At 50.7% G+C, this 69,188-nt stretch overlaps 3 protein-coding genes and 1 long non-coding RNA gene across 7 annotated transcripts in view; 2 read left to right on the top strand and 2 right to left on the bottom strand.

The window, feature by feature from the left end:
- The first annotated feature begins 2,498 nt into the window (after window positions 1–2,498).
- On the top strand, window positions 2,499–44,299 carry FCHO1 (FCH and mu domain containing endocytic adaptor 1). 3 transcript variants are annotated; one of them, XM_028713616.2, is made up of 29 exons: window positions 2,499–2,620; window positions 6,213–6,367; window positions 8,130–8,203; window positions 14,199–14,290; window positions 16,596–16,670; window positions 17,323–17,464; window positions 17,625–17,777; window positions 20,501–20,605; window positions 21,648–21,746; window positions 22,578–22,674; window positions 22,916–22,960; window positions 23,199–23,271; window positions 23,375–23,399; window positions 24,853–24,907; window positions 25,643–25,818; window positions 26,446–26,470; window positions 26,771–26,827; window positions 26,933–26,984; window positions 27,619–27,710; window positions 29,199–29,768; window positions 31,232–31,335; window positions 32,136–32,238; window positions 32,984–33,095; window positions 34,291–34,446; window positions 34,858–34,990; window positions 35,320–35,519; window positions 43,418–43,482; window positions 43,653–43,817; window positions 43,926–44,299. In XM_028713616.2, the coding sequence occupies exons 3-29, from the start codon at window positions 8,177–8,179 to the stop codon at window positions 43,946–43,948; spliced, it is 3,021 nt and encodes a 1,006-aa protein (XP_028569449.2). In that variant the 5' UTR covers window positions 2,499–2,620; window positions 6,213–6,367; window positions 8,130–8,176; the 3' UTR covers window positions 43,949–44,299. The 3 variants fall into 3 exon arrangements, with proteins under 3 accessions (XP_028569449.2, XP_077778024.1, XP_028569450.2); XM_077921898.1 differs by lacking the exon at window positions 23,375–23,399 and having other exon boundaries at window positions 22,916–22,964; XM_028713617.2 differs by lacking the exon at window positions 6,213–6,367 and having other exon boundaries at window positions 2,504–2,620.
- Window positions 44,300–44,707: 408 nt separating this feature from the next.
- On the bottom strand, window positions 44,708–48,028 carry LOC144326045 (uncharacterized). Its single transcript, XR_013391203.1, has 2 exons — window positions 47,786–48,028; window positions 44,708–45,353 (listed from the first exon to the last, which is right to left on the bottom strand). It is a non-coding gene; the product is annotated as an uncharacterized LOC144326045 (long non-coding RNA).
- A 4,682-nt stretch (window positions 48,029–52,710) lies between these two features.
- Window positions 52,711–62,827, top strand: B3GNT3 (UDP-GlcNAc:betaGal beta-1,3-N-acetylglucosaminyltransferase 3). Its single transcript, XM_077921747.1, has 2 exons — window positions 52,711–52,812; window positions 60,210–62,827. Exon 2 carries the CDS (start codon window positions 60,216–60,218, stop codon window positions 61,359–61,361), a length of 1,146 nt encoding a protein of 381 aa, XP_077777873.1. The 5' UTR covers window positions 52,711–52,812; window positions 60,210–60,215; the 3' UTR covers window positions 61,362–62,827.
- A 227-nt stretch (window positions 62,828–63,054) lies between these two features.
- Window positions 63,055–69,188, bottom strand: part of JAK3 (Janus kinase 3) — a 23,792-nt gene continuing 17,658 nt past the window's right edge. For both annotated transcript variants that reach the window (XM_077921744.1, XM_077921746.1), the window contains exons 20-25: window positions 68,584–68,708; window positions 67,124–67,296; window positions 65,754–65,871; window positions 64,776–64,886; window positions 63,576–63,695; window positions 63,055–63,394 (exon numbers count right to left, since the gene is read on the bottom strand). In XM_077921744.1, coding sequence (XP_077777870.1) covers window positions 63,579–63,695; window positions 64,776–64,886; window positions 65,754–65,871; window positions 67,124–67,296; window positions 68,584–68,708 — 644 coding nt within the window. In that variant the 3' untranslated portion in view covers window positions 63,055–63,394; window positions 63,576–63,578. The remainder of the gene's footprint in view (window positions 63,395–63,575; window positions 63,696–64,775; window positions 64,887–65,753; window positions 65,872–67,123; window positions 67,297–68,583; window positions 68,709–69,188) is intronic.

The raw sequence follows: 69,188 nt of genomic DNA on the forward strand, positions 1-69,188 counted from the left end.
GGGAAGATGCTCTGGACTGAGTCCATGGCTCTCCCCTCCCCATTTATGTCCTCTAATAGCTCTGTTGCTATTGGTTGCGCAGGAAGAAGGGATGGAGGGGGAAGAGTTTGTTGCCATGGCAACCGCCTGGGTGGAAGAGATGCTGTTTCAAAGCATCCCCAGGCTGGACCACCAGGGACTCGCCTCACCTGCCACACCTGTGCAGACGTCCTTTGCCACCTTCCTTACTGACAAAGGGTTCCCTGTCTGTGCAGGCCGGCTTAAGCAAAGGAAGGGGGAGCTTCTTGGGCTCATTGATAGGGGCTTCCTCGGGAGTAAATGGATCAGGTTCAGAAGCAATGCTTTGGGGAGGTGTGTGTCTGTGTGTTTGATTCCAGACCGACTAGCTTTAAAAGTCGGAGGCAGCCCTTTGGAGATGTAAAAACAGAATTTCTGGGCAGCCCATTCTGACTGGAAGCTGCGCTCAAGAAGACCAGGTTGGCGAAGGTGGATCTAACCCATTAATCGGTGGAGCCTTCAGGTTGCCCCATTTAATTCTGCATTGCCTCGATCTTAATGATTGTGTCGTCTTTACAAACAACCCGGGCAAAGGAGTCGAGGGGATGCTCATTGAATCTGCAGACAGCTCCAAACGGGGAGGGGGAGCGAATGCCGCAAAAAACAGAATCAAAATGATTGGAGACCTGGGCTCAAAACTAACAAAACACATTTTCAAAGGGACAAATGTCAGGTTTGGCACTTGGGCTGGAAGAACCAGATGCATAAATGTAGGAAGGGGGACACCTGGTTTGCCAGTAGTACATGGGGAAAGGATCTAGAGGACTTGGTGAACCACAAGCCGAACATGAGTCAACAGTTACAGATAGGTAGCCGTGTTGGTCTGCCATAGTAAAAACAAAAAAAAAATTCCTTCCAGTGTATCTGAAGAAGTGTGCATGCACACGAAAGCTCATACCAAGAACTATGAGTCAACAGTGTGATGCAGCAGCAAAAAAAGAGCTAACACTATTCTAGAGAAGACATCAAGAGAAGTCATAGTGCCACTCTATTCTGCCTTGGTCTGGTCACACCTGGAATACTGTGTCCACTTCTGGGCACCACAATTTAAGGAGGAGATTGCCAAACAAACATGCTGGAATGTGAGCAGAGGAGGATGGCGAAGCCTGATGAGGAGCAGTTGAGGGCTGTCACATGGAAGAGGGAACGAGCTTGTTTCCTGCTGCTCTGGAGGGCAGGACTTGAACCCCTGGCTTCAAGTTACAATAAAAGAGATTCTGACTCCACATCAGGAAGAACTTTCTGACAGTAAGAGCTGTTCAAGAGCGGAACGGTGATGGACTCTCCTTCCTTGGAGATCTTTGAGCAGAGGTTGCACGGCCATCTGTCAGGGAAGCGTTAGCTGAGATTCCTGCCTTGCAGGGGGTTCGACTGGATGGCCCTTGGGGTCCCTTCCAATTTTGCAATTCTACAATTCTGTTCTGTGATCTAACCCAGGGCTCCGCACTGCATCACTGTTGACCATCACAGGCATTCATTGTCTTAGCAGAACAAGTTCTAGTTTCATACAGGAGATGACGAACCGCCTTCCTCTGCCAAGCAAGTTCTTCGTTTTGTGGGTTGGTTTCTTTTTTTAATTGCACCTGCTGTTTTTCTGAGCTTCCTCCTTCTGGCCTGCTTTTTGCAACTTGGGCTTTTTCCGTCTTCTGAGGCCTGCAGTGCTGAGTTGAGCCTTGCAAGGACGCCGGACGCCACCTGGATCTTGGGGATGCAGCTCTGGAAGACTAGGCTCAGTCCTGCCTTTGGCCAAGTGGGGTGGGGGGGGGTGCGTTTGCATGTCGGATTGAAGCGCAAGCCACGCAGGCTGTTATGCCACTGGTGTGGATGGAGAGATCCATCATAGGGCTGTTGTGAGCCTGGATAGCTCAGTTGGGTAGAGCCTGGTGCTGACAATACCAAAGTCGCAGGTTCGATCCCCACATGGGACAGCTGCATATTCCTGCTTGCAGGGGGTTGGACTGGATGACCCTTGGGGGCCCCTTTCAACTGTACAATTCTTATGATTTCTTGGTGGTTCCTGGGGGGCCTGAAATGGGGTGGCTCCTCCTCTCTCGCACATAGGTCAGGTTCAATAGCTGAGATTCCTGCCTTGGGGGGGGGGGGGGTTGGCTAGATGACTCTCAGGGTTCCTCCCAAACCTACAATTCTATGATTCTAAGTCCCCCCCCCCCCATTTTGTAGTTTTTGGGGAGGGTTTTTTATATTGTTGGCTTTGTGCATTTTTTGCCTCTCTCCCTACGCTGCCCCCCTATCCCCAAAATGACAGTTTACAAGCAGGTGAAAAGGATGCGGCCTCTTTAAATATGCAAATGAGCTTCCCGGGTGGGCTGGGACGGGGGGGGCGAGGCTAGCCCAGAAGCCGCGTTTGCTGGCGGGCGGGGCAGCCAATCAGGAGCCAGCCTCCTGTCCTCCTCGGAGCCCCGCCCCTTTCCTCCTCCTCCTCCCTGCAGCGCGGGGGGGGGGCAGCCTTTTCTCCTCCCCCCTTCTCCCCTCCCCCCTCTTTTTTGCGAAAACGAAAGAGGGGAGCGGAGCAGGTGCCGGGGATGCCGAGGGGCGGAAACAGGTCAGTGCATTTGCCCCCCCCCCCGGGCCTGGTATTATTATCACCCACCTTTTGCACACCCATGCAGGTTTTTTTTTTTGGGGGGGGGGGCTGCAGCTTTGCAAGAAAACTGCCCATGCAAGAATTTCAAAGATCGGGGGTGGCGGGGGTGGATCCGGCCACCCCCCGCCAAGACCCCTGTTTGCAATATTTAATTCGGGTGGGGGAGATAAAGAAAAACCCTAATTAGCTGTATCAAGAGGCGGACGCTGTGGGTTAATTTTTAGGGGGTGGGGGAAGCTGCTCCCAAATTTCTTGGTTCCGATTATTATCCAGCACAGACAGCGCCAAAAAATTAGAATCCCACCGTGGGAGAAAAACAATTACGGTAATATATATTTTCCATTGCATGTTTGCAGGGCATTTCATGAACTTGCCTGATGCGTTGTTGTGGCTTGGACGAAGGTGTTGTTATTCCTGAGAATGGAGAAGGAAGCTTCATAATAATAATAATAATAATAATAATAATAATAATAATAATAATAATAATAATAATTTGGAAGGTGCATTTCCTGAGAAAAGTGTGTGTGCAAATTATATATGTATGTGTGCATGTAAAAAAATGTCTGTGGGTGCTGTCTGTGGCCAAACCATGTCTGGCTGCGTAGCTAAACGGAGACAGGTCGAGATCCTGCAAAAATAAGGCAGTGATGGAGGGCCAACTGCACCTGAGAAAGGGGTGTGTGGAGGGGGCAGTTCAGGCTGGGTCAGGATCCCATTTGCAAAGGCCTGAAGTGGTCACAATGCTGCTGCTCTGGCTTTGGACCTGTGCCAACTCGTCCGCCTTTCTCCATTGCACGAGATGAGCAGCACCTGGTCAGGATTGGCTCCTCATCCTGCCCACCTTTTGGCCCTTTGCAAATGCCAAAACTGGTGTCAGAAGGACGGAGGTGGGGGTGCTTTTTCTGCAAGCCATCCTGCCAGGCGGCCAAGCACCAGTTGCTCCTTTCTGGGGAACAAAATGGGGGAAATAATAATAATAATAATGTGGTTTCCCCAGCCACTTCTGGGCGGCTTCCTGCAAAATACAAAAACATCCATAAAACATCAAACCTTAAAATGAGTGCAGGTGCATCCTCGAACCTCTTTTCCTTCCCTACTCCTTACCTGGACAGGTAATTTTTGCAGGAACCTCTCCCAGGCCAGATTTGCTGCAAGGTAGAAACCTTTGTTTTCCTTATCTCTCTGCCACCTGGATGGAATATATTTCTGCAGATATATATCTTCTGTGTGTGTGAACAGGTGGCTTTTTTGGGGCGGGGGGGGGAGAGACAGGACACCTGTCCCCCCAGGTGCGCAATGTTTGCTAGGCCCTGTCTGCAGTGGGGCGGTCAAAGGTCTGGTCTTGCCTCTGCAGAAGCACAGGCTGGAGTAAATATACATATATATCTTTAAACTGTCTATTCTTTTATTGGTAAGGATTTTCTTAAATCACTTTATAAAGCTGTTGTAATCGTAGGTGAAAACTGAACTGAAAACTGTAAAACTGGTGTGCAGAATAAGTCCAATTGCACATCGGTTAAAACAACCGATTCCTTTTTATTAGCGTTATCCAATGTAATAAAGGAATGCAAAATCATATAGAAAGTGCCGGGGGGGGGGTGTCCTAGTCCTCATAGAAATCTCAAATTACGCCTGATTTTCTCAGTGAGTGACTGGGACCAAGTGCTCAGTGTAAGATGTTGGGCTTGTTTCCCCCTGAGTTGCAATTACTATTTGAGCTGTCAAGATTGAAGATGAGACCAATTATATTGACAATTGGTATTGTTAAAAAACAATCTGTTAATTCTGGGCAACAAACGATAGTTTCTCGGATAAGGGTGATCAGTCCTGCGGAAATTGAACCCCTGAAATTTCGCACCAACTTAGATTCCCACCACAAGTGACATAGGATTGCAGAGTTGGAAGGGACCCCGAGGGTCATCCAGCCCAACCCCCGGCAGTGCAGGAATCGCAGCAAAATTGAGGGACTTTGTGGTGCCAGTACTTATCTTGGGGTCGCTCCTTTTGGGGTGACGGTCACTGGAGCATTGCGGGGGGGCTGCTTGTTTTATGACTTTGCTTTAAACAGATCTGTATCCTGAGGATCTGATGGAACAGATCTTGTTGTTCATTTCCATGGCAACGCCTCCCCTTGAGATAGTGAAATAAAACTGCATATTAAAATACAGTTTTGGAAGACGCCATCAACCCAGATTGGGAACTGGATCAGACCCTCACTCCTATGCGGAGGCTGAGGGGTGGGATCAGGCCCAGGGGGAGCCCCATCACGTCCGCCTCACAGTGGCCAAATACCCCACTAACCCTAGGGATTCAGATAGACTGCCTCTGGGCCTGGAAGTTCCATAATAAGAGCCAGGCTGCTGGATCAGACCCAAAGGAGACCCACTTAGCTCAGCCTCCTGTCCGCATAATGGCGAAATGCCCCATGTGACCTGGGAAGGCATATAGACTGCCCCTGGGCCTGGAGGCTCCATGAGGACATAATAAGAGCTGGACTGATGGATTAGTCCCAAAGGGGGCCTGTCTAGCCCAGCACCCTGTTCTCACAACGGCCGACTAGATGGCCCCTGGGTCCCTTCCAACTCTATGACTCTATGAAACCCGCATGCAGGATCCGAGCACGAGAGCCGCTCTTCCCTCCCGTGGTTCCCAGCAAATGGCATCAACAAACACCCTTCCTTCCTCCTTCTTCTCTTCCCTTCCTTCCTTTGGCCCCTGCAGGTTTGCCTCTCTGTCCGGCTTGGACATGTCAATAAGGCCAAGGGAGTCGCCTGGGGCGATTCCTTCTCCTTGCGCAAGGCAGGCGATCTCTGCCCCCGGCCTGGGGTCTCATAAGAAAGAGCCTGCTGGACCGGACCTCAAGGGGCCCCAGCTGCCCCGCCTGCTGCTCAAATGCCGCTAAGAACCTAGGAGTCCAGATAGAAGGTCCATGAGAAGAGCCAGATAGTGGGATCAGGGCCAAAGGGGGCACAGCCGAGGGAGAAGAGGATTCTGGACTGGAGAGTCCCCCTTCGGCCTGATCCCAGCAGTTGGGCTCCTGCCTTGGAGAGGGTTGGGCTAGATGACCCTTGGGTGTCCCTTCCAGTTCTGTGCTTTGAAAGAACTTCCTGGCAGAAAAATCCTTTCTTGGAGGTTTTTCAGTAGAGGTTGGGGGAGGCCATCTGTCAGGGATTCTTCAGCTGAAATTCCTGCATTGCAGCGGGTTGGACTGGATGACCCCTAGGGTTCCCTTCCAACTCTTACTATCCTTCAATTCCAAAATTAAATTGCAACCCTCCCCTCCCCCCCCCATTGCAGGATGTGCATTTATTTACTTTTTAAAATTTAATCTCTGGACGCCCTCCGGGGAGATCCCTTTCCCGCTTGTCGGAGGGTCTGGCGGCTGATATTTGTCACCGTTGCAAAAAAGGCAATTAACAAGAAGCCGTTAAAACACACAAATTAGCTGCGTTTGCAAGGGAGGTTGTGGAGCGTGGCTGCCGATCGGGACCACAAGGATTTTCAACACTCCCTTATCTCCACTTCTGTTTCTCTGCTTTCGGTGTTGCAGAAATACAGAAGCAAAACTGGAACTGGGTTCGAATCACCTGCTCTCCCTTTATTTGCCTGTGTTCCGCACCCCAGGGTGCTTTCCGGCGAGATCCTTTGTGTGCAGGAACTGAGAATATGAGCCTTGGGAGAGGGCAGACTTCCCTCCGGCAAAGGGTGAGTGGCAGGGCGGTTTTCTCTGCAAAATGCTCACTCCTGGGCCGACTTTGCAGGAAGTTGACAGTACTGGGGAGGGGAGATGAGTGGTTAGAGCAGGATGCCTGGGTCCTCTCTCTTTTAGCACGAGAGGAGGGGTGGCACGAGGTCTGGTTTGCAAATGTCAGCTGTTTAACATCTAGGGTGGGTCCTGGGTTCAGGTTCCAGCACCCGGCTTCAAACCTCAGTTTGCTTGAGGGCAGCAACAAACGCGGCCATTTTCTCTTGCAATTCTTCTGTTTCCTGCGCTTCCTTTTCTGTTTCCATCCGGCGCTGGAGGGTGAAACGGCCTGTGCAGGATGTCTGCATTTCAGGGAGGGGAGGAGAAGTTGTGCTCTCTCCGAAGGGGGGTAAGGAAGGCCAGGCGCCTGGGCTCCCGCCTGTCAGATCTGGGAGAGACCAGGGTTCGAATTCCCCCCTGCTCTCCTCTCTGCGCCTGCCTTGTAGGGTTGTTGTAGGGTCCAATGAGGAGAGGGAGGAGAAGAACCCCCCCCCCCGGAGAAACGCCATCAATAGATCAGTTAAGGAAAGGGCTTTTCATAGGGCTGTGGCATTTTTAATATCTGGATTTTTAAAAAATTGTGGGGTTTTTTTTAGTATTGTTTTAATTCTCTCACATTTCATTTCATTTCATTTCATTTTCCTATGCTGCTTTTCATTTGCATGGATCACAAACTGCAAACAATAACGGAACAGAACATTACTTTTAAATGGTGATCTTTCATATGTTTTTTGCGTCTTATTTATATTTTATTTAATTTGTCATAAGCCGCCCTGAGAACCAGCCTGGGGGAAAGGGCAGAATAGAAATTAATATAATGTAATGTAATGTAGAATCAAAGAGTTGGAAGGGTCCCCAAGGGTCATCTAGTCCAACCCACCTCAGCATGCAGAGAATGTGGAGCAACATTCCCCCCCCCCCACCTGCCCCTTGTTGGGGAACTTCTGCCCAGCTTGCACAAGAGATCTTCGCACGCTCCCTGGTAAAAGAGGATTGGGTGGTGGTGATAATGCCAAGGTTGCAGGTTCGATTCCTGTAAGGGACAGCTGCCTATTCCTGCATTGCAGGGGGTTGGGCTGGATGACCCTCAGGGTCCCTTCCAACTCTACGATTTGATGGGACAAATCCATGGAGCCAGAGAAGGCTATTGCTGGCTGTTAGTCACAGTAGCTCTGTTGTGCTTCCACCGTTTCTTCCTTGCTGGAAACCGCAGGAAGGGAGAGTTGCTCTTGCGTTCGAATCCTGCTTGCTCAGTTTCCCTTTGCGGCACCTGGTTGGCCACAGTGAGGACAGGGTGGTGGGCTACGTGGCCTGATTCAGCAGCCTCGCTCCTTGTGGGGCCTCCGGGCCCAGAGGCAGTCTATCTGGGCCCCCAGATCCTTGGGGTATTTGGCTGCTGCGAGGTCCGGACGCTGAGCTTGAAGGGTCTGATACATCCTTCAGGCTCTCCTTAGCTTCTTGTGGAGCCTCCAGGCCCAGACCTCGCTGAGGACTAGGGGCTTGTCTCTGGCGCTCAAGGCGAGGCAGAGCTGGAGAAGGCGGAGGCAGCTGCCGGTGGGGTTGTCGTGCCCTGAGCCTTCCTCGCACATCTTCCTCCCTATTCCAGCCTTCGTCAGCCTGAGGTTGTTTTGGAGCACAACTCCCACCATCCCCAGTTCGTCCCAGGGCTGTGTGTGTGTGTGTCATTGTTCCTGGTTACTTCCACTCTCTTTTGCATTCTAGGTTTCCAAAAGCTGAGGCGAAGGGGGCTTCCATCCCGGGCTGGCAGCATGTCTTATTTCGCGGAGCATTTCTGGGTAAGAAAATCTCCCTGATGTGCATGGAAAACTCATTTTGCCAACTCTCTCCTGATCTGTTTACACTGGTGCCTTTTCCCCAGGCGGTTTCTCTTTCTGTCTCTATCTGCAATTAATGACGCCTTCCCAGGATAAATGCGTTGTGCAAATAAGTCATATTTTATATTTGCAAACTGGGGCAACCAAAGGGAGGTGAATGAGCTGGTTGCAGCAGCAGCAGCAGCAGCAGCGGAATAGCGAGCTGCAAAAATGAAGAAAATGAGCAACGTGCGTCTGAGTCACGGCTTAGAGCAGAGGGAGGAACCCTGAAGGTTTTTGGTGTCCAGGGAGGTTGAGGCACACTTCTGCGTCTGGGGATATTTTCTTGGGGGAAATTGTCATACACAACCCTGGATGTGGGGGGTGTTTGGGGGGGTGGCACTTGTTGGGGGACGCCGCATCCTGCTCCTTCTGGGGAGCCTCTCCTTACGTTTCTTAAATGGAGCCTCCATGGACAGAGTCAGTCTACCTTAGATGGGCAAATGAGAATGGGAGGAGGAGATAGCTCTGACATTCTGTTTGCTACTGAGAGAAAGCAGCCATGGCCCCATTGCCACCCACTGGTGTCTAGGTGCAACAACAACAACAACAACAACAACAATAATTTATTATTTATACCCCGCCCATCTGGCTGAGTTTCCCCAGCCACTCTGGGCGACTCCCAAATCGAGTGTTAAAAATAATACAGCATTAAATATTAAAAACTTCCCAAAACAGGGCTGCCTTCAGTTGTCTTTTAAAAATAGGATAGCTGCTTATTTCCTTGACATCTGATGGGAAGGCGTTCCACAGGGCGGGCACCACCACCGAGAAGGCCCTCTGGCTGGTTCCCTGTAACTTGGCTTCTCGGAATGAGGGAACCGCTAGAAGGCCCTCGGCGCTGGACCTCAGTGTCTGGGCAGAACGATGCGGGTGGAGATGCTCCTTCAGGTATATTGGGCTGAAGCCATTTAGGGCTTTAAAGGTCAGCACCAACACTTTGAATTGTGCTCAGAAACGTTCTGGGAGCCAATGCAGATCTCTCAGGACTGGTGTTATATGGTCCCGGCGGCCACTGCCAGTCACCAGTCTAGATGCTGCATTCTGGATTAATTGCACGTTCTGGGTCACCTTCAAAGGTGGCCCCATGTAGAGCGCATTGCAGTAGTCCAAGCGGGAGATAACTAGAGCATGCACCTCTCTGGCGAGACAGTCCGCGGGCAGGGAGGGTCTCAGCCTGCGTACCAGGTGGAGCTGATAAACAGCTGCCCTGGACACAGATTTGACCTGTGCCTCCATGGACAGCTGTGAGTCCAAAATGACTCCCAGGCTGCGCACCTGGTCCTTCAGGGGCACAGTTACCCCATTCAGGACCAGGGAGTCCTCCACACCTGCCCGCCTTCTGTCCCCCCAAAACAGTACTTCTGTCTTGTCAGGATTCAACCTCAATCTGTTAGCCGCCATCCATCCTCCAACCGCCGCCAGACACTCACACAGGACCTTCACCGCCTTCACTGGTTCTGATTTGAAAGAGAGGTAGAGCCGGGTATCATCTGCATATTGATGGACACCCAGCCCAAGCCCCCTGATGATCTCTCCCAGCGGCTTCATAGAGAGATTAAAAAGCATGGGGGAGAGGACGGAACCCTGAGGCACCCCACAAGTGAGAGCCCAGGGGTCTGAACACTCATCCCCCACCACCACTTTCTGGACACGGCCCAGGAGGAAGGAGCGGAACCACTGTATGACAGTGCCCCCAGCTCCCAGCCCCTCTAGACGGTCCAGAAGGATGCTATGGTCGATGGTGTCAAAGGCCGCTGAGAGATCCAGCAGAACTAGGAAACAGCTCTCACCTTTATCCCTAGCCCCCCGGAAATCATCAACCAGCACGACCAAGGCAGTTTCAGTCCCATGATGAGGCCTGAATCCCGACTGGAAGGGATCCAAATGGTCCGCTTCTTCCAGGCGTGCCTGGAGTTGTTTGGCAACCACCCGCTCAATCACCTTGTCCAAGAATGGAAGATTTGAGACTGGGCGATAGTTGGCCAAATTGGCCGGGTCTAAAGATGTTTTTTTAAGAAGCGGTTTAATGACCGCCTCTTTCAGCGGGTCTGGGAAGGCTCCCTCACAGAGGGAATCATTCACCACCCCATGAAGCCCATCGCCCAGCCCTTCCCGGCTCGCTTTTATCAGCCAGGATGGGCAAGGATCAAGGAGACAGGTGGTCGGTTTCACTCGTCCAAGCAGCCTGTCCACATCCTCGGAGGTAACAGATTGGAATTGATCCCATGTAACAGGACCAGACAGAACTCTAGCACTCTCCCGCCCTGGCCCTGCTCCCACGGTGGAGTCTACCTCCTTCTGAATCTGAGCGACTTTATCTGCAAAAGACTTTGCAAAAGCATTGCAGGAGATCTTGGGGTCCCTACCAGGCCCCGGTGGTACAGGTGGTTCCGATAGATTGCGAACCACCTGAAAAAGTCTCCTGCTGCTGTTTTCTGCAGATGCAATGGAGGTGGCGAAGAAGGCCCTCTTCGCCGTCACCATTGCCACTTGGTAGGCTCGACGTTGAGCTCTAGCCCGTGTCCGGTCTGATTCGGAGTGAGTTTTCCGCCACCGGCGCTCTAGCCATCTCAACGACTGTTTCATCACCCTCAGCTCCGGGGAAAACCACAGGGCTGTCCTGGCTCCATGCAATCAGAGAGGGCGCTTCAGAGCCAGGCAGTCAATAGCCCTGGTTAACTCCGCATTCCTATGGGCCACCAGGCCATCAACATGGGATAAAACATCCCCTACCACTCTCTGGAAGCCAATTGGATCCATTAAGTGGCAGGGGCGGACCATCCGAATTGGTCCCACCTCCCTGCAGAGGGGAAGGGGCGCAGAGAAGTCCAGTTGCACCAGGAAGTGATCTGACCATGGCTAAACATTTGCCCCACCCCAAACAGAAATAAAATAATAAAATAATATAATATTTAAAAACAACAACAGCAACCATTCGTGGTGCAGCAGATTAAGAACACTTAACGCATTTGAAACCATTTCCGCCACTTGCTGCTCAGAGTATGTGTGCCTGTAGGCCCCACCCCTTGGGCCTGATGGGGGAGCGGTTTTCCCAAAGAGGAGCAGTGCAGGATGACCCAGGGCCTGGAAACCAAGCCAGATGAGGAACGGTTGAAGGAGCTGGGGATGTTTAGCCTGGGAAAGGGGAGACTGAGAGAGCCATCTTCTAACATCTCAAGGGCTGCCACATGGAGGAGGGAGAAAGCTTGTTTTCTTCTGCTCTGGAGGGTAGGATTGGAACCCATGGCTTCAACTTACAAGAAAGGAGATTTTGACTAAACATCAGGAAAAGGAAGGAGGTTCTTTTATTTTTTTAATTTTATTTAATTCATTTTATATACTGCTCTTCATCCTAAGATCTCAGGGCAGTTCATAAAATACAGGGTAAAAGTAAGTCAAACAAAACAGCTTCTGTTCCTCTCGAAAGCTCCCCTGCGCCTGTCCCCTGTCGGCAGCAGGATACTGGGCTGGGGTGCTCTGTTTGCTGCTTAGCAGCTCTGCGTCCTGCGTGAAGCCACCTGCCGACTCAAAAGCTCCGGGTTTGAGTTCAGGCGTGTTGCGGGTCAAAGGCCCTCCAAGCAACGTGCGCTAAACAAAACAAAACAACAGCTCCTCTCTGTGACTCCCGGGACACCCAGTGCCAGCCGCAAGTAAACAGAGCGGGCGTCAGGGTGGTGCCACCCGGGGGGGGGGGGTGGCAGACGCCATTGTCTGCGGATGCAGCTGGGAGATTCCAAAACAGCCGGAGGAACAGGAGCAAATCTCTCCTTCTGCCCCCCCCCTTTTCTCCTCCCCAGCGAGCCCCAGGGGGCAGAAGTGGCCCTCTCTCCCTCCTCAGAAGATGGCAGGGGGTTGGGCTGGATGATCCCTGGGGTCCCTTCCAGCCCCACAGGGTGGGTCAGGCTGAGGGGGGCAGGGCCAGCCCCCCTTCCCCAGCAAGCCAAACCCTGGCTTCTCCCAGGTCCCTGTGGAGCCCCACAATGACCCTGCGAGGTCGGAGAGGCTGGGAGAGGCTTTGCAGCCGGACGGGGGTTATTTGAACCCTGGCCTCTCCCAGGTGATAGTCCAGCACTCTAACCACTACGCAACATTGCCTCTCTTAGTTTGAACAAAACGAAAGCAAGGCTCGGATTATCTAAGCTGCTGGGCTCAGCAACGTCAGTGCAAAACCACTGAGCCGCACCCCTCCCCATAAGAAGGAAAGCCAAGGTGCCTGAATAAAAGGGTGGATTTCAAATAGGAAGGCCAGTAGTGACTACACTGACCGGCAGCAGCTCTGCAGTCCTTCATTCAGATTCATGAGGACTGTAAACTTTCCCTGTTTCAACAGTCTCTTCTCCGCCCTGGAGACTCCCTCTGTTTTTAAGGGGCTGGATCGCAGCTCAGCTGCTTTGAAGGTCCCAGGTTCAATCCCCAACAGCATCTCCACTGTGGGTCATAGAATGATATAGCTGGGGGGACACCCAAGGGTCATCTAGTCCAACCCCCTGGTATCTCAACTAAATCAGCCATGACTGATGCTGACAACCTGCTGCTGCTGGTCAAGGTCCCCAGAGGTCTGGCTGGGTCCGAAGCAGCTTCTGATTCTTCTCTTTAAGCCAAGTGTTTGTTCAGAATGATGAGGACCAGGATCTTGCTTTATTTTTAAAGGGGAAAGGCCGCTGGGGCTGTCCCCCTGAGTCTAAACCGCGTTGCGATGGAGCAGTGGTCCTGCTCACATCCCGGGAAGGCTTCCGACCCGCCTTCTCTCTTTCTGTGCCCTCCGGAACTCCCTGCCACAGGGCGTGGCCTTGCAACCACCTTGCAGGGCTCAGAAAGGCATGGAAGGATGCAGAAAAAGAATGCACAGGACCTGTTTTGTCACTCAGCCATCAACGCCCAAGCCGCTTCTGCAGGGAGGCGGGTTGCCTAGCGACCGCGGACACACACACCTTGCCATCTCCCCAGGAGGAATGCCAAGGAGGGAGATTTGCTCTGCAGGGGGTGGGTGGGGAGGGGTTGTGATTGACAAGGGACGGGGGGGGGGAGGCCCACCCCCAGAGACCCAGGCTCCACGCACAGAGTGGGTGGGGGGAGAGAAGGCTGGTTGGGAAGCTGAGCATTAAAAGGAGAGGGAGGGTAGATTTGGGGGAGCTCTCTCTCTCTCTCCATATACTATATCATAGAGTCATAGAGCTGTGGGGGACCCTGAAGGTCATCCAGTCCAACCCCCTGCCATGCAGATATCTCAAGTCTGCACACATTCCAGCTGGTCAACATCCTTGACCTGGACGTTATACTTTGGCGGATGCAGCCCAGAATATGCACCACCCTGAGCTGTTTCAGTGAAGGGTGGCGCACAGATTTAATAAGTCACATGAGCTTTTTTTGGCTGCTGCTGCTGCTGCTCCCTCACAAGGCAACTCGAAACTGGGCTCAACCCCCTCTCGCCACATGGCTATCCTGTTTCAAAATGCGCGTGCCGACGTCACTGGATGGCAACGGGGCAGCTGTCCGTGCAGAGGCTTCTTACCCAAGAAAGGACAAAAACTGCTTGTTGGCATTACCTGCACGGCAGGTGCAGGGAGGAGGCGTCCCTCTGGGTGTGGCTGTGGGAGTTGGAAAATACAGAGCATTTATTAATTGTGTTTCTGCGCTGACCTTTCCTGGGTGGTATGCTACAAAAACGCATCGCAGAATAACAAGCAAAACAACAACTTTGCAATGCATAGTTTTAAAAGCCACAGTTATAATCCGCCTGGTTTCAGCGTGAGAAACTCAGATATATAAACTCCTCCAACCAAGGTTACAGTTGCCATGGGGGGGGAGAAAGCTCCAAAGTCGTATTTTGGGTTCCTGAAATGTTGGTTCCTGGCAGGGCAGCCCCCCTTATTCTGGAGCCACGCCTCATTTGCTTTCTTGCTTTTCACTGCAGGGCGAGAAGAACCATGGCTTTGACGTCCTCTATCACAACATGAAGCATGGGCAGATCTCGGCAAAGGAGCTGGCGGACTTCGTGCGGGAGAGGTACTGACAGCTGGGGGGGGCAGAGCTCCATCCAGTTCCTCCTTGCACACCCCCCCCCCCAGTCTGCAAACCGTCACCCACTTATCAAAGCACCAATTTCCTACTGCCAGTTTGCTCACAGAGCCCTGGTTTGCAAATCTCCCTGACACTGCAATTGGGGGTAAACTTTGCAAGAGCTGAGCTGCTGGCCTGAAGGAGATCTCTTTGCAAGACCTCTTCTCCATAACTCGCCCATAGCTTGCCTGAGGTTTTTGTTTCCTTTTGGCAAAGATGTTTCATTTCATAAGATTTTTTATGTTGTGATTGGATTTTGCAGCCAAACTCCCTAAGTCTGTTATTGGCTGGAGAAGAGTGGATGGAGGCAGGGATCCAGTCAAAGCAAGGCAGATCTTTATTTTTCTGCTGCAACAGAGATCCCCACCCTCCTTGCAAGGAGGCACCGTGCCCTGGGATCTTTTGATAAAGGGTGGTATATAAGTTGAATAAATAATAATGAAATAATTTCATTTTGTGATGTATACAAAACAGATGTTATAACAGCTGGGAAATAAAATGTGAAGAAGAGCCTGAGCACAGGATAGAGGGGCTCATAAAATCGTAGTGTTGGAAGGTTCCCCTGAGGGTCATCTAGTCCAGCCCTCTGCAACGCAGGAATCTCAACCACAGCACCCGGGACAGATTAACGCTCCCAGCATCAGCACCCCAGCAGATCTCGCTTCTCTGTTTGTGGAAGCTTTGGATCCAGCACAGAGCAAGCGAATCATGGAATCCTAGAATTGTAGAGCTGGAAGGGACCACGAGGGTCATCTAGTCCAACCCCCCGAAATGCAGGGATTTTTTGCCCAATGTGGGGCTCGAACCCATGACCCTAAGATTTAGAGCTGCCCCAGTTGCACAGGGCTTAAAATAAGCCTAAGAAAAGAATATTAGTCTTCTTGGATTTATCAAGCCTAGTTGCAGATTTATAAAAGTTTCCTTGGGTTGATTCAACAGAAGCAAAGAAACCTTTGCAAAATTCATGCGAGGTGCTTGTTCATACCCTTGCAATTTCTCTTAAGGGGGAGAAATCTTGCAAAGCAAGGAAAATCTCAGGTGCTGCTCTTTTTTTAACCGACCAGCACCCCAAACCTGTGTTTGGGAAGCCTCTGTTCCTGGATGGGGTTTGCAAGAGGGAAGGAAATGGCTTTGCATCTCCTCCAGTGACCACTGGGGGGCAGAGCTGCCCTTCTCTCGATCCCAGGTCCCAGCTGGACAGGTGAATCACCCAAATCAGTGGCCAGGTATGTTTATAAGTGGGTAGCTTCTAAGTGCAGAATCCGGCCTGGGCTGTGTTTCACTCTCCTTTTAAGTAGCATCAAGCATCTTCCTTCAATTGCATGCCAACCCCCCCCCCCCCCCAATTTTCTGTTCTCCAGTGCTATGTCAGGTAATCCCGCCCATTCTCTGTTTTCTGGGAGGAGCGAAATTATAAGAACTCGATCCTGTTCCTTTTTTGGGAGATGAAAATAGCCATAAATGGTCAAGGGATGGTTGGAGCAATTCTTCCAGGAGGGACTTTTTGGTTCAGAGAAAAAGCAAGGAAGAGGTAGAAGTTTATAATGGGAGAGAGAGAGAGAGATTTTTTACAGATTAGTATAAAGAAGAAAAAAGAAAGAAAGAAAGAAAACACAATATATCAGCAATAGTGAAATGTTATTAAAATAGAAATGGGATTACTAAAATATATAATACATAGATAGATAGATGATATAGATAGATAGATGATAGATAGATAGATAAATAGATAGATAGATAGATAGATAGACTTATTGCATTCCTTGTGTATAAGCAGAGGCTTGACAAGGAGTGCTCTGATGGTGTTTCCTGCTTGGCAGGGGGTTGGACTCGATGGCCCTTGTGGTCTCTTCCAACTCTATGATTCTATGATTCTATATGTTTCAATAAATACTTTCCAAAGATCACTAAATTTGTCCATAGAAAACCTGGAAGTGTTCCGTTCCGAGAGCTGATCAGAGCCCTGCATTGCATGGAGAAAGTGGAGAGAGGAAAGGATTTCTCCCTCTGTAGAAAAAGCCTAAACTGGCAGACGCCCCACGAATGTTGGAATATTCAGGGCAGATAATTCATGCAGCATGCAGTTATTAACTGTGGAACTCCCTGCCACAGGAGCCAACGTAGGTGGCTTTAAAAGAGGGTTCCTTGTGATCCACGAGGGCTTTCCAGACATGTTTGGGCTCTTCGAGATCCCGCTCCGGAACCCTCCTTATTCCTCCTCTTCCCTCTTCTGCTCCTTTCTTCTCCGCAGGGCGGCTGTAGAGGAGACCTATGCCAAGTCTATGGCCAAGATGTCCAAGATGGCCGGAAACAGCACTCAGCTGGGGTGAGCCCTAGAGAACAGAATCGCAGAGTCGGGAGGGACCCCCAGGGATGAGTACCAGCACTCCCCCCCCAAAAAAAAGCACTCAAAACAACAACAACAGTTTTATTATTTGTACCCCGCCCATCTGACCAGGGGAGGGGGTATTGTTTTGCTGCTTTGCTTCTAATTATTTTCCTGTTTCTGTATTTTATTCTGTGAACCGCCCCTGAGACCTGAGGATGAAGAGCAGTACATAAATCTAATTTTTACTGTGTTTTTAATATTTTGTTGGGAGCTGCCCAGAATGGCTGAGGCAACCCAGTCAGATGGGCAGCATGTGAATTTAATTAATTAATTGCCCCAGCCATTCTGGGCAGCTTCCAACAAAATATAAAAACAGTAAAACATACTATTATTATTATTATTGTTGTTGTTGTTGTTGTTGTTGTTGATTTGCAGTATTTTATAGCTCCTCACAGAATGTTTTCCATTCCTGGAGCCGGGGGAACAGAGCAATACAAAATATGCAAGGGGCAGAAACGGCTAAAAATTGTGGCAAGGGGGCCAGTGAACTGCGTGGCGGTTTCTTCTCAAGGCAAGGGAAGCAGATGTGGATTAACATTTCCGGTTGGGCTCTTTTCTCTCCCCTGCACCCCCCCAACCCCCCCCCCAGGACTTTTGCCCCCCTCTGGGAGGTCTTCCGCATCTCGTCGGACAAGCTGGCGCTGTGCCACGCGGAGCTGGTGAAGAAGCTGCAGGATTTGATCAAGGAGATCGGGCGCTATGGGGACGAGCAGCTGCGGGCGCACAAGAAGGTAGCGGGGGCCGCGTTGGGGGGATGTGGGGGCTGGCTAACGTCTCTCGGATAAACCTGCCTGACCAGTTCAGTGCAATACTGACCCCCACCCCACCCCTGCAAACCCACCAAAGTATTCTCTGTGTACCCCTAACCCACCCTGGCCGTCCCATCACCAGTCCAAGGACGAGGTGGCCGGGACCCTGGAAGCGGTCCAGATCCTGCAAGGAGCTGCTCAGCACCTCCCCAAAGCCAAGGAGACATACAGCAGCCGCTGCCAAGAGCTGGATCGCTTGCGGAGAGAAGGGGGCAGCCAGAAGGAGATCGACAAGGTGACCCTGGGGGGCAACAAGTGGGGGGGCGGGGAGAATGTGTGTGAATAGGGGAGGGGGCCTGCACACCCAGGTCGTCGTCAGAGGTGAGGGATGTTCGGCTCAGCTCTCTGGGTGGCTGAAGCGGAGACATTTGAGTGATCTTGCGAAAGGGGATCCGTGTGGGTGTGGAGAAGGGGGGGGAAATATGGCATTCCTTCCTTGCGCTCAGTTCCCAGGGCAGGTTGCAGTGTTAAAATGCCATGTTGAAATCAGGCAGGTAGCTGTGTTGGTCTGACACAGTTGAAATAAATAAAAAAATAACAAAAGTTGTCCAGTAGCACTTTAGAGACCAACTACGTTTGTTCTGGGTATAACCAGGGGTCAGCAAACTTTTTCAGCAGGGGGCCGGTTCACTGTCCCTCAGACATTGTGGGGGGCCAGACTATTTTTTTGGGGGGGGCGGAAATGAATGAATTCCTACGCCCCACAAATAACCCAGAGATGCATTTTAAATAAAAGCACATTCTACTCATGTAAAAACACACTGATTCCCGGACCGTCCGCCGGCCGGACTGAGAAGGCGATTGGGCCGGATCTGGCCCCCGGACCTTAGTTTGCCTACCCATGGTATAAGCTTTTGTGTGCATGCACACTTCTTCAGATACACACTTTAACTGATATATTACAATCAGTTGAAGCAATTTACAGTCCGGAGGCTGAGTCCTCGCTTCATCCCTCTCTCTCTCTGTTGGTCGATGCCTTTCTGCCTGTCTAGCTATAGACTGTCTTACTAATAAATCATGTTTATCCAATTACCTAGTTTACTATCATATATCTCTCTTCCTGTTTAATCACCTATGTATTCTGCTAATCATCTATCATTCATCTAATTAATCATCTTTTTTACTAATTATCATTGATCTTATTAATCTGTCTATTATCTACTTTACTGATTAGCTATCATCTCTTTTTCTTAATCATCTATTGAACTATTCTACTAATTATCTGTCTATCTGGGCTTTTAGGGGAGGGGGGGTACCTCTGGTGGGGGCCAAGTCCTGCTCCTCCTGGGGTGGTTGGCCCAGCTTGGGTCCCCCCCCCCCCTGTGCTCAGCTTCCACCTGCGGCTCCTAGAAGCTGCCGTGGCCACAATCCCATATAGGTAAAGGTACCCCTGACCGTTAGGTCCAGTCGTGGCTGACTCTGGGGTTGCAGCGCTCATCTCGCTTTATTGGCCGAGGGAGCCGGCGTACAGCTTCCGGGTCATGTGGCCAGCATGACTAAGCCGCTTCTGGCGAACCAGAGCAGCGCACAGAAACGCCGTTTACCTTCCCGCTGGAGCGGTACCTATTTATCTACTTGCACTTTGACATGCTTTCAAACTGCTAGGTGGGCAGGAGCAGGGACCGAGCAATGGGAGCTCACCCTGTCGTGGGGATTCGAACCACCAACCTTCTGATCGGCAAGTCCTAGGCTCTGTGGTTTAACCCACAGCGCCACCCACGTCCCACAATCCCATATAGAAAACACCCCAAAATACAGTTAACAATTGCACAGCACAGACCATTCCAACTGCAACAGCATTTCCATGGGGTCCGCAGGTGGGAAAGGGGAGTTTGGGAACTGCTGATCTCTCTTGCTGACGGCTGGGGTGGAAAGCTCAGTCTCCTGTGTGTGATGAAGGTCTCTGATGTCCCTCTGTGGGGGAGGGAATCCCCCAATTTGGGGGGCAAATGTGGATTATTCTTTTATGCAACAGGGTGGGGAAGAGAAGGAAGGTGCTCCCACAAAACTGCTTGCCAGGCCTGAGGATGTTACAGTCCTAGAACCATAGAATCATCGTCATCAGTTGGAAGGGACCCAAGGGTCATCTAGTCCAACCCCCAGCCGTGCAGGAATCTCAGCTATTTAATTAGAAGTGCAGAGATAATCCTGAAAGAATGCACCATTCCCCCCCCCCCCCATTCCACTAGCCAATTCAGATTTTTTTGAGCAAATTGTTTTTTGGAGGTTTTATTTTGATTGTGTATTTTGCATTTTTATATTGTTATTTTATCCTGTGAACCACCCTGTGGCTTAGGGCCCTTGTATTTACAGGACTGCCTCTCCTGGTCTGCCCTGCAGAAGACCTTAAGGTCCATGAATAATCATAGTTTAGAGGTCCCAGGCCCTAAGGAAGTCAGACTATCCTCCACCAGGGCCAGGGCCTTCTCAGTGGTGGCTCCGACCTGGTGGAATGCTCTGTCCCAGGAGACCAGGGCCCTGCAGGATTTAACCTCCTTCTGCGGGGCCTGTAAGACAGAGCTATTCCGCCTGGCTTTTAATTTGAATTCAGCCTGATCTTTCATTTCTCTTCCCTTCCCTTCCCTTCCCCTCCCCTTTTATGAAGATTCCCCGCTCTGTGATCCCACAGCTAATTCTCCCCTGGTCTCCTCGCTGGCTGAAATAGGACTAATTTAGCCAGCTAGCCCTGGTGATCATCTAATGCTATTGAAAGGATTTTCCCCCTAAATTGATTTTTGAATTCTGAATTTATTGTTTATTCACATTTTATACTGTATTTTATGCTGTTTTTTGTTGCATCAATTAAGTGTTTTAAATTTGTTGTTAGCCACCCTGAGCCTGGTTTTCTGAACCGGGAAGGGCGGGGTATAAATAAAAATTTATTATTATTTATTATTTTGGGGATAGGGGGATGTTCAATAATAATAATAATAATAATAATAATAATGGTCTCCGCAGGCGGAGCTGAAGTCGCGGAAGGCGGTGGAGGCCCTGCGGAGGGCTGTGGAGAAGTACAACGCAGCGCGTAATGACTTTCAGCAGAAGATGCTGGACTCCGCTGTGGTACGGGGGGCTGGGTGGGCGACAGTGGAGGGCGGAGGGTACCCCAGGGTCCTCCCAGTGTGGCTAGGAGTGCAAATGGGCCCTGGCGATCCGCTCCAAGATTGGCCCCTCCCTGGGCTCCCCGGGTGCGAATCCTTGCAGCGGGTCGTTCCTCCTCTCTCTGCACCCAGAGTCCTTGCAGGATGGGAGCAGCCCCCTTGCCGCAGGCGGCCTGGCTTTGGGATGCAAAGGGGGGGGAGAGCTTTAGAAAGGGGTTGGAAATGCGCCGTTGATGCCGTCGCACGGATCCTGGGTGCAGCTGCGATTGGAGGCCCGTGTGTGTGGTTCTGGTCGCCTTGGCTCAAAAAGGATATTGCAGAGTTGGAAAAGGGTTCAGGAAATCACCTCCAAAAGCGCAGGGACTTTTTGGTTTAGATAAAAGGCGAGGAAGACAGATGTTGGTGAAATCATGCATGAAGTGGGCAGAGGGGAAAAAGCTTGTCCCCCATTCTCTCATATTATGGAAAAAACCAGAAATTCTTTCTGTGAATTTCTATTCCCTGGGAGGCAGTCCCGGCACGGAGGGCTCCTCCTCTCTTGCAAGTAAGTAGGTCCACTGTGAAAACTGGTGTGCGTCCAACAAAGCTGAGTGCTGGAAGACTTGGGAAAGGGTGAAAGGAAGGGCTGTTAAACTGTGGAACTCCCTCCCACAGGAGGCAGGGATGGCCAACTTGGATGCTCTTGTTCGAATCCTTCTTGTGGGCTTCGCATTGGGGGATCTGGCACTTGGGAAAACAGAAGGCTGGACTAGATGGTCCAGTTCTTATGTGGTTCCCTCCATGTCTGAGGTATCAGAAGGCGTCAGGGCCAGGCCCTGCTGTGGCCTCGCAAAATCGCCACACGTTCCTTGTCTCTGCGTCCCCTGCATGGTTTCGGGGGCCCTTTCCTGAGCCTTTCTCATAGACGGTAGAGTTGGAAGGGACCCCTGAGGGTCATCTAGCCGCCCCCCCCCCCCGCAATCCCCCATTGCTGCTTTGCCTCCTCTCTGCCCTCTCCCTCCCAGCGCCTGCAGGAGGTGGAGGAATCGCACCTGGAGCAGATGAAGGTCCTGATTGGCTCCTACGTCCACTCGGTGGAAGACACCCACGTCCAGATCGGGCAGGTGAGAGGCTGTTGCGTTCCCAAAGCAAGGAAGGATTGGACTCGGATTAATAAAATACACACGAGGCTTGACCAGCAAGACTCTGGGAGGAAGTGGCAATAATAAACTTTCCACCCCTCGGCCCAGGTCGTTTTATTCACAAAAGAACTTTTTACACAGTGTTCGTAAGAACCAATCAGATTTCCTCTGAGCATTTCGAAAAACCCCACATGGGGACAAAGTTAGATCAGAAGAAATCCTGTTAACTACAAAGAAACTATTTCTTACTTGAGCATGCATACGTAGTTCAGAGTAAATAAAATAGGAATCAAGGAGGAATGCTTTTTGCAAACCCCGGAGGTCATAAACAAGCAGTAAAGAGGAGAGGAAGGATGGCAAGGAAAATGGGCATCTTGATCATCTCCTTGTGAACTCTCCTCCTGGCCTTGGATTAACAAAACCAAGGAAAGGTGCATCAGAGAATCTCCCTCCTGTCTTTATGGCCCAGGTGAACAACTGGCCTGTGTTTAGATTGCTGATAGGTGCCTGTCAGGCAGAGAGAAAGAAAATGGGCAGTAGAGAAAATGCGCAGAGATGCAGAGGCTTGTGGGATTTGATCAGAAATTATTGCCCATGACCCAAGCCCAGCCAGCGCAATGCTTTCATTGCGGACACAATGGCTTGCTCCGTATGTTCATAATTCCTCATGGTAATCCCACCTGACCCCCACAAGAGGCCGGTCGGCCAGCAAGGGCAACTGGGCTGGGGGCCCCCGGAGGACCCCCGGGTGCTTGGGTGGATCTTTGGGGGGTCCATCCTGGCCTCAGCCTTGTCCCCCCTCCCCAACCGCAGGTCCATGAAGAATTCAAGCAGAACATGGAGAACATCGGAGTGGAGACCCTCCTGCGGAACTTCGCCGAGAGCAAAGGGACCGGGCGGCATCCGCCGGGTGGGTTGAATTTCTGGGAGAAAACAGCATTGCGGACTTGGAAGGGTCCCCCAAATGTCATCTAGTCCAGCCCCCAGCAATGTAGGTGCCGCAGCTCAGGAATCTGCAGCAGATGGATTCGCCCGGATCCTGCAACCGGGAACCAAGTGAAATGAGGACATTTCTCCGGCTTGGCTTGCCTTAACCCAAACGCCTTTAGCCTTTGCCCTCCCCTTTATTCCCCTCTCTGCTCTCCCCGTAGGACCGCTGGATTTTGAGGAGCTGAGCATCATTCCTGCGCAGGAAGGCAAGTACGTCTGAGTGTGGGGTGGCAGCACCCCAGATCCAGCCGGGTTGGAAAAGGGGTGCGTGGGACAACCTGGAGGAACCGCCAGATTTTTGGCGTGTGATAACATCCAGAGACCCTTTTCCAAAGGACTTTGGAAAGCTTGTGGCAATTTATTATGATTGTGATGTTTTAAGTGTGCAAGCTTTTGGGTTCCACAGCACTCTTCATCAAGGAGGGGCTTCCTCTTTTCTTGCAGGACCCAAGCGAACCCGCAGCAAAGCCTTCCGCATCCCTGGCCTGAGCCGCAAAGAACGGGAGCGGGACTCTGTGTGAGTTGCTCCTCTTTCTCCCCGACCACAGAGACCGATCTCACTCCCCAAGTCTGCGCATGCTCTTCAATCTCTCTCTCTCTCCCTCTCTCCTTTTGCCCAGGGAATCTCCAGATGCCGAGTCAGGGGTGAGTAATATTTATCATTAGCCAACAGGACCCACAGGAAAGTGTCGCCGTCTTCTCCTAATGCCCCAGCCTGAGGACCATTCCAGGAGCCAGCCAGCCGGCCAGTCCCTCCCCATAGCTACTCCATTCCGTTTCCTGCTTTTTTCTTTTCTTTTTAAGCTGCCACTGAATGTTCCTGAGAATTGATTGATGGATTGACTGAGTTCATTTCTATGCTGCTTTCCTGCCATGAGCTGTGTCCAAAGCATAGTGAAATACAGAGCACAGCACTTCTGAAATTTAATTTTATATATAAAATACAGAGCTTGCCAGTAAATTCAAAAACAACAAAAATCAACAATTTGGCAAATTGGCACAGGATAAATTGAATAGTGCAATGCTCATTCCTTACTGGGCTGTGCTATTTTACTATAATTAATCATTATTATTGCTGTCCTTTATTTGGATTCTTTACCCATCATTTAAAAATACAAAATTCACTGTTTCGTTTTTTGGTGTTAAACCTTTGGGCTCCTGTGGAAGGAGATTAATAAGTAACAAGTAAATCTACCTGTCTTATCTCTCTGTAAGTCACCTTTGGCCATTTTGAGAAGGGCGACTAAGAAATTTAATGAAAACTTACAATTATTATTTGATTTCTAACCTTAATGCTGTGTTGTTGTCATTTTGTGGAGACTGTATTAATTTTGATTTAATAAAAAGAGAAATATATATTGGGTTCCTTACCCAAATTTCACCTTAATTCCCAGGGCAGATTGCAGCATTTATTAAAATAAGTTTAAACAGTTAACTAGGTAGGTCCTAAAAACTGCTACTGTGCTTAAAGAATAACTGCTGTTTATTTAAAAGGATTTTGAAAAGAGCCTTTTTTATATAAAAAATGCAGTTAGGGTACAAATTGAGGAAACCTAGCTAGATTGGCAGGCTAGGAATAATAATAATAATAATAATAATAATTAATAATTATTTAAGCAGAGGCTTGACAACCATATGTCAGGAGTGCTCTGATGGTGTTTCCTGCTTGGCAGGGGGTTGGACTCGATGGCCCTTGTGGTCTCTTCCAACTCTATGACTCTATGATTCTATGATTCTAATAGTTGTTAAACAATGGTTCTTTCTCGTTCTTCTATTTTTATATTGCTTTTTATGACCTTTTAATAAACGAGTTTGGGTTTCAGCTCAATATGTTGAAAGCCTTCAATAGAATTGTTTTTTTTAAAAAAATAAAGAAAGAGCAGCCAGCTGGCTCTGGGAGTCAGAGGGTCCTGGGTTCCAGTCTTACGGATCAGAGAATGATGCATCTTTTGCAAGCAAATAACCCATGAGGTTTCACATTTTGGTCTCTCCTCCCATTATTATTATTATTATTTTGGGGGTATTTGAACCCCAAGGAAGATGCTGCCCCAAGAGAGGCTCCCACCCCAAACTTTTGCTCCTTCTCTTCTCTCCTCAGCCGCCCGATGTGGACGAGGAAGGCTTCACCGTCCGGCCCGAAACAAATCAGAACGATATCCTTTGGAATATGTGGCTGCTGGTCCTTCTTCCTCATAAGGGGGGAGGGTGAGATTTGGGGGGGGGGAGTGGGAGGGGTGTCTCAGAAATAGGGGGAGAGGTGGGGTGTCCAGAGTCCAATGGGGAAGACTGTTCCTGTTGGGGAAGAGTCAATGGGGACATGAATTTACCCAGGAGCTCCAATAAATTGACAGAAAAGCGGAAGCCGTTTGTTTGATTATTTGCAAAAATAATAATACCATAACTCAATGAAATTGCAGGCAGGATTTGAAATTTGAGCAGTGGGGAGAACATGGCAATATATGAAATGGAGGAATATGGTTCATTCGGTAGAGCTTGAGACTCTTGATTTCAGGGCCACGTGTTCGAGTCCCAACTTGGGTGAAAGATTCCTGCATTGCAGGGGGCCGGATTAGATGGCCCTGGGGGGGCTTCCAGCTCACTAATTCTGTGATTCCCTATATTAGGCAAAATGTGTGATATTATGCAGTACGTAAAAGGGATGTGTGTAAGGGAAAGTGGGAGGCCAAATTATGAGACATGTATAACAGATTTGAAATTTGAAATTAATTGGTTAAAGTTGTGAAAATCTAATAAAAACCTTCAGGGCCCCCCGTTGGCCAAAAGACTCCTTCGCTGCAGCGGGTTGGGCTGGATGACCCTTGGAGTCCCTTTCAACTCTTCTGTGATTCTGTTGCCACCCGTTTGGCCCCTTGACTCCGCCTCCCCACGCGAACACCCCACCCGCTTCTGCTCCTCCAGCGACTCGGATTACGATGATGAGGAGCCCCACAAGTTCTACATCCGCATCAAGCCGGTGCAGCCCCGGGAGCGGGCCAGCAGCGCCGCGGCCGTGGAGCAGCTCAAGGCCTCCGTGGGGAACCTCATCCTGCCCCCCAGCATGGGGGTGAGAGAGAGAGAAATGGGAAGCGGCAGGCCTGGCAGAAAGACCTTGGCACCCGTCTCCCCTTGAATCCAGATTTTAGCTTTCATTTCTGCACCAGAATACTGGGTGCTATGGTTCCCAGGACACTATGGTTCCCAGGCGGCCTAGGCGGCCGTTCTCTGTGCCCTCCAAGTGTCTCACTGGGACTGATGGGGAGATGTGGTCTAAAGCACTGGGTGCAGGGCGCCCGGTTGACAAAGTCTGCCTGCTTGAGGGAGGGGGTCTGGGAGGGCAAAGGTTTTCTTCTAGACCAGGGCTTGGCAACATGGCGCCCTCCAGAGCCCCACCTGCTGCGTAACACCTCTTCCAGGGTCGCTGAGGTGCCAACCTGCCCTTTTTGTTGACACCTGGGGGGAAAAAACATCTTTCTTTGGATCTTGATTTATGGCTGCACATTCTCCTGACTGACCATTTATTGCTTTCCCCAAATGACTTTGAACCTCCCCGCCTTCTCAGTGTAAATTTTACGAAACGAATAAATAAGCCACCCAGGGAGGAAGGCAGCCGTAGGGGCTGCAGCGTGGCCTGAGCATGGGCTGGGGGCCACAGCACCTTCCTGACCTCTCCCCTTTCTCCCTCTTTCCGCAGTGCACAATGAAGAGGCATTCTTCCCGTGAGTGCTCTGTCTCGGACTCTTTGGGTGAGGTTGGGAGAGAGGGTTGCCGCTGCGGAACTCCCTGCCACTGGATGGCTTTAGAAGAGGGTTGGGCCAATGCATGGAAGAGGAGGGGGCCAGCGAGGACTCCTAGCCAGGATGGCTCTGCCTGCGCTGTCAGGGCAGCCATGCTTCTGGATCCCAGTTTCTGGGAACTGCAGGAGAGGAGAGCTGCTCTCGCACTCGGATCCTGCTTGTGGGTGCTTCCTTTGGGGGCGTCTGGCTGGAGATTCTTAGGTTTTCTTGATTCTTTTCCAGGGCACCTGAAAGCACTTGCCTCCGCCGAGACGGATTCTGACACGGCCCCTGCCCCAGGTGAGAAAAAGGGGGAGATGGGAGGGGGCGAGACTAAGGGGTGGACCTCCAAACCCTCCAGTTCTACGGTTCTCTAAATATGTATTTCCAATTTGCTCTGCACAGGGGATAAGTCTGGCAACTCGCAGGCACCTCTCTTCAGCTCCCGTATGACAAGGTAACTCTGGGGTCTTCGGAGAGCAGATTCCACTCTGCACTCTGATATCTGTGTCTGCGTGCAAACATCTGCGGAACTCCCTTCCACTTGAGGCCAGTGCTGCCCATTTGACTCAGTTGTCCCAGCCACTCTGGGCAGCTTCCACACACCAAAAACACAAACAAACCCACAAATATTTTTGTATCCCGTTCAGATGTAGGAGGTACAAAAAAAGAATTAAAGTGACTAATTAATTAATTAAATTTGTAAACCGCCCTATACCATAGACCTTAGGGTGGTTCGTGACATAAAATCACTTAAAAGCATGTATTATTATTATTGCTCGATTACAGAAAGCAGTTTGCAAAAGAGAGAAAACAACAAGACCACTGCTGAAAAATTTGCAGCCGTAACCAAAGGGAAAAGGCACAACGGAATGGACCAAAACTCCAGACTCAAACTTTCTAAGCTTGTCTAAATGTGAGCATCTTCAGCAGGCGCCAAATAGAATAGAGTGAAGGTGCCTGGCTGGTGTCAAGAGGCAGGGAGTTCCACAGGCTCGGTGCTGGCACATGGAAAGATGGCCAGTTCCACCAATTTTGTTGCCCTTGTTCAGATCACAGTTTCTCAAGTCCAGTGTTTTCTTCTTCCGCAGCTGTGACAGCAAACCTGAGCCCGACGTTCTCCCTGCCAGCGCCCTCTTTGGCCCCCCGCTGGAGTCGGCCTTCGAAAACGAGGAGTTTTCAGGTGAAAAAGGTCCCCAGCATCCCTGCACTGCAGGGGGTGGGCTAGATGACCCCGAGGGTCCCTTCCGATTCCCCCAGGTCCTCTCTGAGGCCACATCTGCACCGCTGCACCGCCACTTGAAAGAACTGGCTTCCGCCCCTGAAGAATCCTGGCAGCCGCGGTTTAACCCTTGCAGAGCTACATCTCCCAGCGCCCTTATCAAACTACGGTTCCCGAGAAGCCCAGTGAGCTTGACTTGCATGTCACTCAGGCCACATTCATGCCATGCTATGAAAGCACCGTGATGCCTCTTTGAACAGCTGTAGCGTCTCCCCCAAAGGATCCTGGGAACTGTAGTTTGTGAAGGAGCCCCCCTGCACCCTCTCCCAGAGCTACAGTTCTCAGAGTTCCCTGAGAAAAGGAATTGACTTTTTAATGGGGATTGTCACTCTGGGAGAGGGTACTGCGGGGGGGGGGGGGAGCTCCTAGCAACTCTCAGCACCCTTAGCAAACTATAACTCCCAGGATTCTTTGGAGAAGCCATTTCTCTTTCCCAAACCGTCCTGGATGAATGAATCTGGGACCTTCTGCAAACAATGCCTTTGTCTACAAATAACGTAAGATTCTAGTCCTCATAGTTTGCATCAAGGGGACGTTTAACAGCCAGCCTCTCTTCCCAGAGAACTTGGGGAATTGTAGCTCCGGGAGCGGGAAGAGGTTTTCCCCAGCAACTCACGGTGCCATGAATATACTACAGCTCCCAGGATTCGGGGGGGGGGGGCTGTCTGTTGAAAGTGGGATCGCAGGGCTTTAAATGTGGCCAAAGTGTAGAACTGTAGTTTGGAAGGGGGAGCAGAAAGCCATGTCTTTAAAGGTGTGATGTGGATCTGTAGCGAGAAATAGATAGCTAGATCTATACTGATATTGATATTGATATATCGATACATCTATCTATGTCTACCTATATCTATCTATGGGACGTGGGTGGCGCTGTGGGTAAAACCTCAGCGCCTAGGGCTTGCCGATCGAAAGGTCGGCAGTTCGAATCCCCGCGGCGGGGTGCGCTCCCGTCGTTCGGTCCCAGCGCCTGCCAACCTAGCAGTTCGAAAGCACCCTTAAGTGCAAGTAGATAAATAGGGACCTCTTACTGGCGGGAAGGTAAACGGCGTTTCCGTGTGCTGCGCTGGCTCGCCAGAGCAGCGATGTCACGCTGGCCACGTGACCCGGAAGTGTCTCCGGACAGTGCTGGCCCCCGGCCTCTTGAGTGAGATGGGCGCACAACCCTAGAGTCTGTCAAGACTGGCCCGTACGGGCAGGGGTACCTTTACCTTTTATATCTATCTATATTTATTTATTTATCAACATCAATATAGATCTATAGATATGTAAATATCAATGCCTATTGATTTTGATATTGACATCTCTATTATTATTGATACCTATATCGTTATCTGTCTATATGGATATCAATGTCTATTTATTGTTCTTCTCCCCCCTCCCCCCCCGCAGCCCCCCGCTCTTACCTGTTGGCCTCCAGCCCCTCCCCCTTCTCCTCCTCGTCCCCCGAGAACGTGGAAGACTCCGGCCTGGACTCCCCGTCTCACCTGGCCACCGGCCCCTCCCCGGACGCCCGCCTCTGGAGCCCCCGGCCTGGCACCCCACAGAGCCCCCCCGGAAAGCGCCCCCCCAAGGACGGACCCCGCTGCTGCCAGCCGGCCAACGACACCCCGGACCCCTGGCTCCCCCAGCCTGGCTCCCAGGAGCTCCCCGAGTGGGCCCACTCCGTCTCGGCCTGGCCCCCCGCCCCGGCGCCCCCTGGCCACCCCCCAGGCCGGCACGAGTCCCCCTTCAGCGACCCCTTCCTGGAGGCCGCGGCCCCCGGGGGTCGGCGGGGCTGGTCGGCTGCGGAGTGTCCCCCGCGGGGGGGCGAGCGCGACAGCTGCCTCTCCTCGAACTCTGCCTCCTCCTCCTCCTCGTCCCCAGCGCCCCCCAGCAGCGGAGACTCCACCAGCCCTTCTCCTTGGGCGCCGCGGGGCAGAGACCTGGAGGGCGCCCCCCCAGACGTGCCGTCGGACCCCGGTGAGTTGCCATTTCCTCTTGCCAGGATCCATGCCGCAGGTCGGGTCCCTTCTCATCTGTTGCCTTGGGGTCTGGGTGCGAGACGCGTCCTTTTCTGCAGTGGAGAATGAAATCCTATTTGCCTTCGTATCCATAAGAACCATATATTTATTAGTGTCTATTGCACTCTCGTTTTCTTTTTTTTCGTCGTTTTGGATCACTGGATAAGAAATCGGTTAAAAGAAGGTGGGGAATGAAAGGTCTGGGTTGACAGGTCCGGGTTTTCTGTCAATCAATTCATCAATCAATTGGCCGATTTATTACAGGCAACAGAAATAAGAACTTGGCTAGAGTCTCGGAACAAAGGGGGATTTTTTTTATTATTATTAATAAAAATAATTTGGGAACCGCTTTTGGACTTTGTGGGAAAAGGAAATGAATGATTTTGGATTGAGAAGAAATGTTGTTTGGCACCAGAGAAGATGGATGTTGCTCTGGACTGAATGCCTTAAATAACCTTTTTTTATGTAACGGCAGAAGGAAAACCAGGTGCCCCTTTTCTCTTTCTGTCTGGCTTCTTCCCATCCCCCCCCCCCTTTCTTCACTCTCTTCCTGCTTTTTCTTCTCTTTTTGAAGCTGTTTTTGTCTATTTATTTTTTTAAGTTAGTTTTCCACATCTCACAGTATTGTTGTAATATTATTATTGTCATTAATTTGATTTATTGGATTCAATTTATATACTGCCTTTTATCAGGAGACCCCAGGGCGGTTTACAACATTAAAAACACATTCCAGAACGTCAATGATAAAAACATGATTTTTATGGAAAACATTAAGAGCAAAGGAGATTGTGCAGGAGATGGTCACCTCTCTGGGATTCTGGAGCTATGATTCCTGGGCTGGATGAGCTTTGGGGGTCCCTTGGGTCTCACAGGTGCTTCAGTTCCTCTCAAGGGCAAACGCCCTTGGCAAACGCTCTCTTGGTAAACGCCCAGAGCTTGAGATCCTCTCGCTTCCTCCTGCCGCAGCCCCCCCCCCCCCCCCCCCCCCCCCGGTGATCAGCGCAGGCGCCATTGATCCCCTTTGACAATGTGGTTTCCTGGCTGATCCCTCCAGGGCGTCTTCTCCCTTGAAGGCCTTAATAAATCTCATTTCCGAAATCTCCAAATCTTGCACAGCTCTTTCAACCTCATTATGGTTAACGATTAACAATTGGCCTCTGCATTTTCTTTTTTGTGGTCTGAGCTTTGCTTAATGGCCCAGTAAATGATGGCTGGGCAAACTGATTGTGGGTGGATGGATGGATGGATGGATGGATGGATGGATGGATGGAGAGACAGGATTTAGAGCACCTGAGAGAGCTGGGTGCGAATCCCCCCACAGGGCCACAAAGCTCCCTCTCTTTTAAATACTTATTTACATTGATTATCCCAATCCTTGATTATCCCAACCAACCCCCTATTCTCTCTCCCATTGGCTTGCAGCTTCTCTCCCTCCATCCGCTGCACCCGGATTGACCCCCATGGTGGCCCCCCCTCGGCGATGCCGCGCAAAACGGCCCTCGGCAGTCTCAACCGGCAGCGACACGGTGAGCCCCACACGCCCTGGACCCGCCTGGGCACACAGAGTTGTGTTTCCTCGTTCGATTGGGGGGCTGTGCTGTTGTGCAGAGATGCCCCCCAATTTAGCAAACTGCGGGTTGGTTAATTTGGGGAGGTTTGCGGCAGAAGTCTTGTTCCGTCACGATCCAAGCCTTCTCAGAGTTGAGTTGAGCCCTTATTTTTCCATTCTGCTTTTGGCTCCCAGAGGCTGAGAAACATTAACTACGGCTAGCCTACTTAGGGTATAATAAAATAAAGTCTTCAAAGGATTTCTGAATCCTGTCGCAAGGAAAAGCTTGTAAAGTGTACGGATGAGATATAAGAATTTGCTGCAAAGAAGAATGGCTTTTGAAAATGATGCAGTATGCGGAACTGGCAAGACCGACAGAAAATATTAGAAAGTATTTAAAGAACTACTAAAGCGAGATAAAAACATGAGCAGGACTTGAACTATGAGAAGCAGAGATAATATATTAAGATAAATAGGATAGATTGCACATACTGAAGAGCACAGGTGATTTAAGGGTAAATATGGAAACCATGGAAGAAGGGGATAGGAAGTCAATGGATCAAGTAATTTACAGTTTATGTTAAAATACGTTAAGATTTTTTTGTGTATGTGAAAAATTAATAAATAAGATTTAGAAAAGAGCTAAATGCAACAGAAGCGCTATAGAATTGTGAACAGGTTGTTGGTGAAACGATTGTGAGTCGTCAGAAGTGGTATTGTTAATAAGAATAATAAGCATGGTCATCATTTAATAATTCTCTCTCGCTGTGCCCCCAGCCTCGCTCGCTCAGCCCCTCGCGCCTCTGGGCCTTGTCGACCCCGCAGAGCTCGGCTGGGATGACAGAGCGGGCCTTCTTCATGGCCACGCAGCCGGGACTGGGTAGGTGCCCCGCGGAGGGGGCTGCGGGCTTGGGGGGGGCGTGTGGGCGCCCAGCTTTCTTTTGTGGAGGCCTCGCCCCATTGCACAAGGAGTCGCAGAGTGTTTCTGGGGGGAGGAGGAGAAACAGGAAATGCTTCGGGGGCCCCCAACTTCTTCAAAATGCCTTAATTTTTTTACCACATAGAAAACAAGAATGACTTAAGGGGTGACTGACGCAAAGGGGTCCCCCTGCCTTCACCTTCAGTTAAGCCAAAGTGGGTGCTGGCGTCCCTCAGGGTGGGTGGGATTCCCTAGGGGTGCTGGGGGGCAGCAGGTGCCAATGGCCGCCTGACTTCGGAATGCTGGTGTCCTCAGATCAAGTTCCATTGTTTCGTTGAATCAAACGAAATAGTTTTAACTGGGTTTTGAACAAAATGTGCAATTAATTGCCCCACCCAAGCCAGGCTAGCTCAGTTGGTAGAGAAGGAGACTCTGGGTTAATCTCTGGGTTGTGGGTTCGAGCCTCAGGTTGGGGGAAAAGATTCCTGCCTTGCAGAGGGTTGAACTAGACAACCCTCCAGCTCTACAATTCTAGGATTCCTGCCTTGCTGGGGGACGGGCTAGATGACTCCTGGGTTCCCCTCCAGCGCTACCATTCCACGATTCTATGCTCCTCCAAGCCAAATACCCCTGATCTTCTTGGGACTCGCTTCCCAACTCCCTGGCGTTTTCCCCGTGATGGCTTGACTTTCTCTCTCTCTGGCAGGCGTCTCGCGGGGCCCGTCTCCCGTTGTCCTGGGTTCGCAGGGCGCTCTCCCTGTGGCAACGGCCTTCACGGAATACATCCACGCCTATTTCAAAGGCTGCAGCCCAGACAGGTAATAAACGGAGGACAGAGGGCAGTGTGAGTTTGTGGGGGTGTTTTTTGGGGGGACCCCTCACCTCATTGCCATTTTCACACCAGATCTGGATGTCTTGGCTCTGCTTCTCGATGCCGTCACTCGCTTAAGCATCAAAATTTGCGACCACCTCCAAACCGATGCCAAAGTTTCGGGCTTCTTTTGTACTGCAAGTCCCATATTTTTTTGCCCCCCCCCCCAACTGAATAGTCATACCTCGGGTTACAGATGCTTCAGGTTGTGTGTTTTCGGGTTACGGACATGCCGAAAGCCAGAAGTACCAGAACGGGTTACTTGCAGGTCTCGGCGCTCGTGCATGTGCAGAAACACTAAATCACGCTTTGCACATGCACAGAAGTGCCGAATCGAAACTCGTGGGTGCGCAGATGCGGCACTGTGGGTTGCGGATGCCGCAGGTTGTGAACATGCCTCCCACACGGATCACGTTCACAACCCAAGTGTCCACTGTAATAGACGCACAAAACTGGTGTTCGCACTTAACACCCCAAATCCTGGCCCTTTCCGATTCGCTCCAAACTGGTGTGAAACTGCACAGAACGAGTATGAAACTTTGACACTGGTTTAGAGGCGATCTCAAAAGTTCTGGGTTTGCGTTTGAAGAAGCTGGTGGCCACTGAGGCGACTGAGGGGTGCAAAAACAGCTTTGAAGGGGCCAGAGCCGCTCAGTTCCACAACCCCATGTGACGTCTTGTGGAGTCGTCCCAGTTCCCGCAAGATCCTGTGCTGTCGCCCCTCGGCTCCCAGAGCCAATCCTGGCCTTGATGCCCAAGGCAGGTGGAGAGCTTGCTTGTTCATGACAGGTCGGCTTGGGTACCTGGTGCGAAACAAGGCTTTTAAGGTCTCCGTCTTACTTTGCACGCGGGCTCTGGATCTCAGGGTCGTGGGTTCAAGCCCCACGTCGGGCAAAAGATTCCTGTATGGCAGGGGGTTGGCCTGGATGACCCTCGGGGGTCCCTTCCAACTCTATGACTTGCAAGCAGATGCGGCAGTGTGGGGCAGTGGGCTCTCCCGCTGGCGCTCTTTCGCAGAAGCCAGTGGCAGTCCTTCCTGGGGTGTGAAGGTGCTCCTGGGAGGGGACGGAGAGTGCCTGGATTTGGGGGAGACCATAGGGCCAGGGGTGACAATGCCAGGCTCTCTCTCGCCTCTCCTGCAGCTGCCTGGTCAAAGTCACGGGGGAGCTGACCATGTCCTTCCCAGCGGGGATCCTGCGCGTCTTCAGCAGCGCCCCTGCGCCCCCCGTCCTCAGCTTCCGCCTGCGCCACACGGCCGCCATCGACCAGTTCCTGCCCAACACCGAACTCCTCTTCAGGTACCGGGGGGGGGGGGATGGGGGGCATAAGGTGCCCCTGTGGGAGAAACTGGAAAAGCCAGGCGGGGTTCTGCTCCCTTCCGCTCAGAGGGTCGGATCCAGCTGCCCTGTTCTGCTTTCTCCCCGGGGCTCCCCCAAATCCACTGCGGGGGACTATGTGGACCCCCAAGAATTGCACGTGGTTGGGGGGAGAATGAGAGGGGAGCTCAATCCGTGGGGCAGAGAGCCAGACCTCTGAAAGCAGGGGAGAGCCAAGTTGGCCTGTTGTTCCTACTGAGTAGGACTTTGTTGGAGCAGGGAGGGAGAGCAAAGAGGAGGGGGTCCTTCTCCTCTCGGATTGTGGGGGGCACCCCACAGAACCAGACTGACCTCCTGGGTGGTGATGGATTTCTCTTCCGCCCCCCCCCCAAGTGACGCCTCGCAGAGCGACCCCCACAGCAAGGACTTCTGGCTCAACATGGCCGCCCTCACTGCACACCTCCAGAAGCAGGCGGAGCAGGCGCCGGGCGCCCCCTACTACAACGTCACCCTCCTCAGATACCAGGTGGAACAGACGGGCCCTGCGGGTGGTTGGGTTGGGGGAGGGAAGAGCCGAGGAACCTCCTCCCCCCCCCCCAGTGCTTCCAGACCCCCATCCTCTCTAAGCAGCCCAGCACCACCGGGAGTCCGGAACCAGCCGTGGCTCCTGCATGGCTGGGGGTGGGCTGGATGACCCCCGGGGTCCCATTCGCTTCAACCTTTCCATGATTCCCCCTCCCATGGCTCCTACATGGCTGGGGGTGGGCTGGATGACCCTTCCCCAAAGAGGGAGAGAGAAAGAATTGTCTTTCCGACTCTCTCTCTCCCCCCACTCTCTCTGCCCCTCGACTCCAGTACTCCAAGCAAGGCCCGCGCTGGGCCCCCCTGCAGCTCTCGGTGGACTGGGCCTGTGGGTCGGAGGCCACGCGGGTGCGCATTGACTACAGCTACAACACGGGGGCTTTGGCCTCGGCCGCGGCCCTGGGCAATGTCCAGATCCTCCTGCCCATTGAAGAACCGGCTGCCAACGTCCAGCCCCAGCCGAGCGCCTCGTGGTGAGACCCGGGTCTGGTTTTGGGGTGGGGGGTTGTCTTGGGGAGACCTCCAGCTTCACGAACAAGGTCATGATTACTGTTTATTAAATTAATATTCCGCCCTTGCTGCGTTTGTGGAATATTGATTTATAACGTGTGGTTTTGTGGGCTGACCAAGTCAAAAGGGACTCTGCTTAACATTTGGGAATACGTGGTAGTTAAATAAAAGTCTAAGTCAATGGGAAACAAAGAAGGGGATAAAAGGGGAAAAAATGCTAAAATTCTAAAATATGTTAATATATTGAAATGGAATTGGGAAAAGTATTTCCTATGTTAACTGTGGAAATCTTAAGTATGGAAATGGAATTAGGAAATACTTTGATGCATTTTAACATTTTATCATTATTATTTTTTAATTGTTACATTGAGCAGTGAGTAATAATAATAATAAATTTATTTATACCCTGCCCATCCGGCTGGGTTTCCCCAGTCACTCACCTAGCCCAGCACCCTGTCCTCCCAGTGGCCAAATGTCCCCAAGGACTGGGGAATGGAGAGCTCCACCTAACATAAAAAGCTTCCCTAAACAGGGCTGCCTTCAGATGTCTTCTAAAAGTCCTTGACGTCTGACGGGAGGGCGTTCCCCAGGGCGGGGGCCACCACTGAGGAAGGGAGGAAAGGGAAACATCCTGGAAGCCTGGCAGGCCAACTTTTAAATGCATATTAAATGTTATACTTGTGTTAAATTATATTGAGGTAAAGGAGGGGAGAGAAACATCTTCACTTGGTCGCAACCCCCCTGCCAGGTATTCTAGGCTGAGAGTGAGCGACTGGCCCCCAAGGCATCACCCCATGAGCTCTGTAAGGCTGAGCAGGGAGATTGGGACCCTGGTCCCTCGCTGGTCCAGCACTCTAACCACTGCGCCACCGCTGCCTCCACAAATCTCAGCTAGATAGGAACCAGGGCAGGGGGTTGGGCTGGATGACCCCTGGGGTCCCTTCCACCTCTACTGTTCCATGAATGGTCTAGCTCAGCAGAAGGCAGCTTTGGCTACATCAACCTGTCCTGTTTCAATCTTTTTGGGAGCCAAATTCAGGGTGACCTCTACTCAGAGTAGACTCACCAAAACCAGAGCAAGCTCAGTGAGCCACGCCAGCTGATTTGGGCAGGTTCTGCTCCAAGTGAGATGCCACCTCCGGAGGAAGAAGTGGCTTATTTTATTTTGCAAATGGGACCGAAAAACAATTTCCAGAGGAAAAAGGAATAAATCTGTCCTCTGGGGAGGTTGCCTAATCTCATCGCGGAGCCCCGGCTGGTTCTGCCACCCAGACAGTCCCCGGGAGACAACAGTTTCTTAACGGGGACCAGAAATGCCTGTTGGGCGAGTCGCTCTTTTGCAAGAGGTCCCAGGGCACAACAGGCAGCATAATTTGGCAAAATCTGCCCCAAGTTAAGAGTGAGTCACCAGAGGCAGCCTGGGGAGCGGGGCTGAGCTTGGGTGCTGGATCTCCAGTGAACTTGGAGATCTCACGGGACCTGGAATCCAGGGGTCGGGGGGACCCCAAGTGTAGCAAGAGCAAAAAAGGGGGCGAAGCAGCTCACCTAGCCCAGCACCCTGTCCTCCCAGTGGCCAAATGTCCCCAAGGACTGGTGAATGGAGATAGACTGCTTCTGGCCCTGGAGGTTCTACAAGAGTACAAGGACCCGGCTGGATCAGGGAAATGGCCCACCTAGTCCAGCATTCTGTTCTCACAACGAAAAAGGCAAATGCAATTCCACCAGAAGTCTCTGGCCCCAAATCCAGGGAACTGTAGTTTGCTAAGGGAGCTGGGAATCATAGCTGCACGAGGGCTAAAAGGCCGGGACGCAGGTGGCACTGTGGGTAAAAGCCTCAGCGCCAAGACTTGCCGATCGAAAGGTCGGCGGTTTGAATTCCTGCAGCGGGGTGTGCTCCCGCTGCTCGGTCCCAGCTCCTGCCAACCTAGCAGTTCGAAAGCACCCCCGGGTGCAAGTAGATAAATAGGGACCGCTTACTAGCGGGAAGGTAAACGGCGTTTCCGTGTGCGGCTGTGGCTCGCCAGATGCCGCTTAGTCACGCTGGCCACGTGACCCAGAAGTGTCTGCAGACAGCGTTGGCCCCCGGCCTCTTGAGTGAGATGGGCGCACAACCCTAGAGTCTGGCAAGACTGGCCACAACGGGCAGGGGTACCTTTACCTTAAGGGAGCTGGGAATCATAGCTGCACAAGGGCTAAAGGGCTCCCCTGTTTTAAGAAGGCTTTTAACTGTTTTTCAGATACCAAGTTCTTTTATTGCTTTTTTGCTTGAGCATGAGAGACTTAATCTCAGGGTCGTGGGTTCAAGCCATGTTGGGCAAAAAGATTCCTCCCTTGTTGGACTAGAGGACCCTTGGGTGAACCTCCCAAGCTTGCACTTCTAAGATTCTGCACCCCCCCAGTTCATTGGCCCCCAAAACCAAGCAGATGCATTTCCCCAAGGGGAAAGGGAGTCTTGTGGCTGGCATCCGTCTCGAGAAGCAATGGAGTGTGCCTCCAAGGGTGAAGCCAAACCGCTGCCTCATCAGCCCCCAAGTGACCTCCTTGGGGCACAAGCCAGGGCTGTGTGTCTGGGGGTCCAGGGCTGCCCAGATGGCAAGAGCCCCCCCCCCCTCGGTCTGGGTGACGGACGTTTCCTGCATTGCAAGGGGTTGGGTGGATGACTTTGGGGGTCCCAACTCTCCTCTTTTTTTATTCTGTGAGAGCAAGGCGTTGGGCCCCAGCCTGGCTGCAGGAATTGCTGGAAGGTGAGATACAAGACTGTTTTAGGGGCTCCACTCAGATTGGCTCCTTCTTCTCCCACAAGCCAGCGGAGGTTTAGGGTCCAAGTTTTCCTTCCTTCCCAGGTGGACAGATCCTACAGCACAAACAGAAACCGCCTTCTTGACCGGGGCTCTGAGACCCTTTGGCTCCCCTCACCTGCTTCACCCGCCAGTCAAAGCCATTCCCAGCGGAGTCCCTCAGGGATAGAAATCCTAGGATCCAATGGAGGGGAAAATCGAAAAATATTAGAATATTAGAAATATCTAATATTTCTAATATTAGAAAGACTAGATATGCTAAGAATTAAGCTGGCTGGGAGAGATATAAATAAGGAAATCAATGTGGACGCCCATAAAAAGGACCAGGCTTCCTATAATTTGAACCCTATACAAGAACAAAACCCAGCGGCCTGTCGGCCACGCTACCTCCAGACAATGGCTGAGATTAACCTACCTCCAATCAAGGAAGCCCAGCACACTGAAGAGAACACTACACCACCTCCAATAAGGAGAACCATCCCTAAGGTGAACTCACCAGGCTCTTGGGACAAGCTGAGGTACCTAGACGAGGCAGAATTAGGCCACAATCAGGTACCGGAAGAATACCTACGGAAAGAGATAACACACTTCAAAGGCCCGGTGACCACTAATGTCAGTATTCAACACTTAACAGCCGAAACTATAGAACACTTGGCTAGTTTGCCATGCATGGAGAGCAATGGGCCGGCTCATAAAAGAGTAATCCCTAAAAGCACCTTGGGAAATAATTGACAAAGATCAGACCAGAGGCAAACACCAGCCGGCGCGGAAATTCGACATAATTAGATATAAACAGACTCAATCCTCACTCACAAATCAAGCAAAAGCAGTTCTTCCCTTGAAAGACGCATCCAATCCATCCCAGAGCCTTAAAATTGTCTCCTGGAACGTTAACGGCTGGGCGACAAAGCAAATGGATCCTGAGGCAATAAACTTCATCTCTTCTTTTGACATTGTGTGCCTCCAAGAGACCTGGTCCCAACAAAGTATCGCTCTCCCAAATTATTGCTCCTTTAGCTCCTGTGCTCGTAAACTAACCAACAGGGGTCGCCCCCAAGTTGGCCTCGCCTGCCTTATTTCAAGCAGTTTATCCCTCACTATTTGCGAGGAAATTAAATCTTCCCCTTACTTTCTCACTATAAAGATCCATCTACCAAAGACCAAAAGCCCATGGTTGATAACTACAGTATATCTGCCCCCAGTAATTAATGATTTCGACCGCAATGAAAGGTGGTCTGAACTTTTGTCTTGGCTCCATGATCTTCAAACAACTAACCCAGGACTTCCTCAAATCCTCTTAGGCGACTTTAATGCAAGAATAGGTCCCAACGACGATGATATATTATCTCTCGCAGCACTCCTGGACAATCCCCTGCAGCCCCCCTGGGGAAACAGATGCTCTCTTGATCCTATAACAAATGCGTCGGGGAGGCTGATGGCCCAATTGGCCATGGAAAACGATCTCTGCATCGCGAATGGTAACATTACTCTCTTGTCCTCGCAGCAGTTAACGTGCATCACTTCCCGGGGAACCAGTGTTGTCGACTACATTTTATTGACGCCGGAGCTATTCTCAATTTCTACAAAAATGGAAGTGGCTGAATATTTTGGTGGTGACCACCTTCCATTGACTCTATTGTTAAACCTAATAGAGCCATTTTCAGCCCCCCCAAACTATAGTTCCACGGCACAAAGCCACCCTGTATACAAAACAAAGAAATGGACAAGCCTCAGCTCCTCTCTTGCCCTGGACATACAAAAATCATTTGATATGTCTGCAGTTCCCTCTGACCCAATTCTGCCCGCTGACCAATACCGGAAATTAATCGATGCTTTCTCAACAACTTACATAACCACCACCTCGCCTATCCACCAACGCCTCTTCTCTGAATCACCTTGGTTTGACAAGGAATGTAAAGCCCTAAGAAGGCGAATTAGGAAAATGGTCAGAATCATCAAATTTTCCAACGACCCCCAAACCCGTGCAAAGCTCACAGATATTAAAAGGACATACAGAAACATGATTCATTGCAAGAAACAGCAGCACATCCTTGAGGCTTGGTCCACTCTTCGTTCGGCTGCAGAGAGGCATGACTCCCGCTCCTTCTGGCGCTTAGTTAGACCTTCGGCTCCATTCAACTCAGCTACCCAGATTTCCGCTGACGAATGGATCGCCTATTATTCAACCAGTTTCGCTTCTCCAAATCATCTTACAGATTTCCTTCAATCCCCGTCGGACCTCTGTTCCTGTTCTCTTAGTCCCACTTCCTCAATAAACTTTACCTCAACTCGCATCTTCAACATCATAATGTCCATGCGAAGGAATAAGGCCCCCGGCCCAGACATGGTCCCGTTGGACCTTTTCCTGACTGATCCTCTTTGGTGGAGCGAACAGCTGACTCCTGTATTCACCGCTATCTCCTCCGCCCTAGACATCCCTGACTCCTGGAGAGAAGCTATAATAGTTCCGATCTTCAAAGGCGGCCAGCCAAACATCCCTAGGAACTATCGCCCCATCAGTTTATTATCTATTCCGGGGAAAATATTTGCCGCTGTTTTACTGGAAGAACTTCTTTCATGGGTCCAGGAGAGGAACATTCTACCGCTAGAACAGATTGGCTTTCGAAAGTCAGCATCAACCATGGACCACTGTCTAACTCTCTATCACCTTGCCAGTAAATACACTGCACCAAGGCAAGGCCACCTATTTGCCGCTTTCATGGACCTGGAGGCCGCCTTTGATTCCATTCCTAGGCAGAGATTATGGTCCAAACTTGCCCATCTGGGAATTGATCCGCACCTCCTCTCCCTAATTATTTCCCTTTATTCAAACACCACAGCTTGCGTCCGAAGTGATCCCAACGGCTCCCTTACCACTCCATTCCCAACAGCCAAGGGCGTCCGACAAGGTTGTCTCTTGGCCCCTTTACTGTTTAATCTCTATCTTCATGATGCAATTACCCCTTTGAAGCTAGCATCTAAGTATCCTCCTCACTTAGCAGGCCACCCCATTGTTTCCCTTTTCTATGCAGATGACGCCGTCATCTTATCCAGAACAGCTGCGGACCTAGCAAATACAGTTAATGCATTTATCGCCTATTGTAAGGCGGAAGCTCTTAATATTAATTATAAAAAATCGAAAGTCCTCCACTTCACTCGTTCCCGCAAACTCAAGCTGGAGCCGCTTAAGATCACAGGTGGCTACTTAGAAAAGGTAAAAGCCTTTAAATATCTAGGCTTAATATTCACCTATAATCTCTCCTGGACCACCCATCTACAATCTGCCTTTCTCGCTGCAACCACAACCTCTAATGCCATTGTCCGATTTTACCACCAGAAGGGCGGCAAACACCTTCCAGCAGCAATTCAAATATTTAATGCCAAAGTTGTCCCTAAATTATTATATGGCTGTGAAGTATGGACTACAGCAATATCAGGTAACTTGGATCGCCCACTTCATATGTTTCTGAGATCTCTTTCCGGCGTCCCGAGATGTGTCTCAGGTGCAGCCCTACGACTTGAGTTCGCCCAGCCCTCAATTGTAAAACGAGCATGGAGTCGAGCCATTTCCTATAGCTCCCACCTACTAGCATCGGATGCTCGAATTAGAGGTGGTTTTTCCAATCTGATCCTAAGAGATATTCATAATTCCCCCTGGAAAACTACAATTAACCTCAAACTCCGCTCTTTTCTCAATCTGAATTGCAAAACTGTTCTTAACTTAGAGTGTATCAGTCCGGCGGCCCTACCTCCAATTAAAAAGAAGCTACAGCAACTTGACTTCTCTAATACAGCTGCCCATGCAAGAGGGCCGTGTTCAGGCCTAGCCCTAGCTATTCCACCCCCTGAAGGGATCCCTCTATACTGCTTCACAATTTCTTCGGAGGCTAAGCGAAGGGCCTTTACCTGTGCCCGTCTCAACTGTTTTCCTACAGCAGTTCTGTCGGGTCGTTATTCCAGAGTTCCCATCGCAAATAGAACATGCACCTGTAATGACACGGCTCTGGAGACTATGGAACATGTAATGCTCTTCTGTCCCAACTGGACAGATGAAAGATCTCGGTTTCTAACTCCTCTCGTGAACAAGCTTCATCTCCCAATCCAGCCCTGGATAGTGTCCCTTTTTTTGCAGGATTCTGATTGTTGGATTACCGAGATGACAGCTAACTTCCTGCTCAGTGTGATGAAGAGGAAAGCGGCACTAACTTCTTCTTTAACACCACAGCTGCAGTCGATATGCCGCACAACCGAACGAAGTTCCAAGTAGCCTTATTATACAAGGACAATGGAGCTAGGACAAATCTGAGGAGCCGAAGGACCCTTTAATGATCCTCCGCCAGCCTCAGCAGTTTTTTGTCTTTCTGTTTTTGTACTATCTGTTACTCGATGTTTTAAATCCCCTGTCCCTTTTGTTATCCCCCCCTTTCCCCCCCCTTTCTTTAAGTACTCGCCCAGGACGATATCTACCTTTATCTCCCCACCCCCATTTTATGTTGTTATTTCTATGTATATCATGCTATGGCCACACGGCTAACGCAATAAAATCTATTGATTGAATATCTAACTGTGAAGATACATAAAATGAAAGGGTTTAAGGTCAGGGAGGAGGAGGAGGATTGGTTTGAGAAAATATTGAATTATTTGGGCAGGTTTTAACAATTTGGGGCAATTAAAATGTTAAAAGTTAAATAAACCTTGTGGAGGGAGGAGGGTTAATGTATCTAGAATTGTACATATGGTTGATTTGAATATGTTATTATTGATTATGTATACCCAATGTATCAGCCGCCTGGGGGGCGGGCTTTCACTGTTTGTTTTCACTGTCTGTGTTTTGGTTGTTGGTAATATATATATATATATCCTGGAATCCTAGAATGGTAGAGTTGGAAGGGGCCCTGAGGGTCATCCAGTCCAACCCCCTGCAATGCAGGATTGGCAGTTGTCCCTTACAGGGATCGAACCTGCGACCTTGGCGTCATCAGCACCAGGCTCTCACCAACCGGGCTCTGCAGCCAAATGTACACATGGCCCAACCAGCTTGTCTCTTTCTCTCCCTCTTGCAGGAACCTGGAGGAGAAGCGATTGCTGTGGCGGCTCCTGGACCTCCCTGGCACCCAAGGGCACCCAGGTGAGCGGGCCAAGGGGTGGGTGGCGCGGATGCCAGGCTCCAGTCCGGCTGGCGGGCGGCTCTTCTTCCTCTTGCCCACTCCCTGCGCAGGGAAGCAGCGGCTCTCTGGAACCCGGGGGGCCCCATCTCCTTCGCTTGGGTCCACCTCTTCTCTGCTCTTTTCTCTGCAGGATCCGGCCGCCTCCTGGCCAGCTGGGAACCCCTGACTGGTCCCAGCAAGCCCAGCCCCGTGGCAGCCCAGTTCACCAGCGAGGGGAGCACCCTTTCCGGGGCAGATGTGGAGCTGGTGGGCAGCGGGTACCGCATGTCGCTGGTCAAGAAGAGGTTCGCCACAGGTAGTAGGAAGGGGGGCTGGCAGAGTCGGGAGGGGCACTAGTGGTCATCTAGTCTGACCTGCTGCAAGGCAGGAATCCCAAAGTTCCCCCCTTGCTCTCCTTTTCCAGGGATTTACCTCGCTGGCTCCTGATCAGACCCGTCCCAGCAGTCGCCTCCGGTTTGCTCCAAAAGTGTCTCTTGCGACAGGAAGGAGATGTTTGCGTGCTTTTAAATTATTTTTCGCCTGGATTTTAAAACACTGGAGTTGGGGAGAGAGAAGCAGCCACCCGGGAATGGAGGAATGGAGGAGGAGGCGGATCCGTGCGCAGTTCGAGGCGGAAGGGATTTTGCACCGAAGAGCGAGACGTTCCTCCCTTACCACAAATCGCTCCATATTATTTTTATTGTTATTTTGTATTCTCCATCTTTCATTCCTAAGCTGCGTCAGATGCCCAGAAGTCAGGAGGAGGCACTCTCCCATTTTCCAAGCTGCTAAGGGTGGGGGGAAAAAGGGGGGGGGGAGAATTGCTGTTGGAAAAGTTGCTCTTTTAATAATAAAAACCACTTGTTTTTCTAAAAAACGACTTTGTGTGCGCTGGTTTTTAAAGTTTCCTAAAATCTTTCTTCGAAACACATTTACAGCATAAGCAGATTCCACGCTGGCAAATTCAGGACGCAGAAAATGAAGCACCTATGTCACCCGGCGCTTAGCTGGACTGCGGAACTCCCTCCCACTAGTAGTTTTCCTCCTTTTCTCATTAGAACTCTCAGACAATCAGGTGAAGCTGAACGTTGGGAGATTTGAGACAGGAGAGGAAGGGCTTCTTAGATAAACTGGACTCTTTGCCACAATAGGCAGTGGATCAGGCATAGTAAATAATAATAATAATTAATAATAATAGACAGTTGGAATTTTTTATTATTAATATTTTATTAGAAGAATTTCATTTCTAAAAAGAGAAGAAAAAGAAAAGAGCAAATGAGGATGGAAAAGAAAGAAAAATAGGTTATTGACAATTATATGCACATTAGGATAATAAAAATATACACCACTATATATTAATGCTTGGTAATATAAGAGTATTTTTTCATTTTTTTAAATTGTTGGAACATAAGAAGGGGCTACTGAATCATGCCTAGCAAATCATCATCATCATCCTCCAATATCCTGTTCTGACAGTGGCCAAGCAGATGCCCATTACGGGAAACCCGCAAACAGGATTCGAACACAAGACCATCCTCTCCTCCTGTGGTTTCCTGCAACTGCCACCCAGAAGCATTTCCACTGCGGAGGCAGAGCACGGCCATCCATAGCCACGAATTGGCCCTCATCCTCTTTTGCAGCCAGACAAGTTGCTGGCCATCGCTGCATCTTGTGGCAGGGAGTACCACGGTTCAGCTCCGCTGCTTCCTTTTATCTGTCCTGAATTTCACAACACTCAGCTTCATTGCACGTCTGCAGGCTGTGCAAGACGATGGTGGAAGGGGAGAAGGAAGAAAATGTGTGTGTGAGAGAGAGAGAACATCCAGTGCAAACAGGGTGTCTGCAAGCAAGCCTGCAGGTAGAACAGGAAAGTCTGGTCAGAGTCCCTGACTGTTTGCTCAGGGATGGTGAGACGGCCGCTGCAGAAGGCGTTCATCATGCCTGGGGAACAACAAACTGGGCATAGCTGCAGGTGCTGTTCTTCTAGAAACAGCGTTGGAAGGCGCACCCAGGGGTCATCCAGCCCAACCCACTGCAATAATTATAATTATAATAATATATTATTATTTATACCCCGCCCATCTGGCTGGGTTTCCCCAGCCACTCTGTGCGGCTTCCAACAAATTATTAAAATACAACAGTCTGTTAAACATTAAAAGCTTCCCTAAACAGGGCTGCCTTCAGATGTCTTCTACAATCCATCTCTGGGTTATTTGTGGGGCATAGGAATTTGTTCAGCCCCCCACAAGGTCTGAGGGCCAGTGGACCGGCCCTCTGCTGAAAATGACCCCTGGTGTTTGCTGACCCCTGGTGTAGTTATTTACTGCAGGGTCAGAATCACAACTATACCCCCCCATGGTCACCCTACCAGTTTCAGAACTCTCCAATTAACTCTCCAACATCTTCTGAGGTCAAAGAATCTCAGGATTATAGGGTAGGAAGGGACCCCAAAGGTCATCCATTCCAACCCCCTGCAAAGCAGGAATCTCCGCTAAAGCACCCTGGCAGATGGTCAAACAACCTCCACTTATGAACCTCCAAGGAAGGAGAGTACGCCACCTCCTTTCCATGGTAGAAAAGCTCTTGCTGGCATGCAGACAACCACTGCATACATTCCAGTTTGCCAGCACCCTTCTTAAATTGTGGCACCCAGAATTGGACACAGGACTCCAGGTGTGGTCTCACCAAGGCAGAAGAGAGCAGTTCTGTTTTTTCCCTTGATCTGAACACTAAAGGGACCCCTGACCATTAGGTCCAGTCGCAGACGACTCTGGGGTTGCGCCGTTCATCTCGCTTTATTGGCCGAGGGAGCCGGCGTGCAGCTTCCGGGTCATGTGGCCAGCAGGACTAAGCCGCTTCTGGCGAAGCAGAGCAGCGCACGGAAACGCCGTTTACCTTCCCACCGGAGCTGTACCTATTGATCTCCTTGCACTTTGACGTGTCTGTGTTATAGTCATTTTGAATCTCCTGTGACCCCTCCTAGTTTGGTGTCCCCTCAATTCATTTTTTTCCAATTTAATTTTTATCAAGTTTCAACATTTTAAACATATACAGTTTTATTCTCAGATGAGCCAAGAGTCATAAAGCAGTTTCAAAGAATAGCCATCTCTTTGGCTTTCTCCGCCTTTGTCTATGCAGGTCGCTCAAATAATACATTTTGTAACTGTGGTTACCTGAGCTCAGTCACTGCGCAGGCAAGTGGAACAGAGTCTGAGATGGCTCAACTGGTAGAGCAGGAGACTCTTAATCTCAGGGTCGTGGGTTTGAGCCCTGCTTTGGGCAAAGGATTCCTGCATTGCAGGGGGTTGGGCTGGATGACCCTCAGGGGTCCCACCATCTCTGCAATTCTATGATTCTGTGATTCTTTACAAAGCCTCCATGAATCGCCAACAGAGACTTAATTACAGACTTCTGTTCCCGAGTAGAAGTTAACCACTCACAATTTAATCTTAATTCCTTGCTGCTGCTGATTTTTGAGTCACTTTCCCCAATAATGCTGTTTGCCAAATTGCATCGTACTATGGTTAGGCCTTGTCATCATTCTGACCCCCCCCCCCCCCGTCCTGCCAATTGTACTCTCGCAGCAGTTAAAAGATGTGTTCTTTCTAAAGTTGTAATCTATTGTGGTTTGCACACTTTCTGCAGGTTTTAAATTATTATTATTTATGACATTTATATACTGTTGTTCACCTGAGGATCACAGGGCGGCGTACAATATAAAAACAGAAAATTACATAGCAAAGTAACAAATGAAAACAGCACGCTACCCCACCCCGTTTAAAAGGTAACAGATGGTTTAATTAGCCAAATTAAATTTTTAGTGGTAACATTATCATTTCATCTTCCTTGCAAACCGCTTTCCCTTTACAACCAACTGGCAGCTAAATTGTATGAAATAATTTATAAAGTCTGTTTTCTCCCCCCCCCCCTTTATTCCCCCCTTTTTGCTACATATTGTTGCAACATTATTATTATTTATTTCATTTATATACCCTTTTATCAAAAGATCCCAGGGTAATATTGCACCAGTCATAAAAACATGATAAAAAGCATGATAAACACGAATACTGTCAGAGAATCGTAGAACTGTAGAGTGCATTTATTCATTTATTTACTACTACTATTATTTTTCCAAAACGGGGTGGGGAGAAGACAAAATTGGACCCAGTGGGTCCAGCGAGGGGAAATTAAGCCGCCCAGGTGTTGCCTGGGAGATCTGGTTCCCTTCCTCCACGCCCTTGAGATTATTCCTCTTTTCTCTCTCTCTCTCGCTCAAACACACACCTGTAATCTTATCAGGCTCTCCTTCCACAAAGCCAGGCAGCACCTCGCTCTGCTTCCCCCCTTCCTTTTTGGGGTGCTTGGAGCCGACCTTGCTCTGGGCGTGGGGGTACCTTCAAGCCCCGCCCCTTGGCCGTGCCTGGCCCCGCCCCCTTACCTGCCCAGGTGAGTCAGGCTACCAGGTGCGCGAGGCAGACGGACTCTTTGACGGAGTCCTGCAAGGCGGAGAGGAGGCTCAGTCTCTAGGTGAGTCCATTCAGAAGCCTTGGTGCTTTTGTGGGGGGTGGACAAAAAAACCCAATTAGAATTAGGATGTGTGTCTGTAGACTATTGTATTTTAATATTCTGTTGGAAGCCGCCCAGAGTGGCTGGGGAAACCCACCCAGATGGGCGGGGTATAAATAACAAATTATTATTATTATTATTATTATTATTATTATTATTATTAATTCTCCAGATAAGCACAATAAACCCATGATAAAGAAATATTGTCACAGCAGGTTCAAAGCAGCATTAGGCTGGACTTTGTCTCTGAACTTGTTGATCCAAAACATTGCCAAAAAAATTAAATAAATCTATTTCCTCCCCATTAACACGCAGGGCTGGTTGTAATTATTATCTTACTCAGAGTTTCCAGATTTTTCTCAACCCATTCAGGTGTAGTGGGACATGTGCTTTTTTCCCTTCCAGTTTTTAGCTGTTATAATCTTAAAACACTTTTAAGCTATTATCATCTTAGCATTTACCTTTTAGCTATTGCTTTATAATCTTAGTGTTTGGTTTTTAGCTATTATAAATCTTTGCAGCTGTTAAACACTATTTCTGGATGAAGATTTCTTTTTAAAAAACTGGCAAGAGTTAAATGGTATAAAAAGTAAATAATCCAAAAAATGAAGAGCCATACTGAGCAGTAAACAGGCGCAGCGGTGATCAGCCCTGCAGGGATTGATGTCCTCCGTGTGGCGCTGGTTTGGGGCCTCTGGGAGTTGTAGTTTGGAAGAGCTAGAAGAGACTGGCGCCCTGCAGGCTGTTCCAGAAGATGCTTTCATTTATTCTTATGTATTTATTTATACGCCATGTGAAAGGGACTCAAGGCAGCTGACATATAAAAGCAAGAACCACATTTTTTCAGGGGGGTGGTCATTAAAAAGCAGTTAAACATTGATAGACATAAGACTATCTATAGCTATAAAATCTGTTTTAAATAGAAACAGCAGCAACTTTTCATTAAAGCAGTCAGCTCCCCAAAGACTGTTGGAACAAGGAAATCTTCAGCCAGGAAGGATCTGGGCTGTTTTCCTGAGGAAGGGAGTTCCAAAGATCCCAGCCAGCGAGAAGGGGGAATGTGGCTCTCTCTCTCTCTCTCTCTATGTGAACTGCACAACAATCCTTCGAGGAAGGCTAGACTGAGAGGCCACACAGCTGGCTCCCCAGGTCAGACCATTTGTGGCCAGGTGGGGGGATTTGAACCCCACAATGTCTCCAGGTAGGGCTGGAAGAGGCACCCTTCCCCCAGTCCCGGAGATCTGCTGCCGGCTGAGCTGGAAGACTCAGCAGCATCCAGTGTTCCTACTTATGCCATCCTTTTCTTGGGAACCAAGAGGACTAGACTCTTCCTTCATTTCTAGGGAGGACTGTAGCTCAGCAGAACATTCACTCCGCATGCAGGTACCTGAGCTCAAGCCCTTGAGGGCATCTCCAGCTTAGACTAAAACCATGGAGAGCTGCTCCTTTCTTGTCACTTGAAGACATGGGTTCAAGTTCTTTGGTCTCTAGTGGGGAACAAACCCCTCATGAGACGACCAGGATGTCAGGTTTGCACTCTCTCCATCTAAATCCAGGCCTAAATATGTGAATAAATCAAATTTATAAGCTGCAACAGCCTAGCATTGGTGTTTTTTGCAACAGAATAGCATTGGTGTTTTTTGTTTTTCATGCTCCTCTGCCCTCCGGAGTCCGAGGTATCAGTGCTCCTGGAAACCAGGAGGGGAGAGTTGCCTCTAGCACTCAAATCCTGCTTATGGGGTTTCCCAAAAGTGGCAATAGGTCGGCTGCTGTGAGAACAGAATGCTGGACTAGGTGGGCCATTTCCCTGATCCAGCCGGGTCCTTGTACTCTTGTAGAACCTCCAGGTCCAGAAGCAGTCTATCTCCATTCCCCAGTCCTTGGGGACATTTAGCCACTGGGAGGACAGGGTGCTGGGCTAGGTGAGCTGCTTCGCCCCCTTTTTGGCTCCTGCTACACTTGGGGTCCCCCCGACCCCTGGATTCCGGGTCCCGTGAGATCTCCAAGTTCACTGGAGATCCAGCACCCAAGCTCAGCCCTGCTCCCCAGGCTGCCTCTGGTGACTCACTCTTAACTTGGGGCAGATTTTGCCAAATTATGCTGCCTGTTGTGCCCTGGGACCTCTTGCAAAAGAGCGACTCGCCCAACAGGCATTTCTGGTCCCCGTTAAGAAACTGTTGTCTCCCGGGGACTGTCTGGGTGGCAGAACCAGCCGGGGCTCCGCGATGAGATTAGGCAACCTCCCCAGAGGACAGATTTATTCCTTTTTCCTCTGGAAATTGTTTTTTGGTCCTGTTTGCAAAATAAAATAAGCTACTACTTCCTCCGGAGGTGGCATCTCACTTGGAGCAGAACCTGCCCAAATCAGCTAGCGTGGCTTACTGAGCTTGCTCTGGTTTTGGTGAGTCTACTCTGAGTAGAGGTCACCCTGAATTTGGCTCCCAAAAAGATTGAAACAGGACAGGTTGATGTAGCCAAAGCTGCCTTCTGCTGAGCTAGACCATTCGTGGAACAGTAGAGGTGGAAGGGACCCCAGGGGTCATCCAGCCCAACCCCCTGCCCTGGTTCCTATCTAGCTGAGATTTGTGGAGGCAGCGGTGGCGCAGTGGTTAGAGTGCTGGACCAGCGAGGGACCAGGGTCCCAATCTCCCTGCTCAGTGCTCATTGGGCGATGACTCTCAGCCTGACTTTGAGAAACTGTTCACAACAAGTAATCACAGCTAGATTATCAGAACTATACAACTGGAATCTCAGGGTCATGGGTTTGAGTCCCACGTTGGGTGATAGATTCCTGCATTGCAGGGGGTTGGGCTAGATGACCCTCAGGGACCCCTTCCATTTTGATGATTCTGTGTGAAACGGCTGACCTCCTCACCACACAGCACTGCCCTGGGTGGACCTCTCCTCATTTTTGGCCACCTTGGATTGAGTCCAAAGAGGCTGGTGGCAATTTCCACCCGCAAAGAAACCAGCTCAGCTGCATTCTGAGCTAGCAGAATGTCCTGGGCTGGATTTCTCTTGGGGCCAGTTTTGTGTGCAATGCAGAAGCGAATGCCGTGGGGCGGTGTGCTTGGAATGTGACTTGAGGTGGGGTCTGCCCGATGAGGGAGGGGTCCCCTTTTTGACGCTGCCTCGGGTTTGGTTGCAGCCCTGCAACATTCCACCAGTGACAGAAGAACCACCTGATGGGATCAGGCCAGCTCCTGCTCTCACAGGTGCTCAAAGTTAAGCTGTGGAACTCCCTGCCACAGGAGTGGCCACCAACTTAACATGGCTTTCAAAGAGGATTGGCCAAATCCATGGAGGAGGAGAGGGCTATCGATGGCTCCTAGCCAGGGTGGCTGTGCTCCACAGTCAGAGGCAATGTGTGCTCCTGAATCCCCGTGCCTGGCATCCTCAGGAGGGGAGAGGGCACTTTTGCTGGAATCCTGCTTGAGGGCTTCTGTGAGAACAGGATGCCGGACAGATGGGCCGTTTTTGGGTCTGATCTAGCAATCCAGCTCTTCTTTTGGAACCTCCAGGTCCAGGGACAGTCGATCTGGATTCCTCAGCTCTTAGGGATCTCCAGCCCCTGAGAAGACAGGCGTATTGAATCATAGAAGTGCAGAGTTGGAAGGAACTCTGAGGATCATCTCATCCAACCCCCTGCAAGGCAGGAATTGTTAGCAGGGAGAATCATAGAAATGTGGAGTTGGAAGGGACCCTGAGGGTCATCCAGCCCAACCCCCTGCAAGGCTCAATCTCAGCTGAAGCATCCCAGACAGAGGGCCACCCAACCTCCCAAGAAAGGAGAGTCCACCACTTCTCATGGGAGTCTGTGCCACTGTCAATCAGTTCTAAGGAAGAGACACTCTCTGCGTTTTCAAGAAATGGCTGGCTGTGGCAGCATTACAAATGAAAGACTTTGAAGCAGAGTGGTGACCGTTGCCTTCAAAATTATAGGCAGGGCTCTGTCTGCCAGCTTCATTGTTTCCTTCATTTGGTGCAGGGATTTTATTTTCTGGATAAACAGGGCTCTGTTTTTGCACCTACATGCAGACCACTTTTCATTGTTCTCTGAGACATGGAGAAAAAGGGAAAGCGGGACATTCTGGGGTCAAGAGGGAAACTGGGGCAGCATTTTTAGTTCCGGAACTGCCCTGGGAAACTGGGACCCTGGAGGGTCTGCAACTGCCTCATTGGGGCAAGACCTACTGGGGAGAGTTGCTCATTAGGCCTCAGTGCAAAGCAACTTCTGGCGTTCCATTCAAACCCATCCTTTTTTCCAAAAGCATGAGGTCTAGAAACTTGGCTCCTGCAGAAGTCCTCAGGTTCAATCCTGAAATCTGCCGGAAAGCCACTGCAGGGTCATCTAGTCCACAACCCCCCCTGACTGGTAAATGACGCGGCTCCCTGTGTTTTGATGAGTGAAGCACCCTGAGATAAATATATCAAAGAGAGCATTTCCCAACTGGTCTGGAGTCAGTTTGTGCCTTAGCAAAGTCATTGCAGGAAACTGAGTTATTAATGCCTTCCGGAAATTGTCGGAGGTTGCAAAACAGACCCCAAAATAGCTAGAAAGGGAAGCAAGAGCGGAAGCAGTGGCTTCAGGTGCAAGCAGAGGCCAAGTGCCGCGGGGTGCAGGGAGTTCCTTTCTCCGAAACAGACCAAAGAACTGCTCAAGTCGAAGATGCAACTGGCAGAGGGCAGGATCCAAAGGGTGGGGAAGGAGATTCTGGCTTCTCATCAGGAATAAGTTTCTGAGGGTAAGAGTCCTTCGATGGCAGAGTGGACTCCCATGAAGGAAACTGTTGGGAGGTTGCTAAGCAGAGGTGGGGGGGCACCTGCCAGCGATTCCTGTGCTTCCTGCATAGCAGGGGGTTGGACTGGATGACCCTCGGGGTCCCTTCCAACCCTCCAGTTCTATGACTCCATTTCACCATCTTGAAAGGATTTTTAAAGTTTCTTTTCTTTTTGCATTTTGGGAATTTGTTCCTTGCTGCCTTTGCACTTCGTCTCTGGGCTGGCTGTGCAGATTGTTTGCTGGGAGATATTGCCAGAGATGGACTCCTTTCATTGGAGCCTGTGGCTTGGAGAAAGCAAACAGGGAGATAACAAGCGCTTGGCACCAGGGGCTCTGCGGGACTTGTTGCCACAACACACACAGAGAGAGAGGCCAAGGAGGAAGAGGATCTAGGAATACAATGGTACCTCGGGTTAAGTACTTAATTCATTCTGGAGGTCCGTACTTAACCTGAAACTGTTCTTAACCTGAAGCACCACTTTAGCTAATGGAACCTCCTGCAGCCGCCACACCGCCAGAGCACGATTTCTGTTCTCATCCTGAAGCAAAGTTCTTAACCTGAAGCACTATTTCTGGGTTAGCGGAGTCTGTAACCTGAAGCGTATGTAACCTGAGGTACCACTGTAATTATAACCGCAGGTCAGAGAAAAGAAAACTAAGGGAAGAAGAGGGGTTTGGATTTGATATCCTGCTTTATCACTACCCGAAGGAGTCTCAAAGCGGCTGACATTCTCCTTTCCCTTCCTGCCCCACAACAAACACTCTGTGGGGTAAGTGGGGCTGAGAGGCTTCACAGAAGTGTGACTGGCCCAAGGTCACCCAGCAGCTGCAGGTGGAGGAGCGGAAACACGAACCCGGTTCCCCAGATTACGAGTCTACTGCTCTTAACCACTACACCACACTGGCTCTCAAGAGACTTAAACCTTTGCTGTCTCTTGTGCCTTGGAGAGTCAGGCAGGGTGTTTACAGTCCAGAGCTTGCCTAGATGAAGAGAAGGAGAAGCCCTCCAGGTGCAAAAGGACAAGCCCGCAGTGATGGTGTTGCTGTTTTTAAATTTAATTGTAGAGTTGGAAGGGACCCTAAGTGTCATCTAGACCAACCCCCTACAGCGGCCAAGGTGGGGCTCAAACCCCTGACCCCGAGAGCAAGAGTCTCCTGCTCCAGCTCCCCCCCTCCATCAATGCACAGTTCAGGGCTACAAAGAATGGTGTTGTAATCAGTATTACAGCATTATTGTACTTTCTTTGTGAGTTAGGCTCATAGAGTTGGGAGGGACCCCTGTGTGAGTGCCTATAGGCAGTTGGGGGATGGAGTGCGGCAAACAGATTGAGGTTGGATCCTGACAAGTCAGAAGTACTGTTTGGGGGGACAGGGGGTGGGCAGGGGTGGGGGATTTCCTGGTCCTGAATGGGGCAACTGTGCCCCTGAAGGACCAGGTGCACAGCCTGGGAGTCATTTTGGGCTCACAGCTGTCCATGGAGGCGCAGGTCAATTCTGTGTCCAGGGCAGCTGTTTACCAGCTCCATCTGGTACACAGGCGGAGACCCTCTCTGCCCGCGGACTGTCTTGCCAGAGAGGTGCATGCTCTGGACTACTGCAATGAGATCTCCGTGGGGCTACCTTTGAAGGTGACACGGAAACTACATCTAATCCAAAATGTGGCAGCTAGACTGGTGACTGGGAGTGGCTGCCAGGACCATATTACACCGGTCCTGAAAGACCTGCATTGGCTCCCAGTACGTTTCTGAGTACAATTCAAAGTGTTGGTGCTAACCTGTACAGCCCTAAACGTCCTCGGCCCAGTATACCTGAAGGAGTGTCTCCACCCCCATCGTTCAGTCCAGACACTGAGGTCCACCTCCGAGGTTCTTCTTGCAATCCTCATTGCAAGAAGTGAAGTTGCAGGGGACCAGGCAAAGGGCCTTCTTGGTAGTGGCGCCTGCCCTGTGGAACGCCCTCCCATCAGATGTCAAGGAAATGAACAACTATTTGACTTTTAGAAGACATCTAAAGGCAACCCTGTTTAGGGGTCTGACGGTTTATTGTGCTTTTAATATTCTGTTGGGAGCTGCCCAGAGTGGCTGGGGAAGGTCTTTGCAGATACGTTGCCATTATTTTCTCTTGACATTAGGAGCTGCCCAATTCAAAGTGCTGCTTTTGATCTATAACACCTTAAACAGCTCAGGACAGCATCATCTTCGTCTTCTTCTTCGACAATCCCTTGTAGCCGAGTAAGATTGTCTTCCATAAACACGGTTTTTAAAGTGCATCCGTAAGTGACTGTAGAGGCCAGTTTTGGATCCACACGTCCTTCCACGGGTGGGGACATTGGTTTCTGGGCGGGAGTTGATCACTGTGCGAATTTGCTAAGTGTTTCTTCCTCTTAGAATGTTTCTCCCTCTTGTCCTGAGTTCGAGTGTCTTCTAAGCCCACAACACCTTTGGTAAAGGCTGTTCTTCAACTGGAGTGCTCACAGGCCAGTTTTTCCCAGTTAGATTTGCCTTGAGAGCATCTTTTAACCTCTTTTGTTGACCACCAGCATTACGCTTTCCATTTTTAAGTTCAGAATAGAGTACTTGCTTTGGAAGATGATAATCAGGCATCTGGACAACATGACCAGTCCAACAAAGTTGATGTTGAAGAATTATTGCTTTGACACGGGTGATCTTTGCTTCTTCCAGTATACTGGCATTTGTTCAAGACAGCAATACTGGACTGCCTTTCCCCATATAAACTGTCCTGGACCCTGAGATCATTCTCCGAGGGCAGTCTTTGTGCGCCTCCTCCAAGACAGGTCTGGAGGGTGGCAGTATGAGAACAGGGCCTTTTCTGCAGTGGCTCCCCATTTGTGGAATATTCTCCCCATGGTGCCTGGTAAATATGTTCCTCTTCTCCCAGGCCTTTGGCAGATTAATATCCTAGTATTTTGTGTATTTTTATGTTGTGATCTGCCCCATGATCTTTGGTTGAAGGGTGCTATAGAACTTTATTAAACAATTTTTTAAAAAGCACCTGGAGAAGCTGCCAGTTGGGATTGAGCTTGAGACCTTTCGACACACTGTTACCGGAAAAATCCGAGGGCTCCCTTGGACAAAAAGTAAAGACACCAACCAGAGTAAATTGGAGCAAATCAGCAGCCTGTAGGTTTGGCCTTTATTGAACTGTTGCAACAGGGTGCTCCCCTCATTTGCAGGAGAGAGGAAAGGACCCAGAAAAATGGTGTGCAAGGCCTTATAAAGACTTTTGAAATTGCCACCCTGTAGATCAAGACCACCCCCCAGAAACATCATGCATACATCACAGAAAGGAGGGGTTGAGGGAGGGGTGGTGGTGGTAACCTGAGTGTCCTGTCACCTGGCTGGTTCCCCCTTTCCCCCTCCCCATGAGTACTTTCCAGGTGACAGAGGGGAGTTTGCAGTTTCCTGCCCCCTGAGGGGGAATCCAATCACTGTTCTTGGTGTTGAATCCACTCGTGTATGCAGTCCCTTGTGTTGTTGATGGTCTTCTGTCTGAGACCATCAGGGTTGGCATAGCAACTGGGCAGGGCTCCTGTGGATGTGCTGGTATGCTCAAGGGATTATGGCTGCCCTGTATCAAACCTTCCCCATTTTGTAGTCCTTCCTTCATGGAGTCAAATAAAAGTGGAACAGTGCAAATCCGATGTATGGTTGATTTTTCTATGAATTTATAACAGAAGCGTGGTGTATGTAGCGTGTGTGAAGTTTGTACAAACCGAATGATTGGGGGGGGGGGTTTCCTGCTACAGTGCCAAGCAAGTGCTCTGCCCACTCAACCCCGGTCCCTCGTGTGCCCCCCCCCCCCCTCTGAGGGCTGCTGCCGAGAGCACCTCCTGCTCTAGCCATTTCATGGAGGCATCTCAAATCGAGAGCGGCTGGGGCAACCCAGCCAGATGGACTGGGTAGAAATAATGAAAGGATTTAAATTAGAGGGACAGGAGTCCTCTCCGCAGTCTGCCTCTTTCGTGCCCCGAAGGGCCAGAGTCTCCTCTGCCCTCTGCAGTTCAGGGAAGCCAACTTATTTGCTTGCGGCTTCTCATCCTTCCTTGATGGACTTCTCCAGTTGCACAAGAACACCTTTGTTCACGTGCAGAGTGGGAAGCGGAGCACGAGGCTCTCCGAAGGCAGCCCTGAATGGGGGAGGTTTGTTAATGCTTGATGTATTATTATTATTATTATTATTATTATTATTATTATTATTATTTTGTATATGCTGGAAGCCACCCAGAGTGGCTGGGGCAACGCAGTCAGTTGGGCAGGGTACAAATAAGACAATTATTATTCTTATCCTCGTTATTATTTGCTAGGATCAGCTGCATGGTTGATGAGGCGTCCAACCAAGGCGCTCGAGTCTTCCCTCTGGACGCAGCCCTGGTTGCCCCAGGCCACCGAGAAGCTGCTTCCTCCTCCTCTTTCCCCCTCCCCAGCATTTCCTCCCCACTGTGTGGAAACTGCCCTGGGGCTAGGATGACCCTAGTGCCAGTTTCGAATGTTACTCTTCCAGAAGTGGGATGGGTTCCATCAGGAGTGAGGAGCCTGTCCTCTTCCGCGTCTTGCTGAACACACACACACACACACACCCTTCGGGGTAAAGTTTAGTATTACAATTTTCTTTTTATAATGTATATAAAACAGAGAGGATGATTGCAACAACAGGCAAAAATTAAGAGGAAAAGCAGAACAGTAAAATAAGGATGTGGAAGGAGTAGTTGCACATGAGTTAAAATAGCAAAGTCCAAGGAAAGACTGTCAACTTAATCTGATCCTCAGGTGCAGTTCCCCTCTGGTCACCCTTTTTATGGAAAACATGAGGACTAGGATCTTTGGCTGGTATTCATCATCCCTGAGCATTGGCCGTGAGGAAGGCTGCTGGGGCTTGGCACCCCATAGCGTCCGAGTCCCTAAGGCGAAGCGCAGGCAGGCAGCCATAAGGACATTTGGATGGTCCTGCTGTCATGGGCTGGTTGGGCGCAGAGGAGGAGGCTCACAGCCAGGGGTTTGGTGGTGGGACGAAGATGAGGGAGAAGAATGGGAGGAGGAGGTGGAGGAAGCTGAAGAGGCAGCAGGGCTTAGTGAGCGGGGAGAGTCTGTGGCAGAGAGCAGTCCAGAACCAGAGGCAGAAGAGGTTTCTGGAGAGGAAGGAGGCCAAGAGGCAGGGAGGAGTCTGGCTGGGGAAGAGTCACGGGTATCTCCCCCTGTAGGAATAACGAGGACGACGATGCAGGTGAGCTGTGCAGAAGCTCCGTAGAGACTCCTTTTATTAGCAGAAGTCAGCAACTGGAAACAGTAGTGAAACCACTCTGAACATGACGTATTTCCATCTAAGCACGTTTCCAGCATTAGCAAATACACGTGTCAGCAGGTGTTTCCCTAAAATGTGTCCCCGGTCATGCTCCAGCCAAGCGTTATGTCTAGTAACCAAATCAGTGAGAGCACAAACGGCCAGGGGGAAACCCCTGTCTTCTAGCCAGGGAGCGTGGGCGCTAGGCTCCTTGGCACACTGTTGCATGCCGGGTGCGAGGTTTGCCTCAGCACAAGCGGAGCGCTACCTCCACATCCCCCTCCTGTTGTGACCAACTCCCCTCCCTGCTGGTCTGCCAGAACCAGAAGAGGTATGAAGAGCGTGGTTGGCTGCACCCAGGTGTAGCCTCAGATTGCTTGGGGAAAGTCCTGAAGAGGAGGGGACTGAGGCGGGAGGAATCGGCGGGGGACCCCCATATGAAGAGGGCTCAGAGGCAAGGGGTTGGAGGTGGGATGATGATGAATGGCTGGAAGGAGAAGATGAGGAGGAGGAGCGTGGTGCGGGAAGCAGAAGAGGTAACACAGCTTAGTGAGCGGAGAGAGTTGGGGGCAGAGAGGCAGGAGAGGAGGGAGGGTCTCCTCCTTCTGTGGTGGCAAGCTCCTGTCCCCCCTTTGTCCCCCAGAACCAGAAGAGGTATGAAAAGGAGGAAAGGTTGGCTGCACGTAGGTGCAGTCTCCAAATGCTTGGGGAAAACCCTGGAGAGGGGGAGATTTAGGTGGCTATGGGGAGGCCGGGAGCTTCAGTCTCTGCAACTGCTTCCTGTGTATGCCATCAAATGCCAACAGTGTCCTTCAGCTCTCTATATTGGACAAACAGGCCAAACCTTACACCAAAGAATAAACGGACATAAATCTGACATCAAGAATCACAAGACAGAGAAACCAGTAGGAGAATACTTCAATCTCCCAGGACATTCTATACAAGATCTCAAAGTAGCTGTTTTACTACAAAGGAATTTCAGAAATAGACTGGAAAGAGAAGCTGCTGAATTGGAACTCATTACCAAACTTAAAACCACGGAGAGACCTGGCCTGAACAAAGACATTGGATTCTTATCTCATTATACATAACAAAGCCATTTTTCACCTTCTCACCCCTTGCTTTTTCCTGTAAGACCTACTGCAGTCGTTAAGAGTCGTCAACAGGCTCATCACAGCTATCTGCCAATCACCCATTCCCACCACCCTTCTGAGTAATACCCCTCCCCACCTTCTCACTATATAGAAGGATCTGGCAACTTCTGTTTCAGTGTATCTGAAGAAGTGTGCATGCACACGAAAGCTCATACCAAGAACTAACTTAGTTGGTCTTTAAGGTGCTACTGGAAGGAATTTTTTTGTTTTGCTTCCTGGGGGTAAGAACTACTGGGGAATAGTTGCTGTGCTCACTAGGCTTGACAGCCTGTGCAGATCCTGTTTTTGCTAGAAAATGTTAGGATTTTACGTAACTGATGCTGGTTAGTGTGAATCACATGAGATGTCCGAGAAGAGTGTGGGAATGGAAGACGGTCTTATCTCTTCCGTCGGAGAGTGTTATTGGACTGTACTTTCGTTTTGCTGTGTGCTTTCTGGTTTTCTGCCAGAGTTTGGAAGGCACAGACGTGATTATGGATTCTCTGTATATATTGTGAATAAAACGTAGTTTAGATCTTCGGATGTCTCTATCTTCTTGCTGCGTGATGCCGAAAGACTGGTGTGGACTTTTCGTATGAGAAGTGTTGCAGAGGGGCACTCGGGAGTGAAGGGACATGCCATTCCAGAGAGGTGCCCACTGGGAGACGCTGGGAGGTACTGTGGGTCTGCCGTCCCCCCCAGGAGAGCTTGCCAACAGAAAAGAGTCCACTCCTATTTGCATGGTGTGATTTACTCCTGGTTCCCGCCTGGATCAGTCCTCGGTGAGCGTATGTGTGTGAGAGAGAATCTACCTCATTCCCTGAGCTGTAGGGTTGGAAGGGACCCCAAGGGTCATCCAGCCCAACCCCTGCAACCCAGGAATCCCTCGTGTGCCTCTCACCCCCTCTGTTCTTCCCTTCTCTCCCAGGTGGAAATGTCGCGACGTTGGTCCTACAAGGTGGAAGCTGCCGTCTTGGGTGTGGTGGGCTTCATGGGGCTCTGCTTTCTCCTCCAGACGGACGAGGACCCTGCTGTCTCGACGGAGCCCAGAGCTGCCACCCCAAGTCCATCCACGCCTGCTGCCGCCACCCAGCCCTGGCGCAGCCCCGCTGCCGAGTGCCGCGAGAACGTCTCCGTGGCCAGCGTCCCTGGCTTTGCCGAGCTGCCGGGCCACATCCAGGACTTTTTGCGCTACAAGCACTGCAAGGTGTTCCCGCTGCTCCTGGACTTGCCAGAGAAATGCGGGCGCCCCGAGTCCTCGCACGAGGTCTTCCTCCTGCTGGCCATCAAGTCCTCTCCGGGGAACTACGAGCGCCGGGAGATCATCCGCAAGACCTGGGGCCGCGAGCGGACCTTTGAGGGCGTCCACATCCGCAGGGTCTTCCTGGCGGGGGTCCCGGGGAATGCCCGCGACGCCCGCAAGCTTGGCCGGCTGCTGCGGCTGGAGACGGAGGAGCACGGGGACATCCTGCAGTGGGCCTTCCAGGACAGCTTCTTCAACCTGACGCTCAAGCAGGTCCTCTTCCACGCCTGGATGGAGGCTCGCTGCCCCGGCGTGCGGTTCGTCTTCAACGGGGACGATGACGTCTTCGCCAACACGGACAACATGGTGCGCTACCTTCTCGGCATCCCGGGTGCGGGAGATGAGCATCTCTTTGTGGGGCAGCTGATCACCAATGTGGGCCCCATCCGCGAGAAGTGGAGCAAGTATTACGTCCCCGAGCAGGTGACCACCTCCAAGTCGTACCCGCCCTATTGCGGCGGCGGAGGGGTCCTCATGTCCGGCTTCACCTCGCGGACCATCTACCAAAAGTCCCTGGGCATTGAGCTGTTCCCCATCGACGACGTCTACCTGGGCATGTGCTTGGAGAGGGCGGGTCTGGCGCCCGCCTCGCACATGGGCATCCGCACGGTGGGGGTGCGCGTGCCCTCGTCCAAGCTCGAGTCCTTCGACCCCTGCTATTACAAGGAGCTGCTCCTGGTGCACCGATTCGTTCCTTACGAGATGCTGGTGATGTGGGATGCCATCCACCAACCAGGCTTGGTCTGCGGGAAGAAAGTCGTTTTCCGAAACCTCTGAGGCTGGGGGGGGGGGGGATTTTGGATGTGTGTGTGAATGGGGGAAACTGCGATGGAGGGTGCCCTTTCCTTGCAGGATTTGCTCCTCTCTCGAACTCGTCTCCTGCAGCAGAGGGCAATGTTTCCTTGAGGGATTTCCCCCTGGACAGAGAACCGCAGGGAAGGTGTGTGTCTCTGTATTTGAGGTGCTGCGGCAGCTATGGGTGGGGTGGGGCTTGTTGGGGTAATTTATTCTTCGCCCTTAGCCCTTCAGTGTAAGCCGAGCAGCTGGCTCGGGTGCAGCTGGCTTCTATTGGACTGGTTTGACTTCTTCAAAGGGGAAAGCCTTTGCAAAAGGGATGGCAATAAAGAATTGAACCTTGAAATTGTAGCAGCTTTGATAATCCTGACCCACAATGCAACACTCCTGTGGGGTCTTCCTGGTAGGACGTGCTGCGCCCAGGAACCCCAAAACTCCTTTATCTTCCAACTCCAAGGTTCTATGATTCTGTCCTCCTTGTGGAAAAGAGGCAGCTGTGGTTTGGGTTGGGCAAAGGGCAGCCTGGAGTTCCTGCTTGGGGAGGTGGCACTGGGGTGGTGTGGGTGATATTTCGTTCCCATGTCAGCAAATGAAGAAAGGGAGTGGTGGTGCAGTGGTTAGTGTGTTGGACCAGGGCACAGGAGTCAGCAAGACCAGGGGTCAGCAAGCTTTTTCAGCAGGGGGCCGAACTATATTTTTTGGGGGGAAATGAACGAATTCCTATGCCCCACAAATAACCCAGAGATGCATTTTAAATAAAAGGACACATTCTACTCCTGTAAAAACACGCTGATTCCTGGACCGTCCGTGGGCCGGATTGAGAAGGAGATTGGGCCCATAGCTTTCACTTTCAGCTTCGAAAATAAGGGATCAGCAGCCTCACCTGTCCTGGGGACAGTCTATGGGATCTCTAACAATCCGGGATAGCAGCCGGATGCAGTGGGAAACGGCGCTGGAATAAGGGAATTTTCAGCAAAAAAAGGGAAGGTTGACAGCTATGATTGGGCCGGATCCGACCCCCGGGCCTTAGTTTGCCTACCCATGGCCCAGACAATGAGACCTCCCCCCTTGGCCTCACTGATGGGGTAAAAAGGGAAATCAGAGCAAGATGTTGGGCACCAGCTGGGCTGCAGGATTTGCCGGAAGGAGGCAGACAAGGCACCATCCAACTGCCTTAGGGACTCCTCTCCAGATTTCTGCAGGGTTTACACATTTATTCTCCCAAAATATCCCACAAGGCAGTGCAAGTTTAGGGTCAGGCTTTTCCTTCTCCCAGATGGGCTCCTTTCCCAGATGGACGACCCGCCCCTCACTTCCCTGGAGAGAGGTGTGGCCATGGAGAAGGGGCGTGGCCCAGGGAGAGGGGCGTGGCCTGGGGAACATTCTTTTATTATTATTATTATTATTATTATTAAATTATTATTATTAAATATTGATTTACAAAAGTGTGTGTAATGTCTCTCTTTCGTATTCCCCCCATGTAACATTATTACAATTCAGTTTCTTTGTTGAGACATTAGGAGGAAAAGGGGGGTGGAGGTGGAGGGGGGGCTGGGGATCATTCTGAGGGCCGCCTGGTGAGATTTGGAGGGCCACATCCACCTGCTCACCCTGGAACAAAAAGACTGCAATATCTTTAATCTGTCTCCATTTCAACTGAAGAAATAACAGCGTCTGTCCTCAATTTTTTTCATTTATTCTTTGCAACAAAATCTCACAGCTGTTCAGTTCTGCCTGCTCTCCGGTCCTGGAGAGGATGAGGAAAGAGAAATGCAGCAGGCTTGGGTTTGTTTTTAACTTTTAAAGAATTTTATTAATTTGTGCGACCATAAAGAAGGAAAGAAAAAGATCCTTTAGCAACGAGAGGGAGAGGCGGAGGAAAGCCCCCCTTTTTGCCACCCCCAAAGCGCCCAGCATGGGAAGCGGGGTGGAATGAAGTCCTGGGTTCGAGGTCCAGGCTCCGCAGAAGAGAAGGTCAGCAGCTCTGCTGCAGCCAGTCCTGGGACACAGGATCCCTGGGTTCAAACAAGAGAGATCCCGACTCAACATGGGGAAGAACTCCAGGGGCAAGCGCTGCCGGCCCCTCGGAAGAAGGGGAGGGTCTCCTTAGTTTCATTTGGCTTTTAGGCGTGAGGTTTTGCTTGCGCATCAGAAATTGGATTTTAAGAGATTCAGTTTCCCGGCCGTCTTCCTCACCTGCTAGCCCCGCACTTTGCAGTGGCTGCTTCTCAGGGCTTCAATTTGGGGCGCCAGCTTGCAGAACGGAGGCCTCTGGGCCGGGGAGAAGGACCAGCAGGACTGCATCAGAGCATAAACCTCCAAGGAAGAGGGAGAGGAGGACGGAGGTCAGATCCGGGTGCGATTCCACTCTGTGCCAACGTTTGGCTTTCCTCCCCCCTCCATAAATCCTTTATTTATCTATTAATTGCATTATCAATGATGTGTCCATGGTTCTCTGTCCCCACATTCTTTTAAAAAAGATTTATAAATTTCCCACAAATAAAATACAATTTATCAAACACTTTACAATATACATTCACTTAAGAAATTGACTTCCCTCCCACCCTTCCGTGATGTTCTCATGGTTATCTTTTGTTGCTGCATATTATAATTATTCTATACCTTCTTTTCTCAACTTTATTCTCAAAGTAACTTTTGCTGCAGAACTTACTCCAAACCTGCTAGCATATTAACGTGTTTTCAATTTTTTTTAAATTTAATTTTTCCAATTTTAACATCTCCAATTCTCCTTGGGGGCTGAACTCTACTAGCTGAACTTGCTAATTCTGCATACTCCATCAGTGTCTTGCTCTGATTTCCCTTCAGATTGTCTAAATTGTTTGCCTTTTACTCTTTCTCCCCATCCTGATTCTCACAATGACCCTGCAAGGTAGACCAGGCTGAGAGAAGGCGGCGACTGGCTCCCGAGGCCACACCTGGCGAACTTCATGGCGACATTGGGGGGATTTGAACCCGGCCTCTTCCAGGCCCCAGTCCAGCATTCTAACCACTCTGCCATGCTGCCTCTCAGTGATCTCTAGCTTTACACGTGCCCCAATCTCCAAGGCATTAGCGATGTCTCTGAGCAGACCTGAGCTGAGTTTCTGAAGAGGAAGGTCACCACGGCTGGGTCCATTCTGTACATTTCAGTTTAAGGGTGCTGGGAATTGTAGCTCTGTTGGGGGTAAACTATGGTTCCCATGCTTCTTGGGGAGGGGAGACCTCACTTAGAGCCCTTAACTCAAGGAGACTGAAGGACTCAGTGCCTGCCCCTGCTTGGTCTAAATACCACAGGCACAGGCTTGAAGAAGGGACCCCCATGAGGACATCTAGACCAACCCCTCCTCAAACCTCAGGCACAAGAACGGATCCATTCCCCTCTGCTTGTGGACTCACCTCAGCCGGGCAGTTGGCGGGTGACGGGAGCCTCTGGCTCTGCTTCAGGAGCTCCAAGAGTTGGCAAACGATCATGGGGGGTTTACTGTGCCCCAACATTCGGAGAAACTCCTAGGTGGGAGGGTGTGGGAGAAGGCAGAGGACAAGGCCAGGGTCACGTGGGGCATGTTATGCTACATCTAGAAGTAGTGGGAGATTCAGGGCAGCTAAAAGAAAGCCCTTCTCCGTTAAACTATGGAACTCATTGCCACAGGAGGCAGAGATGGTCGCCACAAAAGAGGATTTGGCAGGAACGGGCTGGACGCACCCTCTTTGGCCTGATCCGGAATATATATACTGTGTGTGTGTGTGTGTGTGTAAATATATATATATATATATATATATATATATATATATATATATGGGCTTTCCTTGCCCCTTTCCATGGTTCATTCTAGTTATGCTCAGCTGCTGCATATTCTAATTACTCCATATTAATTCTTTCTCATTATCTCACAACTTAATTGTATGCTGATGAATTTACTCTAATCCTGCTAGCCTTCAATTTGCTTGCAAAGTTTCTTCAAATAACCTGCAAATATTTTCCTGATCTCTTATTTTACTAGTTAAACTTGCCGTTTCTGCATATCCCGTCAGTTTTGTTGCATGAAGAAACAGATTAAAAAAAATAAAAATAAAATCTCCGGGGACTTAAAAGAAAGGTTCCAGTCTTTTTACAAAAGACCTTTAAACCCACCCCCACCCCCATTTCCCTGGAACAATTGGCTTGTCCACCACATATGATAAAACGATGATCTGGAACATTCTGGTGGAGCCTCCAGGACCAGGTGCAGTCTGTCTGGATTGCCAGGTTCTTAGATGTATTTGGCCATTGTGAGGACGGGAGACTGGGCTGGGTGAGCCACTGGCCCAATCCAGCAACCGCTTTTTGAGTTCTTAAAGGGTTGCACACACAAACACTCTCTCTCTCTCTCTCACCTCTGAGGGGCTGCAGCTTTTGCTCCCGTAGGTGAAAAGCTCATAAAGGACAACCCCAAAACTCCAGACGTCCGACTCCTGGGAGAAGACGTTGTCGGACAGTGATTCTGGTGCGTACCTGGGGAAACAAGGGGAGACACCCGTTCATGGGCCTTAGATGCTGGTCCTCCTGATTATAGACAAGGGACTCATCTACACCCAGGAAGCTGCCTTGGACTGAGGCAGATCGTTGGTCTCCCAGAATTAGGAGAGGCATGAAGAGGGCAGAGAAGAGATTGGCTGCCCTCAGGCACAGCCTCAGATCGCTGGGGAAATACCTGTGAGAGGAGGAGATGTAGGCAGTTTGTAGAGGAATGGTGAGAGGAACTGGCTGAGGAACCCCCAAGCGAACCCCCAGGGAAAGAAGGCACAGAGTGAGGGGGGGTGACAATCAGGGGTCAGAGGGAGAAGCCAGGGAAGTGGCAACAAGGATTAGTGAGCAGGGAGAGTCTGTGGCAGAGAGAAGTCCAGACTCGGAGGCAGAAGCTGAAGCAGGAGAGGAAGGAGGCCAAGAGGCAGGGAGGAGTCTGGCTGGAAGAGTCACGGCTGTCTCCCCCTCCTGCTGCGACCAGCTCCCCTGCCCACTGGTCTCCCAGAACCAGGAGAGGCATGAAAAGGGTGGAGCAGAGGTTGGCTTAGTCTCCAACTGCTTGGGGAAAACTCTGGAGCAGAGGTGGGGGGTGGATTTAGATGGCTGTGGGGAGTTGGGAACTTTTGGACTCGACAACTGATTTCATGGGGCAAGACCGACCAGAGATGAGGCTCTCTGCTCCTTAGGCCTCAACACCCATGCAGAGCCTGTTCTTGCTAAAAAACCAGTTCACTCCAACTGGCTTGGCACAATCTGTGCCTCACTCCTGACATCTACACTGACTGGCAGTAGTGGCTCTCCAGGGTTTTCCGATGAGGGGCATTCCCAGCCCTACGTGGCATTGCCATAGGGGACGTCTGGGGACCCATTTCCTCCGACCAAGACCTATTCAGGGCAGTGGCAGAGCTTCATGCTCCAGCACTGGGGGGCAGAGAGCAGGTGGGGGCGGGGCGGGGGCGTGTCCTGGGGCGTGGCGCCCAGTGCGGGGGGTGTAGCCACGATGGCACCCCACTGGGATCGCGCTGCCGGGGGCGGTGCGCTCCCCCTGCCCGCCTCTTCCTCCGCCAGTGATTCAGGGTGGACCCATTGAAAAGAATGGACATGACTTTGCTGCGATTCCTGCATTGCAGGAGGTTGGTCTGGATGACCCTCGAGGTCCCTTCCAACTCTGCAACACATCTCTGGCCAGTTGGGAGGAGAATGAAACACGCCGGCCCATTGATCTCCCGCCCCTCCGTACCAGAAGATGGGGCTTTGGCCCGGCTCCCGCACAACGTAATACTCCTTGTCCTGCGGGAGGATCTTGGCCAAGCCGAAGTCTCCGATCTTGACGTGGTTCTCGTTCTCCACGAGGATATTCCGGGTGGCCAAATCCCGGTGGATATAGCGCTGAGAACCCAGGTAATCCATGCCCTGCAGGGACAAAGGTGAGGGTCAGGATTCGGCCCTGCTCCCCAGGATTCATCCCACTCACCCAAACCTCTCTGCGGTGAATGAGGACCATCTTCCTTTGGCAAAAGGGATATTTCTGCCAACTGCTTAGAGGACGGTGCGTGTGCACATATTTTTAAAATTTGTCTATAAGTCTGGTGCAGCGGTTATATAGTACAGTGGATGCTCGGGTTGCGAATGTGATCTGTGCAGGAAGCACGTTCGCAACCTGCAGCATTCGCAACCCGCAGTCTGCGCACATGTGGGTCGCGATTTGGTGCTTTTGCACATGCACCAAAACCTGGAAGTAACCTGTTCCGGTACTTCGGGGTACGGCGTGGTGCGCAACCCGAAATTGTGCAACCCGAAGTGCCTGTAACCCGAGGTAGGACTGTACTGAACTTGGACCTGGGAGAGACCTGGGTTGAAATCCTCACTCAGCCACAAGCTCACCTTGGGAGCCAGTCGCCACGCCTCACAGCCTGACCCGCCTCACAGGGTTGTCGCAGGGGGGAAATGAGGAGGGGGAGGAGAACCAGGCTTGCTCCTTGGAGAAAAAGGTGCATTGTGGTGGTGGGGGGCTGGGGGGGGGGCTAGATGAGCCTCCATTTCCCTTCCAACTCTGCATTTCCGTCATGCTTTAGCTGCGGTTCCTGCATTGCAGGGGGTTGGGCTGGATGACCCTTGGGGGTCCCTTCAACTCTACGATTCTACAAAAGACAATAAATAAATATGAATTTGGCTTCAGAGGCCAGAAGGCAGAAATGTCCAGCGAGTGGATTTCATTTTGTGAAGCTCCTCGAGATCAAGAGTCATTCAGAGAATTGTGGAGTTGGAGGGGACCCTGAGGGTCATCTAGTCCAACCCCTGGCAAGGCAGTGGTGGAAGGAGCGCTGTCAGGAGGGGGAGGGGAGGCTCTTCCGCTGGTGGTTTGGACAGCCCCCCTGCCAGGGATGTTGTGGTTGAGCAGTGGGGTTAGGATAGATGAGCTCTATGGCCCCCTTCCCACTCCAGGATTATTGTTTTTTAACGTTTGGAAGGCTACAGGTTAATACTACTACTATTGTAGTATTAGTATTCATTTCACCTCTCTCTACCGCTTTATAATTTTAAGAACAAAATCTCTAACCTACATTAAAACATCAAATGAAACAGCTTGAAAAACCACATTGATGAAGAAAGCCGTTTGCATCCAAAGCAGCAGAATTAACAGGGAACGAGGCTGTTATCTCAAAGGCCTCAAAGGTGACATTGCAGAGGAGGCCTCACCTTGCAGACCTGCCAAGCGTAGAGGAGGAGTTTCCTGAGGTCCAGCCTCTCTCTGTTCTTCTGCAGGTAGTTCCGCAGGCACCCGTTGGGCAGGTACTCCATGACCAGCCGGAGAGAATTTCGGCCTGAAGTTGGGCGGAGACACAAAAGGTTTGTGCTAATTTGGGGGGAGACAAACAATGTCAGTTGTGGCCTTGAAAGAAAAGGGGGGAATAGACAGGACCCCGGGTTGCGAGAGGCAGGCCAGGCATCATTTGATAAAGCCTTGTGGCTCAGTGGGCGGAGACTCTGCATGTCAGGGTCCTGGCTTCTATGATTTCATGATAGCTCAGCCAGGAGAGCACAAGACCCTTAATCACAGAATCACAGAATGGGAGAGTCTGAAATCTAGTCCAGCCCCCTGCAATTCAGGAACCTTTTGCCCAACATGGGGCTTAATCTCAGGGCTGTGAGTTCGAGTTCCACGTTGGGCAAAAGATTCTTGCATTGCAGGGGCTGGACTAGATGACTCTTGGGGTCCCTCCCAAGTTTACAAGTCTGTGATTTATTCTATGATTTCATGACAGCTCAGTTGGTAGAGTATGAGACTCTTAATCTCAGGGTCA

The sequence above is a fragment of the Podarcis muralis genome, chromosome 18 (genome assembly GCF_964188315.1).
Source record: "Podarcis muralis chromosome 18, rPodMur119.hap1.1, whole genome shotgun sequence".
In the NCBI taxonomy this organism is placed as follows: Eukaryota; Metazoa; Chordata; class Lepidosauria; order Squamata; family Lacertidae; genus Podarcis; species Podarcis muralis.

Bases quoted from the DNA above. Each gene is read 5' to 3' on its own strand.
- FCHO1 (XM_028713616.2), top strand. From the start codon at position 8,177: ATGTCTTATTTCGCGGAGCATTTCTGG. The intron at 20,606-21,647 runs GTACGGGGGGCT...TCTCCCTCCCAG, and splicing joins AGATGCTGGACTCCGCTGTG to CGCCTGCAGGAGGTGGAGGA. The intron at 35,520-43,417 runs GTGAGACCCGGG...TCCCTCTTGCAG, and splicing joins CCCCAGCCGAGCGCCTCGTG to GAACCTGGAGGAGAAGCGAT.
- B3GNT3 (XM_077921747.1), top strand. From the start codon at position 60,216: ATGTCGCGACGTTGGTCCTACAAGGTGGAAGCTGCCGTCTTGGGTGTG.